This window comes from Erythranthe guttata, chromosome 4 (assembly GCF_056151865.1).
Source record: "Erythranthe guttata isolate IM_541 chromosome 4, IM_541, whole genome shotgun sequence".
Classification (NCBI taxonomy): domain Eukaryota; kingdom Viridiplantae; phylum Streptophyta; class Magnoliopsida; order Lamiales; family Phrymaceae; genus Erythranthe; species Erythranthe guttata.
In genome coordinates, this window is record NC_142536.1 from 15,378,738 (window position 1) to 15,430,233 (window position 51,496).

The following is a 51,496-nucleotide window of genomic DNA, read 5'->3' on the forward strand; positions in this document are numbered from 1 at the left end:
ATGTGGATGAAGATATTGAAACATTCGAGCTACATGATTTCAGTGAATTTTTCACAATTTCGACTGCATTTGATAGTAAAGATGCACTAGTCGAGTGGGCGATGAATATGGCCATCAGTCATGGACATGAGATTAGGCGACAGTCTTACCACGAGGGCCGACAATATTTGACTTGTAAAAGAGCCTATAAGAGTCGAGGAAAAAATGCAGAGGTCAAAACAAGCCGGAAGTCCGGTACAATAAAGTGTAAATGCCCTTTTGCGCTATGGGGTAAAGAGGGTCGTGATGGATTATGGCGCCTTACCATCAAAAATGGCAATCACAATCATAATCCTCATAAATATCCACAAGGACTACGTTCGCTAAGTCGCCTGACTGAAGAGCAACGAGAAGTGACAAAGATACTGAAAAAGAGCCATGTGAAGCCGAAGGAAATTTTGCATCATCTGAGACAGATGAATCCGGATACGGCTGCGTCCTTGAGAGATGTGTACAATGAATCACAGAAAATTAGACGAGAGGAAATGAAAGGAAAAACAGTTATACAACATCTGTGGCACGAACTAAGTGAGAGTGGATACAGCAAATGGCATCGAACAAATCCAGCTGGTGATACAGTGCAAGACGTTATGTTTGCGCACCCTGATTCAATAAAGCTTTTGCAGTTATTTCCATACGTCATCCTGATGGATTGCACGTACAAGACTAACAGGTAATAATTATTTAAATGTGAATTACATTTATTATATATATATATATATATATATATATATAAGAGTTGACTAAATTATAATTACCTTCATGTAGATATGAAATGCCTCTTTTGGAGATCATTGGGGTTACTCCCGTGGGAAGGAACTTCACTATTGCCGTTGCTTTTATGTCACGTGAAGATGGGGACACTTATGCATGGACATTGCGATGTTTGCGAGACATATTACCAATCGGGATAGAACCAGAAGTGATACTGACAGATCGTGAGCTGGGCCTACTGAAAGCATTGCCAAACGTGTTTCCACATTCGCATCACATGTTATGTTTATATCACATAAACAGAAACGTTGAGGCAAACGCGTCAAAATTCTTGGGTAACACCAAGTTGGGTGTACTGTTCCGGAGGACGGTGTGGGCAAAGTTAGTCGAATCTGAGACTGAGGAAGAATACGAATGCAACTATAGAGAGATAGTTAGTTTGTACGGGCAATATCCGAAGCTGATAACTTACATCAATGAAACGTGGTTGATTTATAAGGAGAGATTTGTTAAGTGTTGGACCAACAACATCGTTCATTTCGGTAACACGACGACTAACAGGTATATAAATTGATTTTACTATAAACTCGTTACGTACAATCTTTTATACACATGTTACATTTATTCATTATTTGAGTGTTTTCTCGAAACAGAGTAGAGAGTGCACATCGTGCATCGAAGCGTTGGATCCAAACATCGACTGGAGCTATGGATACAGTTCAAAATGCACTAGATGCGCAAGTTGACCTTCAAATTAATGAATTGAAGGTGGAAAACGAAAGCAGTAGAACAGTCAGGATGTACAGTACTTCACTGTCGTGCTTCGGTGCTTTGGTATGTAACGTATCACACAAAGCACTGGACCTGTTGGATAAAGAGTACGAAAAGTTGGAAAAGAATCCGGATAGTTGCAACTGTTACCTAAGCCGAACCCACGGACTCCCGTGTGCGTGTATGATTGCTGTTAAAATTGCCGAGGGAGATACTTTTTATCCGCAAGAGTTACATCCATTCTGGAGAACGTTGGTTGTCGAGCCGAAGTCGGATCCATGGGAGGACGTTGACTTCTAGGCATAGGTAGTACTGTATTATTGTAATTTTGTTTACGTTGTTATCGGATTTACTTATTTAGTTATTTGTACGGATTATAATTATGTTGTATCGAACGAAATTATATTTTAATTTGTATTATTAACGAAATAAAAAAAAAATAAAAAAAAAAAATATTGGTGTTCGTGCGTTTTCACACGAACAGAGGTGTTCTGCTCGTGTGAAAACACACGTGCAAAACGCCTCTGTGCGTGTGAAAACGCACGAGCGTATTTCCACGTAATTTTATTTTTTTTAATTTTTTTTTTAAATTTATTGTTTTTAAAAAAAACCGAAAAAAAAAATAAAAATAAATAAAAAAATTATTGGTGCTCGTGCGTTTTCACACGCACAGAGGCGTTTTGCACGTGTGTTTTCACACGAGTAGAACACCTCTGTTCGTGTGAAAACGCACGAGCACCAATATTATTAATTTTTTTTTTTTATTTCGTTAATAATACAAATTAAAATATAATTTCGTTCGATACAACATAATTATAATCCGTACAAATAACTAAATAAGTAAATCCGATAACAACGTAAACAAAATACGGGCAAATAAGAAAAATCCGCAAATCCAAAATGAAACATCCGTACAAAAAACTAAATCCGAAAACAAACAACAAATCACAACACACGAATACCAATTGTCAGGTGCAAAAAATCCGAAACTAATACATAAATAGGTAACATGTCCTACTGTCCACCCCTCGACCCCCGACCCCGAGTCCTTGGACCTCCCCCGCGACCCCTCCTAGGTAAGAGACGCAAATAGTGGGCGTGTGGCGTCAACAAGTCCCTCAACTGCGGCTGAATGCTCAGGAATGCCTCAGCTGCGTCGTCACCAGTCAAACCGAACACGATCGGAACTAGGAGCCGAGCTATGTCGTTGGCGAACGGCTGGTCTGGCGGCACCGCAGCAACAACCCGTTCTGCAGGCGGAACTCTATCAGGGTTGCTAATGAACCGGTGCGTCCGCTCGATGTACCACTTCATGTACTCCTCGACAACTGTTTCCGGCGGCCAGGCTTCAGGGTATTGCGACAGGTCAATGAAGTTGGCGTACTCGTTCTGCCACATGCCGCCAGGACCGTGGAAAGTGACTTTGTATCCCGCGCCAAACAAGCCGCGGTTATGTGGCAAGTTCGATTCAATTATCGGGAAATGAATAGTCTGGACTCTTCCAAACTGCCGCAACCCTCGGTCGGGCATGTACGGCTCCACTATATCCATGAACTGTATCGTGCCGTAATACATGCTCCGAGGATGTAAGTAATGTGCACCGGTACCATACGGGGTCCAACAAACCTAAGCATATTTTAAACTAATTAGAAAAATCCGTGACTCTACTATAGACATAATTAGAAAAATTATTACTCACATCTCTTTCGGTCATGGCGTCGAGTATTTTCCGGTATTCCTGCAGCGTGGTTTTATTGCCTCCACCATGGGCCCACCTTCTGCATCGAGGCTCAAACTCGGCATATGAACGGGAAAGAGGTGGTCGAAAGCAAGGGAAATACTCAAAGATCCAGCACTGCAAACAAAAACCAATGAAACGTTGTAGATATTACCTACATAGAAGTTTAAATAAATAAATAATTACTAATAAAGGTACACGTACCAGAAGGAGAATAACACATCCACAGAGACTGTTCATCCCAGCGCGGGTGGCAATACCCAATTGGCGGTACATGTTTGCTAAGCATGCCGAAGCCCACGAATACTTGCCGACATTATCGAGATCGTTGGTAAAATGGATCCACCACGGCTTTATGTTAGACGCTGTTTTGTCTACAAACAAAACAGACCCAAGCAGAAACATCAAGTAGCCCTTCATCTTCTTCTCGTCTGTGGCGGAGGAAAGGGTCAACTGATCTCTCACCTTAACCCAACCAACTCCCTTGTTTCGAAACATCTCATTGGTGTCCATCAGACCGACACCCAATACAGATGCAAGACTCTGTGAGCACTCTTCTACCGGGCGAATTTCAGACACTGCTGGTCCGTCCAGCCGCAACGCCTGGATGAAAGCGACATCGTGGAGCGTGATCGTCATCTCGCCCCATGGCATGTGGAAACTGTTCGTCTCCGGCTGCCACCTCTCCACGAAAGCTAGCATGAGGTTCTTGTTCATCCTCTTCAGAAAACAGTCTCGTAAGTGGTAAAGACCTGTTGCCTCCAACCTCGCAATCATCGTGTTATCCTGCGGGCCGCGGTAGTCCTCGAGTGCTTTGGTCCTCGACTCGCACCGTGTAGTTTCACGGCGCTCCTGAAAAATATTGCATGTATTGTTAGCTAAAAAAAATGAATAATATAAGAATTATGTAAAGCACGTGTTGACAGAAAAACTTACATATCCTTCCCAAATGTACATCGCTATATGCGACTTGAACCATCGCATAAACTCTAAATTTTGCGGCCCTCCCTCGCACGGACCCTCCAAGTACGCCGGACCAGGCAGCTGCGGAAAGGGTAAGGCACGACCACCTCTACGATCCTGAAATGCATCTGCTGGCCCATCATCTTCCTCCATCTCGTCATCAGTATCCATATTATCGTCGTCGGCATGTGGCAATGTACAGGGTCCGGCTCCAGCTGCAACAACTTCTCGTCTCAGTCTCTCTTCTTCCCGCTGTAACGCTGCTTCTCGAGCTAACTGCTTTCTTCTACGGGCGGAAGCAAGGACATCTCGGTCTCCAATGCGATCCGGATCTTCCGGATTGTCCCCCTTCCCGCTCAAGGCTTTCATTAAGCTCTTGCCTTTACCGGCAACTTGACTCATAAGACTTTTCCCCCGACCTCCTGCCATCTACATTTTAAATAAGCACTTTATTAATATTTCATATAATAAAAAAAAAGAATTTAAATAATGAAAAAAAAAAAAAAAAATTGTTGTGCTCGTGCAAAAACATGCGAGCACTTTTGAAGTGCTCGCATGTTTTTGCACGAGCACAACTTATAATTAATAAAATTAATTTATTAAAAAAAAAAAATAATAATAAAAATCGGATTTAAAAAAAAAAAATTATAAAAAAAAAAAAAAAAAAAATTTAAACACTCGTGTGAATTTACACGAGCGCATTGGATGCGCTCGTGTAAATTCACACGAGTAAAAATCCAACACCCATTTTTTACGAAATAAATTTATAAAAAAAAAAAAAAAAATATTTAAATTCACGCTCGTGTGAATTTACACGAGCGAAGTGGCTGCACTCGTGTAAATTCACACGAGCGTTGCTAAGCTCGATTTTTTTCGTTTTTTTTTTCGGATTCGTAATCTACATAACAAGAGGATCGTAAAAACGTAAAAATTACCTCCGATCTGTTGACGATTTGCACGGGCTTTGCGAAAGAAAATCGAAAGGGTAGAGAGAGTTTTTTGAGTTTTTTACCTTTTGTTTTTTGAGAAATTGTAAAAAATGTGCCTGAATGTTTAATTTGTGCCTGCACAAATCATTTCAGTAAGTGAAAATCTCACAAGAAGTAAATGTAGGCTGCATATTTATATGACATATATTGTGGCTAAATTTTGCCAATTCGTGAATTTAAGCATGCAAATCGTCAAACCATATCATTTTTAGGGTCCAAAACGGAATTCAGCTAAAAATATTGTATGTTAGAGCAACTCCAATGGAGGCATTAAATGAGGTATCAAACTAAAAAACTACCACTTTGATGCTCCAAAATTAAAAAATCCTCCTCCAATGGAGGCATTAAATGGAGAATTATTTTGATACTCAACCACCCGGAGGTGCAAAAATAATCCCTGGAAAATAAGGTATCAAAAATATAACCACCCAATTAACCTATCACTATTTGACACGTGGCATTTGAAAATATAATTATTCATATATTTAAAATTTGATAATCTATTTGATACTTGTGATTGGAGTGAATTTTTTTCCAAGAAGTATCAAAGTATTATATTAAGTATCAAATGAATATTTAATGCTCCATTTTGATATCTCCCATTGGAGTTGCTCTTATATTATGTAATTTTACTGTCTCAAACAGTATAAAAAAAAAAAATCTGCAATCATGTGTCTTTTTTTTGTTTAGTAAAATTTCAAAATACTCCTAGTTTGTTATGATCCAAAAGTTGTTGCGCTACTTTGTTGGATTTATTTTAGTCGTAGAAATTTAGTTTTCAAGAGAAATGATCGAATTTTCATAACAAATATATATAACTTATGATAAATAAACAAGTATTAGAGCCTGCAATTTTCAATTTGAGATAGGGGTGCCATACTATTTGTTATCCTAAATTACAAGAAAAGGTGTGTCCGATTAAAATATAACTCGGATGATCCAAGCAAAAGTTGACACTTAAGATTTGCCCACAATGTGTTATGATGTTATAATTCTATTTTTTAAATAAGCTATTGTTCTATTTTTCATGTGTGTGCAGATTTTGGAACACGTCATACCAATAGATTGATGTTTGAAAATGAAAATTGATTGTTTTAAATAGGGCAAATTTTTCTTTTCCTGTGTTTTTGTTTGTTATCACTTTACTCTCTTTTACTCTCGATTGCATTGATTTGCCATTTGTACTTCAAAAAATGTCTCAATGTGGTTTTCGTTTTTAGTTGTCAGCGATTTGACCTTAACAACGTTTGGTCTAAGCTCTGAAATTATAAACTACCCCTCCCAGTTTAAATAATTATTAAACTCAAAAACAAAAACAAACAAAAAAAAGGAAAAAGAAAAAGAAAATTAAAAAAATATTCAAGACAACGAGAAAGCATAGTCCACGAAGTCAACCATAATTTATTTTTATTTATATTCAATTATTTTTATAATTATTTAAACTCGGAAGAGTGACTTTTTTGTAATTTTCGGACCTCAGACCAAACGGTGTTAAAGTCAAAGGTCTGAAAACTAATGGCGAGTGCCACATTGAGATAATTTTCCAAGTGCATAGAGAAATCAATACAATCGAGAGTACAAGAAGATAAAATAATACGGAATCAAAGTACAAGAGAGAAAAGTAGAATTATCCTTTTAAATATTAAATATGTACAATTTTTTTTTCTATATAACTGTTTGGATTTTTAAAATGGGACTATAGTTATGGATTCAATTTTTTCCTAAAAAAAACATGGAATTTCACTTTCAATCAAAGAAGAATAAAAAAAAAATTAATGGATCATATATTTGTTTTCGTTTATTGATCGTCAAATACCACATTATAATACATACTAGTAATTTCTCAGTGACAATATTTATTAGAACTAACTAAATAACAGACACATCTAATTTGCTTCACATCCTTCATCAAATTCTTTCTAATATTGGCATTCACACACAAAAATGAAAATTTTCTTCAAGTGATATTTACTATTTAGACTGTATTTATCATTTTTTTATTTAGCATTTAATATTTTCAATTTTACATCTACCATTTTTTTATAAATATTTACGTAGAAAAGGTTTCTCTTTATTTTTCCGCTTTAGTATTTTAATTATTATAGAAACTTATTTTTCCTATATAAATATGGAAAATAGTCATCCATAGTCATTAGTAGTCATCCATAGTTATTTGTAGTCACACAGTTTAAAAACCCTAGCCACCACCATAGTAATCCATACTCACTTGTAGTCATCCGCATTCATCCTATATGAAACACTAGATCCACCACCAGCACCGCGAATGCCATAGCCATTGCCTCCGCTATTTCCATAAACACAAACACCATAACCACAACCACCACCGCTATAGCAGCCACCCCATCACTGTTGGATTTCTCTCGTCAAGGGCTTTCTATGGCTGTGATTTCATACAATTTGGATCGCTAGATCTGTTTGACAACAAATGTTCTGTTTGGAGGCTTATCTTCCTCTCCACCGGTTGGAATTTGACGGATTTATATGGTTGACTTCTTCTTGTCAAGAGATATCTTTGAAGGTGAGTTTGTACGATTTGGATCTCTCGGTCTGGTTTTATGAGTGATCTACTGTGCTTGCGCAATTTTGATGGCAAATGAGCTTCTTGGAAGAATAACTTTTTCATTGTTGGTTGGAATTAGACAGTTCACCCACCATTGAATTCCTCTCTTCAATAATGGATTTCTTTTGGTTGTAATTTGGTACGATTTGGCTCAAGGCATCGGTTTTTATGATTGCTTTACAGAGTGCGGCGAGGTAAGCCTTTCGGGCTTGTTTGCGGCGGTAAGCGGGTTCCTAGGGTTTGGTGGCTAGTGGCGGCACTGTCATCGCAGCTGCCATAACTACCCCTACTATAGCCACCACCGTCATGCCGCCGCCTTCTTTACCGCCACACCCGTCCCTCTACAACCGCGACCACCACCGCCCTCCTCGATCATAGAGTGGATGGCAGAGAGAGAGAGGGAGGGAGGGAGAACAAATAAGAGAAATATATATGTAGAGCAATGTGAATATAAATATTAAATTTAGGGTAAAAATTCAACTTATGGATAAAAATAGATTAGAGATGTGTAGGTTGTATTATATTTCGAAATAGGGGTGTATTTTAAAAATAATTTGGGGTGATCTACAGTTCTAATTAAGTTTGGTATAAGTGATCCCTACATATTATCCCCTAATTTATTTAGGGTTAAACTATGTACCACCTACCTTCCTAAATTTTTTATTTTCATTTTATCTAGTATTGGTAACATAAATAAAAAAAGTAACAATCTAATTTTTATGGAGCTCTTTGAGGAAAACCTCCCATTACTTCTTTTAATGGAGAGAGGCCCAAAATATTTTGCTCTATTTGAGAAAAATCCACACCCATTTTCAGCCATTATGTTTCCAACTTTGCCCCCGTCGGCCACACATCACTGCATCACGCGCGATTTTATTTATTTATTTATTTTTTTTCCGTTTTTTTTTCTCCCATTTTTTGTATCAGTTTTATTAATCGACTATGAAGCATAGTCGATTAAGGTAAATCGACTATGAAGCATGGTCGATTAAGGTTCTTTAATTTTTTTTGTTTTTTAATTTTTTTCTTTCTATATCAGGTATATTAATCGACTATGATGAAGCATAGTCGATTAAGAATCTGCTACTACACAACTGCAAAAAAATACAAAATCGACTATATTATACAAAAACAAAAAATATACAAACATTATAATTGAATTATACAATTGGAATCAATAAACAAAAAATCTAAAAAAAAAAAAAAAATGGAGTCGATCAACCTTAATCGACTACCAGAGCATAGTCGATTAGCTTTCTCGGCTATTGAACATGTACATAGTCGATTAAGATTCCAGTCAGCGGAATTTCTCTACACGCACCGTCCTCCGCCTGATTCACCAAAAAACCCTAAATTTGCTTCCCCATCGTCACCACACCGTCGTACCACACAATTCCACCAATCCTTAACAAGAATAAAATAAATAATACATACAAAAAAACACAAAATTAGCATTTCAATGTCCACACACAAAAAAAAAAAAAAAAAACGATTCAAAGGTATTTATCAACCATTATATTGTTGGTCACTCCATAAACAATTTTTGAGCACATGACTAAACCAACACTAAAAAAGTAATAAAAGCGAAGAAAAACAAAAAACCTTCATCAACAATTTCCGTTGATTCTCCTCCTCCGACGAGTGCTTCTTCTTCTTTCTCAACAACTTGTTCCCCTTCTTTTTCCTCCACGTGCCGACGGGGTGGAACATGCTGTTGGGAAAGAAGAGTTTCTCCTACACACGCCGACGACGAGTGATTCCTCTTCTTTCTTTCTCCATCTTCCGGCGGCGGCGGCAGCGACGGGGAGAAGATTGCCGGAGAAAAAAAAGAAAAAATAAAAAGAAAAAAAACAGAGAATAGAGAAAACAGAGAAGAAGAGAAGAGAGAAACGAGAAAGCGGCGGAATGGAAAATTAAAAATAAGATTAGGGTTTTCAAAGAGTATAATAGACAATAAAAGGGTAGTTTTGGATTTATGAAAATATCACATGGGTGGGATATTAGCTAAGGGGGTATTCTCTAATTTTCCCAATTTTTATTGGACGTGCATAAAATTAAAAAGAAAATGACCCAACACATAAGCATATAAATGATACTAGAGAGGGGATGGTGTTACGAAAAACGTTATAGGGAGAGAAATGTGCGTTACATAGCTTATACATAGGCATGTCCGGTTCTGAGGGAAGACGAGAAAGGCGGTCGCCTTGAGCCCCCGACTTTTTATGAATTTTAGGATCCCCCGGTTTTAGAAAAATAGTCCTTATACATTAGTTTGTATATATATATAAATAAAAGTACATATATTCAGAAAAGAGAAATACAAAAAGAACAACGATGAAGATTCGTCAAATCTATGTCTTCGATTCTCCGTTATCACGTTCTTCTTGTTCTAAGATTGCGTAAAAAAAGTACAGAATTCGTATGTGAGGTTATCTTATATACGTGTAATTAAGACTTGGTAATATATAGAAGCTTCCTTGTGCAATTAAAATTCCCATAATGCGCAGTCGAGGAACTTCAAACGGTCGTGCGAAATTTAGTTCATTTTCTCAGACAGCCGTCTTAACCTTCTATTAGAGTTTTTTACTTTCGGCACGGCCGTCGGAGAATCAGCTGAAATCTCCAGGCGGTTGTCTCAGTTCTATTTTTGGTATGCGGCTGGTTGTCTTCCCTCCTTGCCTCGTTCCATCCTCTAGACTCCTGATTCTTCAATTTGTATCTAGAATACACTAATCAAGTCATTAAGCATCATTCAATACAAAAAATTCCACAAAAATCATCATAAGAAAATATAGATTGAGTGTAAAACTTACACTCAACACGTCTAAAAAAATCGGGGAGCAAGTTTCTTAACCTACTCTGTTATATTACGTCGAAAAAAAAAAAGATAAAGTTGCCCCTGCTTAGGCCCCGTTTCAAAGATCTGCATAGTCCACCTTGGGCCCCCGAATTTCTAGGAACAAGTCTGTATAGGCTTAAGTTACTTGATTTTGATTTTATTTTTGTTCGGTGAAATGAAATCTCATTCGAGCTCGGCTGAATTGCTTATAGAATAAGATCAAACAAAACTTGAAAAGCTTAATAAAACTTCAAATAAGCTTAAATAAACATGCGTTCAATTCGACTAGATTCGTTACATCCCACAATTGTGAGGGTGCTAATTTATAAACATCTAGATCTTATAAGGATATAATTAAAAAAAGGTTTAATATAAGAAGAACATTGATTACGGGGTAATTAAACAAGTGCCCGAAAAAAGCAAAGGGGCAAAATTCCAGCAGGAATCCCGAAGTAGGCTCAAAGGTGCAGAACAAAGGCAAAGGGCCAAAGGCAAAATGAAATGATTACACCACCCCCACCAATTTTTTTTTTAATTATTTTTTGATTATTTTCAATTTTCCTAAGTCTTTCTCAATTTTTTTTGACTTAAAAATTGGGTCCCATTTTGGACACCATTGTCTTTATGGATTGAATGATAAAAAGAGCACCTCACGTGGAGTCTGAACCAAAGCCTCTGTCCAACCACAATAAAAAGAAAAAAAAAAAAAGAAAAAAAGAAAAAAGAAAAAAGAAAATAAATTATAATCCTGTAAAATAAAGAGTGACCTAGTCGGTGGAGCAAGCGAGCGTAATGTCATTTCATTTGAGTTTGAAGAAAGAAAAGAAGAAAAGAAATATAATCCTGCAAAATAAAGAGTGATCTAGTTAGTGGAGCAAACGAGCGTAATGTCGTTTCTTTCGAGTTTGAACCCCTTTGCTGATATTTTCTAGATGGACTTCGTCATATATATGTAGGATAAATTACGGCCATCCCCTGAGATAATGTCAATTTATAAAGATAAAAAATCCTCATATTTTAGTAATTACAAATTAACAATCACATCCTCAAACTATGAATCTCCGTATACGTCTATTCTTATGGTATCAAATTCAACATAATCTTCTAGATTTCATGGAATGTTCTCTAGTTTGTACTCGTTTTGTGTAAAACTGCAGTTTTTTATGCCACAATCTGATAATTATAAGGCAGGAGACACATTTTAAGATCATCTTGTTTTAAAATGTGGAACTCGAATATGGGTAAAACGGGTACAAGCTATAGAATATTCCACATAATTTAGAAAATTCTTATAAATTAACATCGGAAGGATAGACGTGTAAGAATATTTACAGTTGGGGGTTAATTGTAATTATCTAAACATGAGAGTTTCTTTTTTGTAATTTAACATTACGTCAGGAGGTTACCGTAATTTACTCCATATATATTATTGCGGGACAAAAGAATTTATTCATTGAATTTTAAGTAGCTGCGGTTCCCTTGTAAATAAAAGAAATAAAAGAAAAATCAAATCAAAAACAAAGAAAAAAGAAAGGAACCAAGTAAAAATCAAGAATGATCATAATATTTCATTATTGTTCTTTTTTGGTGCATTACAACAAAGGGGTTTTTGCCAAAAAGATTTTACTTAAAGACCCCTACAAAAGCACATATTTTCCTTTTGCCCCCCCTTTGCCAATTTCTTTTTTATTTTTTCTTTCATCCCCTCATATAATTCCCACTCATTATCTTTGTTGCTTAAAAGCTTCTCCTCCTCTCTCTTATCCCACTTTCTCTCTCTAGCTTGTTTCTCTCTCTCTCTCCTCCATTGATGAAGCAAAAAAACACATAGAATGTTTGAAAGGTATCACAGGGCACCATTCCTAATAGAGAGAAATATCAAAAGAGAGACACTATATTATTAACTACCATTTTATTTTTTCTTTCTTTTATTTAAAATACACACACACACACACACACAAATACACACACTAGCTAGTTTCTACTTCTATATATTCATTATTCTTTTTTTCCACATAAAGAAAAACCAAAATTATTGGAAAGCAAGGTTTTTTAATTAGGGTTATATATATATAAGTATATACATATATATTATATATGTATTAAACAGAAGTTCCAAATATTAGTGTTACATCTGGGATAGATCAGTGTATGTAATCATGGAAGGAGGTGATGATCATCTCCACCTCCACCACCACAACCACCACCACCACCACCACAACCAGCAGCAGCACCACCACCACAGCCGCCCTAATTTTCCTTTCCAATTACTTGAAAAGAAAGAAGACCACGAATCCACCAGCTCCGCCGCCGCCGCCTATCCTTCGCTTGCCATCTCCGCCGACGTTGCTTCCAACCCTAGTACTAGCACCACACCTCGATCAACCGCCACCGCCTCCTCCAGCCTTCAAATCGCCGCCGTCGGCGGCGCCGCGGCAGCTTCAGACACATCGAAGAAGCCGCCGCCGAAGCGGACGTCCACCAAAGACCGCCACACCAAAGTCGACGGCCGCGGGCGGCGCATCCGCATGCCTGCGCTCTGCGCGGCTAGGGTTTTCCAGCTCACGCGCGAGCTCGGCCACAAGTCGGACGGCGAGACCATCGAGTGGCTGCTCCAGCAGGCGGAGCCGGCGGTCATCGCCGCCACCGGCACGGGCACGATTCCGGCGAACTTCACCTCTCTGAACATCTCACTTCGTAGCTCCGGTTCGAGCATGTCGGTGCCGTCGCAGCTAAGATCCACGTATTTCAATCCGAATTACTCGATGCCGCAGCGGCGGGGATTTTTTCCGGGCATCGGACTTTCGTCGGAGAGCTCCTCCGCCACGCTGCTGAATTTTCAGGCGGGGGCAAATTTGAACCCTAGTTTCGCGCATAATACGAAGCAGGAAATGCGGGAAAATTCGTTGGACTTGACCGATCAGAATCAGGCGGCGGAGGAGAGTTTAGGGAGGAAGCGTAGGGCGGCGGCGGCGGAGCAGCAGGAGTTGCAGCCGCAGCACCACCACCACATGGGCAGCTACTTGCTGCAGTCGAGCACCGGAGCTATGCCGGCGAGCCACGCATCGATTCCGGCGAATTTCTGGATGGTGGCGAATTCGAATAACAACCAAGTCATGGGCGGCGATCCAATATGGACATTTCCATCGGTGAATATCAACAACAGCAGCGCCGCCGCCGCCGCCGCTTTGTATAGAGGAACCATGTCTAGCGGTCTGCATTTCATGAATTTTCCGGCGCCCGTCGCGCTGTTGCCCAGTGGCGGTGGAGGAGGAAGCGGCGGCGGTGGTAGCGGGAATATGGGAGATGGGCAATTGGGCATGCTTGCTGGATTAAACACGTATAGGGGCGGCGGCGGAAGCGGAGTGTCAGATTCTCAGGCGAGTGGGTCACACGGCGGCGGCGGCGGCGGAGATGATAGGCACGACGATAACAGCCACCATTCTTGAATGAATTGAAATGCAGCCATGCCCAATGAATGGTGTTTTGTGTAGTTTGATGTGTAAAACACACACGTGAGGTTTGATTAATTTGTCCAAAATTGAGGTTTTTCTTTTTATTTTTTGGGGCTTTGTTTTTTCTTCTTTTCTTGATTTGGTACTCTTATTATTTTTTTTGTGTGTGATTATAATTAGAGTTTGGGGAATTAAGACAATATTTTTAACAATTTGGGAGTGTTATTAATTTGCTGGCTTTGTGAGAAGTCACATTTGATTTTTCTTCTCCTTTTTTTTTCTTTTTTAATTTGTCACACCAAAATCTTATCATCACTTTTGGTTGGTGCATTCTTAATGTATTTATCTTTCATCATTGAAATTCCATTTTTTGATTTTCTTGATTTGCTATATATGTTTAAGAAACTCTATTTAATCACTTGCAAACTACTCTTCCATATTATTTTTATTTTTATTTTTATTTTTATTTTTATTTTTATTTTTATTTGTATTTAGCCTTATAAATGACATACAACGAATCCAGAGAAAATATCTACACTCTAATACCACTCGGACAATGTCTTTGCAGTTTCCCATTTTATGGGATTTTAGTTTCAATCTTTAACTCAGAATCGTCTTCTCTTCTCTCTTCTTCTATTATTCTTTTAATTTTTATTAATTAACAAGGAGAACTGTCGGTCTTTCGAAAGTGCAACGGGTAAATTATATTCCACTTAATTTTTTGTAATATTACGCGCAACGCGCATATAAAAAGATATTATGTGTATCGAGCTCAACCTGAGTCATCTTTTACGAGACTATACTACAGGCCACTTATACGATGTGTTCGGCCGATAAAATGTTGATAGAACAATTGAAAATTGACTCATTTGACGCTGCTCTTCTACTCCACCAGTTAGGCAGGCCTTATGAATTCCGTTACTGAACTGTGTTTAGGCAATACTATCGAACTTAATAGATCGAAGCTATTACTAAATTTTTTTTCTTCAGAAATTCAATTAACATATATACACACCTATGTCCTATAGATGTATATTCTTAATTGGATCGAAGTACATGTGTTTATGTTGATGTCATAACGAGTGAAATATATTGGGTATAATGTAACATACTATCATAAATTTATTTTTAATCCTAGATATAAAGTTGGATATTATCCAATAAATTTTACTAGGTGTAATCTATATATATATATATATATATATATATATATATATATATATATATATATATATATATATATAGTCTAGGGTAAAAAGTGTGATCAAGTAATTGTTAAAAAGAAAAAAAAGGGGGGAATTTTGGGGACCCCTTCTGCAGCATAGAACATTTATGTAATAGTTGAGGTGAATGAAACAGTGACTTGTAATAAGGTTTCTGAGCATAGAAAACCTGTCTGAAAGTCATCAAATTTTATTTTTTATTTATTTTCTTTATAATTAACTCCATTTTTCTCTAATAAAAATTATTTTTTTTATTTTAATATTTATTTACTGCATTGTATGATTGATATATTAAAAGTGCTTGGGAGGGGATGGGCTGTGTATTTGGGCTGTGTGGGGGCCCATACCTTATCAGTTTCCAGGTGTTGGCTCAGGTGGTGTGGCCCCACATGTTGGAAAATTGCCCTTAAATCTTTTTATTTTTTATTAATTTTATTATTATTATTATTATTATTATTATTATTATTATTATTATTATTATTATTATTATTATTATTATTATATAATTAAAAGAAAACACACACACACACATATAGAGCTGGCGCCATAAAGATCGGTGGTGGGTTTAGATGGGCCCACGTGATAGTTTGATCTGGACCGTTGAAGTTCTGTGGGGCCATCTGTGAATGGGCTCACTGAATGATTAGTTTTCAGTTTATATCAACACCCAATTGCATTTAGGATTTTCCTTTATTTATTTATTTGCCACATATTTGATACCATGTCCCTCCCATTAATATAATTTTCACTTTGGCAAATAATCTTTTATTGAATTGAGACTGTATAGTACTCCATCTATTATTTTTCGTTTAAAGTTTAGAGATACGTATATTAGAGTGGTATTAAATACTGAAATGCTATTCATAGTACAAGTTTTACTGTCTTACAGTGCGACTTTATTTTAGTTGTAACTTTTATTCAAGTAAATCAAAATGCTCTCAAACCCCTTTCGAACTCGCAATTTCGACAATGAATTGAGATAAAAATTATTTCTTTGTGCAGTTTTAACATTTTATTGTTATTGTTTACTTAACAAATTGCATCGATTAGAATAAGTTTACGATTGAATCGGAGAAAAGAAAAAAAAACGCATATGTTTCGTGCTACAAATCATGAAATGGACTTCTTCATTTCATTTTATGCTTTATAGCATGAAATAAAGGAATTTTCAAATTTTCAAAATCTTAATATATTATGATATTTTAATTGTAATTAATTGTATTTTCAAAACTACCCCACCTTCACCTTAGTAAGTCTTTCTTTCTCCATCTATTGATCTCTCTTCAACACAACATCCATCAAAATTATCAATGTCCACTTCAAGAGTGGGGCACAAGAATGACAATAGACTCAACAAACATGCAAAGGAAAAAGACATGTATGGACCACTGAGGTTATTTAAATGAATCCCAAGAGTTACTTGTTATTTTTCTTATATATACTATAGTTTACATATCCAAAATATTTTGCAATAATAGTATGTAAGAACTAAGAACCAATCAACCACCTAACACGTAACTTCGCCACGTTGGTTGTGAATTTGCGTTCTTAGTGGCAGAGTCAGCATAGGACCAGGAGCCTATGGTCCCTCCTCATTTCTCAAATCCCTATTATTTTATATAGAAATCCAAAAAAAGATCGTGAATAAATCCTGGTTCTGTTAGTGAGCTAGCGCTCTCCTTTGATCCATACTCGAAGCTCGTCTGAAGTAAAAAGGTGGACCCCACAAACTATACCTTAGAAATAAACTATTATATTTCACCATCCATCTATTTTATCAGCCATTTATTGTGCAACTTAATTGTGTTAGGGGGTCATACCATAATAATAACAATAATAATTAAAAAAATTGATATAGAAGTTGTCAAATGGTAGTACCAAAATGGTTGCACATGGGTTGGAACCAAAATTGTACAACAAATTGGTCCCATTACATGAGATCTTGTGAGCCGAAAAATAGTATGACATTTCCTTTTTGTCTTCTCTTTGGGAACTAATACTAACCTAGTTGGCATCGAAATTAGGGGCCAAAATCCTACCTTCTTAACAAATTAGCAAGTACAAGATTTGCTAAATTTAGGTTTATAAATGGTCCATTAATTCAATTTCTATGTTTCTAATGATTCTTTTATTATTGGCTTCTATGAGTACATGTGTGTGTTTCTCTATGAGTGGTCCACGGTTGATTGCGATGTGGACTTTCTGAATCTGGGCTAATTGCTTATGAATATCTGATTAGTTTGGATTAGATGATATTGGATTAATTCTCTGACTAATTAATTATTTAGTTATTAAGACGTTCGGTTCATTCGATTAGATCTTGTGTTAAATTTGTTAATTCTTGTATTATATGAAGTTTGTCTATAAGACTTTTTATTTAATAAAATTAACTTGTAATTTGAAGGTTAAAATTGTATTTTACCACTTTAGTCACACCCTATTAAATTAATATATAGGTGCTATTAATTTAATTAAATAGTAGCATTTATTAGCGGACTTTGATTTTAGTAGCGGATTTGAAAATGTGTGAATCTTATCAGCCAAGGTTATTAACTGCTACTATTTAGTCAGTAGAACTTTATAGCGATAACAAAACGAGCCTTTTTTTTTTTGAGAACCAACAAAACAAGCCTTAAAACTACTAAAAGAAGAAAAGAATTCAAGTGATCGATTAATAGAATGAAATTATCTTTTAAATATAACAATAATGAATTAATAATAAATTATGCTCTTAAATTTAGTTTATTAATAGCAAAATCCCAATTAAGTTTTTAAGTTATAAATAATCTTTGATACTTATGTTTAGCTAACTCGATTGTGTGATGTAGGTCGGACGAACATATACTCTCCGTTTGGTCAACAAGGAGCTAGTGCAAGAACCCATTCGCGTTCTTGATCACTACCGATTAAAGGTGCAAATCAGAACAAATGAAAAATAGCACTCTCAGAAAAAAAATCACTTTTTTCGGAAGTGAAAAACTAATTTCGATTATGTTAATAATAATGGGAAAAAAATCCCAAAAAAAAAAGGATCATAATAGGCTGAATTTGGATTTTTTATTTTTTTCAGCCACCTGTAATAGAAAATACATAATATTATTGATATTATAAGTGTAGTTTTTGGAGAGGAAAAAAACATCAAAATTTTCGGAAATTAAAATCAAGTCGGAAATCGGAATTTTATAAATTCCAATTTTGTTAAAAAACTTCAAAATTTTGGAAATGGGAGCTTTCGAAATTCAGAAATATTCGAATCGAAATCGGTCCCAACAACTCCCGACCGATTCTAATTATGACCTAGCTATGAATAACTCGATGAGATTGAGCTCGACTCGTATTAAACTGGAGAGATCCAACATAAACATGCATGATTGATGGATGAAGGCTGTTTGGTACTACTACATACTAAAAAAACCAGCTGATATTTTATCTTTTTTACCCACATGCCTATGCTTTTCTTAGCTGTATTACAAGTTTGCATAGGCTGGCACTGTATTATGGAAATTAGCCCCCATGAGTGGTTGTGTATAGTACCTTGTTTGATGTGTGTCCCATTTAGAAAAGTCCTTTGAATAGTTGACACTAGTACATATGGTAACTTGTTTCAAAATCAATATGTTTGTTTGGTGAGGGCTTTTCTTTTTTATTTTAACATTTTTTTTCTGGTAATAAAGGAACTCACATATATAAATGTACACTGGGTAATCATACACTCTCGTATAATAGTTTGTAAACTATATGAGAGACGTAAAACACACTAGGCTAACCATGTGTGACAAACTCGACCTAGCGACCGTTGGCAAAGGGCTTCGAATTTAGGTCAATTGACACAAATACGCTTGCTCTAACCGCTAGGTCGTTCCTTAGGGAACATTTTAAGAGTTGTCTTACCTTCGATTTCCTTAGTAGATGACATAGGTGAAAAGTGAAACTTATAGTTTTCTCTTTTGAGTTTCACTTTATGAAACAAATGCCATGTGAACTATGTGGAAGCCTTTGTCTATATAGCTTCAAATATATTCTTTTCACTAAATGCTAGAAAAGACCTAACTAATCTATGATGTGAAAGTTTACATTAATTAATGCAATACTTTGATACTAATCAAATGAATTTTTTTACTAATCAAAGTTCACATGACATTTGCTAATCTTATTGCTAATAGATTTCTCAACATCATTAATTAAGCGTATGTTATGTAGCACAAAAATTTCAACCTTAATATTTCTGCGTTTTGGACATATTTCTTGCATGTCCATCACTCGAAGACACCTGCCGGACACTTAGGGTTCATTTGGTAATTCTAATAGGTTAGAAACATGTTTCAACAACAATTTTTTAAATATTTTTGTTGTTTCCCTAATTGTTTACATGATTTAATGATCAATTTGCAATTGATTATCACTTTACTTTGAATATGTTTGTATAAAAATATATAAATAAAATTATATATAAATAAAAACTTATATATATGTTTAAACAACATACTTATAAATACACCCCTATACTTTTAAAATTTATACATTTCCCCCAAGCTCCCATATCCCTATTTTTTGGGATATGCCGTTTCCCGTGTTCGTTTCCCCATATCACCGTCGCCGTGTCCGTGCTACATAAACGTCTGGACATTCGATTTTCGATTGAGTTAGATGAAGAGTTCAAAATTCATTAATTCTTATTAAAAAAAAAAAAACTATAATATGTCCACCACTTATCCTAATTCCCAATATAATTTACATGGGCCTATTCTCGATTATAACTTACGAATACGATTGATATAAGCCCAGAAGATAAATGTAATTCTCTTGGGCTCTTAGCCCAATGCTAAAACTGAGTGAGTCTTCAATTTATTTTTTCTTCACATATATACGAGCAATTCTCCTTTTTCTTAAGCTTGTTAAAATATATAGTAAATTACAACCACCCCAGAGGTATAGTTAAATTACGAAAATCCCCTCTTGTTTGGGTAATTACATCCACCCCTCAACGATAAATCTTCTTACACGTTCACCCTTGCGGTTTCAAATTTAGTGGAATCTTCTAGATTATATGGAATATTATCACTTTTGTACCAGTTTTATCCCACTCGAACTCCACATTTTGAAGCAAGATGATCATAATATGTGTTTTTTGGCTTGTATATATCAGATTGTGGTGCATCAGAAACTGTATTTTTACATAAAACGAGTACAAACTAGAGACATTCCATGAAATCTACATGATTATGTAGAATTTGAGACTATAAGGGTGGAGGTGTAAGAAAAAATCATAGTTGAGGGGTAGATGTAATTATCCAAACAAGAGAGGTTTTTTCGTAAATTAACCATACCTCAGGGGGTTGGTTATAATTTACCCTAAAATATAATATCTTATACCTCGTTTTGTCGGTAAGATTAAAGCTTTTGAGATCCTATACCTGGAAAAATGCATCATGTAGTTTTAAACGTAGAACTATATAAATACTACCCACTGAGCATACATACATATAGGTGTATGTTATTATGTGTAGATATAGATCTACGTTTTAAAAGCACAAATTGACTCTTCCTTGTCTCTGAATTTATGTCCAAATATTTTCTATTTCGAAACACCTCAAATAACAAAAACATCGTTCATTGATTGGCAAAGAGGCAATTATCAAAGCAGTCTTACCGGCAATTCCATCGTACGTAATGAGCTATTTTTTTATTGCAGCAGGGACTACTTCAGGATATTAAATCGGTTATTAAATGCTTTTGGTGGGAGGCGGGAGATAAGCGTAGAATGGCATGGCTCGCTTGGCCAAAATTGTGTCTTCTTAAAAAAGAGTTGGCATGGGGTTTATGAAGTGTTTCAATTTGGCGTTGTTAGCTAATCAATTGTGGAGGACTATAACGCGCCTGGGTCTTCTATTTTCCAAGATTTTCCGTGCGCTACTTTTCAGATGGGGACTACTCTCCTAGTGCTTAATTCCATGTACGGTCATACTATTATCTTTGTTTGAAGACGAGTTTAGGTGATTCGGGTAGACGCACTTGTCGGGAGCAGCGAGGAGTAGGTCTTAGACGAGAAAATGGCAAATAATTTGGCAACTTAAAATCCCCCGAAAGTACTCATATTTCTTTGGCAAGCTTGTTTGGATATTCTTGCAACAGTTGCATTGGGCAACGCTGTTCTTCTACCTTCTGTTAAATAGGTAAGAAATAAAAGAAAATATCTGAAATTGTGTAAAATCTATTATCTAAAATAAATAAATAAAATCCGTGAAAAGTCACACACTGTTTTGTATTTATTTATTATTTTTTAATTTTTTTAATTTTTTAATTTTTTTTAATTTTTTAATTTTTTTAATTTTTAAATTTTTTTTCATTTTCAATTTTTTTATTTTTTTTTATTTTTTTAAATAAAATTTATTATACTGCAATTGACTACTATAGTATACCACAATCATGTATAGTTATACGTATTCATTTACTGTCTTTTTACCCCAAAATTAATCTACACCAACAACAAAATTCACAATTTTAATCTTGATATTATAAATCAACTAACCCAAAAAAAATGAAAAAACACAATCAAATGCATATAATCTTCAAACATGAACACGCATTACTATACATTCAAAAACAGATAGCATACATATAACTATATGTTACTACACGTGACTATAGTTATCTACAATTATCGATAGTTATATATATAGTAACATAGAGTCTAGACTATTGTAGTATGAATCCAGCTTCACAAGGCACTTCGGCGCATCTTATTCTCTGCATCTCATAAAATTATACAAATAGCAAAACTTGCGACAAAAAATACGAGTTAAAGAGCAAAATGGAACATGCAAATTAGATTACATGACAAAATACAAAAAAAAAAAAAAGAAAAAAACAATGATTTTTTGTTTTTTTTTTGATAAATTTACCTTATTGAAATCGATTACAAATGACTATAGTATACTAAAAATTCTATAGTCATGTATAGTTATATGTAGTCATGACTACATATGACTGTATATGACTACATATAATTGTATATTCACATGACTACCAATTCTGTATATGTAGTCATGACTACCAATACTATAGTCATGTATAGTTATATGTAGTCATGACTACATATGACTGTATATGACTACATATAACTGTATATTTACCTGAACAAAATCACCCATCCAAGTAACCACTATTGATTAAGTTTCTACTCCAGACAAACTAATTAAGTTGCACATGATCCATTTCAAGAGACAAAGTAGTTAAGACAGTACTAATCAAGAAACAATACTGTAGAAGAAGTCAAACATACATACGCATGACATGTCTAGCCGAATGGGCTTTATCGTCGGTGGGGAAGAGGGTGAGGACTTTCTTTCCGTTCGCCAGAGCTGCCGATTCCAAGCCTTCGGTGGTGACATAGGCTGACATTACATGAAAAATACCAAAACAATGAAAAACAATGTTTTTTGATAAATACATTGTACTAAAATCGACTACAAATGAATATAATATATACTACAAGTGCAATAGTCATGTATGATTATATGTAGTCATGTATCTTTTTTTTGCCCCATTATACATTTTCCAAACAATTTACCATGAAATTGATTACAGGAAAAAAAAATCAAACACAATATAACTAAAATCATTAATAAAATTAAAATCACACACAAAATCCATCTCTTCTATTGATACAGAACATGTATAACTAAATGCCTAGTGTGTATTGACATAATAATACAACAACTGTTAATGAAATTAAAATAATAATACCTACAAATTACCACTATTCCACAAGTCTCAATCATTCGACACGCCAACAATTGTCCATGGATGATAACCATTCCAGGAAGCCATTCCCTGCAACAATAATGACAAATTCTTATGCAAAAGCTTATAAAGAAATCAAAAATTCAGATTATTAACAGAGAAATGGTATCTAGTGAAAATAAAATATCGAGGACATAAAGTTTTATGAGATTTACATCGTTCTTCTAGAGAGAAAGAAAATCAGAGAAGATCTAGCAAAGCGGCGCGTGGCGGTGGGCGGCAATGTCGCCGGAAGGGAGAGCAGCACATGGTTAATGGAACGCGGCGCAAGGTAAAGGGGGAATGGCGGGGGGCTTCGGCGGGCGGTGGTCCGGTAGTGAGCGGCTGAGTGACGGTGGTCGGCAGAGGGGCTGTGGCATGTGGGTGTAGAGAGATGGAGAAGAACGTGAGTTGATAGAGAGAGAGGGGAAAAACGAGATCTGCTTAGTAGGTCGTGAGGTTAGGTTATTGAGTTGGAACTCAAAGGGCAAAATATGTATTTTAAGTTGTCTAGGGGGTCTACCTAATTAAGTTTTTTTTTTTTTTTTTGTTTTGAAAATTACCTAATTAAGTTCAGAATTTGGGTTTTTGACTATGACAAAAAAATACATTGGGCCTCCTCATATATATTTTCAAAACTAGGGGTTATCCCACATTTCCCCAATAAAAAAAAAGGGAAAAAGAAAAAAAGAAATCACGTAAAATTGGTGAAGCTTCTGTTCTTGCAGACGGAAATCATTTTCAGTTAAAGACAAAGAACTCACCCATGATTTATGGTATATCGATAAATAAATAAATGAAAGAAAGAATATAGTGATTATTGATTTGAAAAGTGATGGCAAAAGGGAAAATAAAGAAGTGGTGGACTCGGTCTGTGAAGATCACCGCAATCTGGTTAATCTCCGCCCTTGCTTTCTTCTCTCTCCTCCAAATCGCTCTACGGAATTCCATGAATCGCCACACAATCTCCAGTAATATTTATTACCCTTTAAATCTTGCTTTAGATTTAATGTTTGAGTGGAATTAAGTTTTCTTGATTTTCAAATTCGTTTGTTTGATTCTTAGTATTTTCTATGTTGTTGGGGTTTTGTCCATTTACTCTATGAATTGTTCATTTTAGGTTTCCGAAAATTTAGGCAATGTCGATTTCGGGGCTTATTTTCATTTTATTTTAGCTGAATGAATTTTGAGGGAATAATTTGAGAATGAAAGTACTGTTTGTTTATAGTTTGAGAAAAGACAAGATACACTGTAGCAGTTTTGAGGCTTATTTTCATTTCATTTTGGTGAAATAAATTTTGAGGGAAGAATTTGAGAAGTAATGTTTGTTTATATTTTGTGAAGATACAAAATACGTATCATACTATAGCAGTCAAATTGTCAAATCATGTTTAAAGGTGTTGGAAAAAAGTATTTTAGAACAAGAAGTTGAGAAATGAAGGGATGTTTATTTGTTTTCTACTGGAGCAGTCAAATCTTTTTGCTGCCGGAGTCAAATTATGTTGGGAGGAGAGAGAAACATTCGAAATTGTTTTGGAGATTTTCGTTGAAAAAATTAACAAACAGGAATTTGTTTCGATAAAAATAATAAAACCAAAAATGGAAATGCTTCCAAACACTGCCTTAAGGTTTTACCAAATATATGTTGTTGAGATTGATCTGAATCAGCTCTGTTGAATTAGGTCAAAAATATGTTACTTAGATGAATGAGCCGAAATCAAATACGATTTTCTTCTCACTCCTAATTTCGGTTTCTTTTAGAGTTTACAAAATTGACGATCTTCAAATCAATGTTATACAGTCATTACTAGAATTTTGATTTTGCAGAAGCTTCTTCAATTTCAAATGCCGAGCGGAGATCAATACTTTACTCGAAAATGGCCGAAGATTTGGACGAAAACGGAGCTGTTTTTCTTAAACACGGAGAAACTTCTCAGTCTTTATCGTTGTCTGATCTTTTCACTCTAAAGGATGAAATAGTGACACCTGTGCTTAAAGTAAATCTCCGAAACTCGACTAAACTTGAATCCCTTTTTATTTATTTATATTGTAAATTAATTCCCATTTATTTCTTGAAGTGAATGATAAATAGTTTACATTTATGCCGTTTATGTAGGCAGCAAATCCACCCGTGCGGGCAAATGTGCTGCATTTAAGTACCGAGTTTTCTGATCCAATCTCGTGAGTATTTTTTTTTTTAGTTTAATCTATTTTCTTGATTGACATTACAGTTTAATTGCATTAAATTTAATGCAGGGAAGCTGTGAAGAATATATTTTCCCCGTATTTTGATAAAGGTAAGATATATATAGCTTTCAGCCTTCAAAAAACGAGCTTTCACAAACTGCTTCTTGCATATATAATATATTTTTTTAAATTAATGGATAAAATGCATTTACATGCGTCTATCTTTTTTTTTTTTTGTCGAGAATGTTTTTATAAGATATTTGCTTAGCAATCTGGTTTCAGAACTCGAGTATGTACCACTTTAGCATGTTCCACGCTTCACATCACATAGCTCCCGTCTCTGCTTCAGAAACAGAGGTAGCTAATTTTTTTTTTTTATTTCTCAATTTTGTAATTTTGATTATTTCTAATTATATATTATTAATTTCACTGCATTTATAAATCTATCGATTTCCCAGATTGAAGATGAAGTTATGGCCGTAAAATCAGTTGCAAAGGCTATATGCCCTTTGCATATAGTCATCGATCGAGTGGTTTTGACCTCGACTGGTGTGTTATTGGGTTGTTGGCAGGTATTCTTTTTTATTTCTATCTAAGATTTAACTTCGAATTTGATCTAATTTTTTTATTATTTTTTTTTTGTTTTTTTCAGGTAGTCTCGGGTTCGGATCCAGTAACTATTCGTGCTAAACTAAAATCTGCTCTACCACGTTCTCCACAAAAGCAGCTCGTACGGACCCCACATTTTTAACATCTTTTTTCTCTTAATGCAAAAATCTAATTTGTCCGAATATCTACAATGCAAAAAATGGTGAATCAATCACCGAATTTCAAAAATGGATATTTCTCGTTTTTTCGTAAATCAATTTTCAAGATGAACATTATTTTGTTTTTCGTCTGATGTGCTGTTATTTTGTTTTTGCAGTATAACGAGGCAATGCTTCATACTTCATTTGCAAGGCTTCTAGGTTCGCCTAAGAAGTTGACCGAGGTATCGACGTCGATTTATTACTGATGATAAATTGTTAATTAAATTGAATGATCTAATTATATATATATTGTGTGCAGGAGGAAAAGAAAATGTCGGATAACCAATTTTTTCACTATCTCGTGGACAGACTAAACAACCAAATTCGAGGACTAAAGGTACTTTCACTTCTTCGGTACTTCAACCTCGTATATTAAAAATTAATAAAAAAATAAAAAAAATAAAAAAATCATCGATCATTTTATATCCGATGGATCAACAGATCATGTTTCGACTGTATGTGGGTCGGATCCGAAAAGAGTAGATCCAAAATGGGTCGGATCCATGTGGCGTTTTCCACTATAATCAGTGAAAAATATGTTAAACTGATTAATATTTTTGCTGGTTTACGTTTACGGGCCTAATTTTATACAGGCGAAAGTGTCGGAACTGTGGTACGTGGAAGAGTATGATTTGCTTGCACTTGCATTAAATGGGAAAATGAAGATTCACGAGTTCAATTTTGGTTGTTCGGAAGTCTAATATTTCCCAGATATGGGTTTTTCTCTTTTTTTTTTCTTTTAATACACTTACTACTTACACAAGGAGATGTGGAGCTAATATAGAGAAAACAATATATAATTGATAAGATAAGCTATTATAAAGTATGATATGAGATGTAATATTCGATTCGAATAAAGGATCCGAACTACTTCATTTGTTTCAAAAGAACCCTAATTTAAGATTTCGATTCATGTATTGAGGAAATTAGGGCCGAGACTTGATTGGTTTTTATTCAACAACCGATGATCATTGTCGACCATATTTCGAGTACAAATTTCGCTGCAAATGAACGTATGAAATTGGGCATCTTAACAAAATACGACTTTTATTTGAAAAAAAACATAAAATAAAATGTATTAAATTTAAAAGAATTAGAAATAAGAAAATAATTGACCAATCCACTTGTGTAGTGCTTGTGTCCGCAGCAAGAGCTACACGATACTTCTTGCAGTCACGACGGTGGCTACCACACGCCACTCAAATACAATGAGATTATTAAAAATTAAAAAAATAAATAAATAAAATACTTTATCCACAAATAATCATATTTATTTTTTCGGCCACAATAAAAAGATCGAATATTTCATTCTATTTTTTTTTATCGATCGGGCTCATGGCACAATATTTTCATAGTACATTTTAAATATTTCGTATGATTTACAAATTATTCAGAAGAACGTAATTTTTCTAATACACATTTGTAGACCTGAGTTTACTACTAAAAAGAAAAAAAACAAGGTCCAAGTACACTTACAAGTTATTACGGCGTTAAGAATTGTTACTTCTTAATTCTAAATTGAAAATTGCCAAAATAGTATTATTTAAGCAAGATTATCAATTAATCAGATATTAAAATAATGAGGTTGTTTATTTTTTTAATTTATGTAATTTAAAAAAAAAAAAAAAAGTTTTTATTGTCAAAGAATTAAGGTAGATAAAGGTGACATGGAAGGATAGAACGGTCAAAGCACGTGGAAAAACGGAAGCCCGAACGTGGTCACTGACACTAAACGACAAAATACATATCCAACGTGGCAATCCATCTAGCCTCGTCCTCGTTCATTCTCCTACTTGCAGCTGCCCGCCACACGCCCCCACCCCCCCACCCCCACCCCCACCCCCACCCCCAACCTCAACATTATAATGGTGCAATAATAATAATAATAATAATCTTAATAATTCCGAACAGCCGGTGCAAGAATTCCCTTCATCTTCATCAAACACAACTCTTTGGACTTTTCAAGAAATTTAAATTCAAATATATGTAAGTTCTTGATCATCAATTTCTTCCAATAGCTCTTTTTTATTTTTGAATTTTATGTGGGAATATACGTTTCATGTTAGATTCACTTTGGTAATGGTATTTAGTATTAATTTATGAGTTAAAGATTCATTTTTTTTGTTGATTAATCAAGAACAGATGCAGACTGTGTATAACTTTTAACCCTAATTATTTTATTTTATTTTATTTTTGGCATTTTTAAATCTTATGTGATAAAGGGTTCTATCAATAGAGTGAGAGAGAATTTGTTGTTGTCTGTCTATGTAGCTAATAGAAGAAAAGCACATAATGGCAGTCTTGTAAATTTGTAATCCTTTTCCAATTTCCCTTTAGTTGAAAATAAGTTAGGTTTACTTTTGGAATCTTGACATTGTGTAGCTAGAAGTGTTTAGAATTACGAAGTTTCACTTACTTATTATCGAGACTCGTCCGTAAGTTTTTAGAAGTCGATTTCCTCTTCGTATTTGACGATGATCTTGATTTTCTGCATCGAACAGATCTCGATGATTTTTGGCAGTTGGTTTTAATATATTTTTTGTTTCGCAATTGACGTGGCGATAGGGAACATTAAATGCATTCCGATACTGCCCCTGTAGTTACGTCTAAAATGGCGATGGAGACATCAACGAGTGGGTAAGTGCTTCAAACCCCATGATCTATGTTAAAGTGTATTCCTTTTTGTCCTTTTCGTTTTTTTATTATTAATTGATTGTAAAACATTTTTCGTTTGAGCAACTTAAAATTTGGTATTGCTGTTACTTTTAGCACTTCCTTTCGTAAAATCGGGAACACATTTCTTGAATGTGCATATATATATTTATAGAGACACTTATATGGTTAATTGACCTTCATCATCCAAAGTACCAAGTCTCTAAAGCCTCGTTTGGTTGCCATGATAAGATTAACCAAGATACGAGCTTTATTGTTGCATAATTTGCGGGTCTGGCTGGAAAAAAAAGCTATTGCACTAACCAAACGAGGCCTAACACTATAATTTATTTTGATTCAATAAATCTCATGGAACTTATTATTTAATACGTTCGAATAAATCACTGAATTATTCCAATTAACTTTGTTTTTCGTCTCAAAACATTTCGATGAAGTGTTTATTTGTATGATATGGTTTATGTATAATTGTGAAGCTATATGCAAGAAATTGCTTTCAGACACAAATATGATTATTCCTTACTCTCGACTTTCTAAGCTTGAATTTTCGACCTTTTTCTTTTAAATATATTTCTCTTATTTTCTTCAGGGATCATTCGAGCAAGAAGAATAAAGGGAAGGTCCCCAAAAGAATTCACAAGTCCGAGAGAGAGAAGATGAAGCGCGAACATTTAAACGAACTGTTTCTTGCTTTAGCAAATTCTCTTGGTAATTATTGTTTAATAATTTCCAATTAATTCTACCCTCGTCTGATTTTAGTGGAAAACAAATAGTACTTTATTTGAGCGTTAAATCAATTTCTTTATTTCGTTTTCTCAGAACTACCCGACGAGGATAACAGTAACGGTAAGGCCTCTTTATTGACTGAAGCCACTCGACTTGTGAAGGAGATGCTGACTCAGATTGATTCTCTCAAAAAAGAAAATGCTGCATTGTTGTCCGAATCCCAATACGTAAGCCCATCGACGTTAATTAAGTTCTTGCAAATATTATTACATACTCCCTACGTTTTAAGTTTTAACAGATCAAGAAATCTATTATAAAGCTTCCGTTTTAATAGAAACAGAGTAATCTTGCTAAACATAATCCCACATTGAACTTTTAAATCGACTAATTCTACGGATTTTTTTTTTCTAAGCAGAGTTCATGATTTTTCTTACTTTATGATTTTTATATATTAAAGGTGACTGTAGAGAAGAACGAGCTAAAAGACGAAACTTCTACTTTAGCGGCTCAAATCGGCGAGCTACAGACGGAGCTCAAGTCTAGGGTTTCCGATTCGGAACTCGACCTGAATGTGGTCCCCCCAGAATATCACAACCATGGGGCGGCATCGCACGGTACTACTGGGGGGTGGGGCCCACTCGCGCCAGCTGGACATCCGCAAGTACAAATCGTAAGTCCTCTACAATTTGCCGCATTGTGCTCGAACATTCAAGCTTATTCGGAGGTCGATAAAGAACAAACCGAGTCGAGTCATATTTCGACTGTGAGCAAACCGCACGCTCGATACCCTACCCCGGCCGATAAATGGCCGTCTCAGGTTCTAGAAAACCAGCCCGTGTTAGGAAAACGAGGTAGTGGAAATAGCAATTAGTAGTACTTTTAAAATTGTGGTCGATAGCATAATAGCAAAATTATTATATCTATGTATGAACGAGAAAATGCCCGTCTGTATATCTCCGTAACACTTGATTTCTATTTAATAATCCTTTTTTCTTAATAATTTTTTCGAGCGCGAAATCGGAGAAATTCATTGCCGATTCCATTTACATTGTCGTAATATAAAAAACATCCTATGACCTTTGGTTCTTCGAAAAGAAACGTAGGACGATATAGAAGAGAACTCTATAGATAACAGCCCATCCCAGCATCGCGTAAACTCTCTCCCACTTCAAATTCTTCTGAATCCCGATTCCGAGCGATTCCAATATATCGTTCCCACTTAAATTCCCGAAAGTGCCCGTCCTTTGATACTCATTCATCAGCAGACCTTCGTACGGATAAGTCATAGTGGAGACGTAATGCATCCACTTCCAATACTTGGGAATCGAGTGACTGTCGGCAAAGTAGCCGCAGAAGAGGAAGAAGAGCGCGGTGAAGGCAATCACGGCCGCGTATCCGAGAATAAAGTTGGGGACCACCGCACTGACAAACACCACAAAGGAGTTGGTGGAGAGCAGCGATATGTAGAGGACGAGCAAGAAGTAAACGAACGGGCCCTCGAGCCCCAACGGGAACCACACGATCGCGGCGTACACGGCCGCCTGGAGGGCGAGGAACGGGAGGTAGGTGACGAGGCCCGCTATGGTGTATGAGGACGCACGGTAAGCGTTGTGGGACGTCTCGCGGACGAATACGAACCGCTCCTGGATGAACGCCGGGACGGCGTCGTTGGAGGAGAAGAAGAAGAGGCATACGGTGAAGATGAAGAAGCTGAGGCGGTTGGTGATGCCCTGGAGATTATTCTCCGGGCGCCAGAACATGGTCGCCATCATGATGCCCATGACGGTGAGGACGAAGAGGCGCGAGAGGAAGAGCTCCGGTGTGCGACGGATGTTTATGAAGTTGCGGCGCATCAGGACCCACGTCTCGGGGAAGAAGGAGTTGGCGAACTTGGGGCCGAGGTTTGGGTAGGTGGACGCGGTTGTTTGGAGGACGCTGCTGTGGGTTATGTAGTCGTCTTCGTTGACCGTGTAGTCGCTGCTGTGGGGAGTCGGGGTGCCTTGTAGGATCTCGCTCGAGTAGGTGTAGTATGCTTGAGTTGGGCTGCACATACAATACAACCTCGATATATTAATACTCGATAAATTAATAACCTCGATTAAATAATAGTTTCTCTCGGTGGCGGATTTGATAATTTTTCATCGAAGTGGGAGGTCCATGTAATTTCACTATCTAAGAGGGGTCCGTGTGAAAATAAACCTCAAGGGTAAAATGGTCATTATATGGAGTTTTTCGAAAGTATATATTTGTACCTCCTTCGGGCAAGATCTTTTAAATCAGCATACTTCCTAGTTGGTGTAAAGGTCATTTTCTGGCTCGCACTCCAAGACCTCGACGTGTTGTTCCACGGGCTCCTTACGCTGTTATCGAAGTCCCGATCGTCGTTGCTTGCCGTTTGTAGGTTTATGCGTTTGTTGGACGCCGTCGGCTGGCGGTTTCCGCTCCGTCTGGGCGGCGGGGCCGAAGATTGCGAGGGGGCTCCCGCAGAAGCTGCCGCCGCCATCTCCTCGTCGTCCTCTAGTTGCGGCGGCTTCACTCCGGTGAGGGCGAACTCCGCCAGCACCTCGACACCGAACGACGACTGGTCATACTCTTGAACGACGTCGATGAAGTACTCCATCGCGTTTTCGCCCTCTGGGATTTTGCGGCCCAACCGGTCGAGATGGAGGGTCAGGTCTTTCGGCGAGCCTTGATACATGAGCTGGCCTCGAGCCAGGATGATCAGGTGGTCCAATAGTAGCTGGATCCGAGACGAGGGCTGGTGAATCGTGAGGATCACGGTGCTCCCGGACCGTGCTATGTCGTGGACCTTTTCGATCACGCTGTGGGCGCTCGTCGAGTCTAGGCCCGAAGTGGGCTCGTCCAAGAAAAGGAGAGACGGCCCGTGGATGATGTCCACTCCGATCGAAACCCTTCTTCGCTCACCGCCGGAGACTCCCCTCGTGCCCTCGTCGCCTATGTAAGTGTTTCGAGCCGACTGTTTAGCAAGAAACAACAACAAAAAGTCTTGATATTAGGATTTATTGTATTTAGCACATCTGTGTTTACACTAAGGCCACATTTGGTTGCTAAGATATGATTTAGCCAAGATAAAATTAAATAATCTAATCGAAACCCAATTATATTGGACCATAGAAAGTCCAACAAGAAAGGCTCCTAAAAGCATGATGGCATAATATTTCCGGGTCGACCCGGAAAGTTATTACGCATACCAAACATCAAACAAAGTTTAATTGTTTAATTAATTATGGCTAATCTCCCCAACCAAACGAGTCCTAAGTATCAAGAAACTTCCTGCATTATAAATAGTAGCAAATACTCCCTATGATTCAATTTTATTAGCACCTTAACCCCTAAAAACACACAATGTATGGGGTTTTGTACTAAAAAAATGATCACAAGGGGGTTTTGCTAATATTTATAACACGAGCCATTTGTTAGCAATTCAGTATAACACAGGGGTACCAAAGCAATAAAATCCAAAATATTAAATAAAACTCGTAAATATTTATCCAAACCACGTACCGACAAGCCGAGCTGCTCGATGAGCTGCTCAACTCGTTGCCGTTTATCGGCCCTCGAGATGGACCCCAGCCGAAAATCAGCCGCAAACATAAGCGTCTCATAAACAGTGAGCATAGGGAAAAGCCTATCGTCCTGCATTATATACGCCGAAGTCCTCTTAATCAAGCTCGGGCTAACGTCAACTCCGTCCAACGAGACCCTCCCCATAAGGCTCCCACTCGCAATTCTTCCGGCCAAACCATCCAAGAACGTCGATTTTCCGGCCCCACTGGGACCCATAACCGCGGTAACGGACCCTTTCGCTGCGTAGCCCGTTATACTGTGGAGTAAATCGGCTTCTTGATTAACCCATTTTCCCTTTATGTCCTTGTTCTTCTTCATCACGGTATAAGTGAGGTTGTAGAACTCGAGCCCCCCGGTGAAGTTTACGGGCTTTCCTATTTCGATCACCATATCCGGACCGTGATTCTCCCTTGTTTTCATCTTCAATTCGTTTTTTTTTCTTTTTCTTTCTTTTTTTGATGGGGAGGAATGGTGGGGAGGTGGTCTATACAGCTAATATATATAAGGATTTTGTTTTTAATGCCTTGTGATATCCGAATTTGGAAAGTGGTGTATTTCTTGTTTGCTTCATCGTTTGCATGAGAGTTTTGTTTGTGTTTAATGATAAGGTTTATATGTGTTGAAATGTGTCTAAAGAGTTTGTACAAAATAGATGCAGTTTATGCTAATTTATTAATTAATTGTGATTAGTTTAAACGACAGCTGATTTGGTTTGTAGTTTGACAGGTATTGGATAGATCATCGGATTAATCGAAAATGTGGTGTACTTTAGTAAAACTAGTCCGATTAATTATGTAATAACAAAATATATCGAATGTGACTGATTATACATGAGGTGAACTACCGATCTTTATAGATGCTACACCTGATGAAATAAAATGGGTGATTTTAAACCACAGATCTACACATAATAACACACACTCATGTGTATGTGTGATCAGTAGATGATTATTTATATAAATTTACGGTTTAAATCACTTGGTGTATTTCACCGGGTACAACATCTCATAGACCAATCTTCACCCAGAGTAACCACCGCGGGTTGGGGGTGTTGCATTTGATCACCGTTGAGAAATTACACAGCCACCGCTGATGTGGGGTGTCTAATTTCAAATTCTCTTGTCAATACTTTCTAGGTTTCGAGAAAAAATTACGCATAAATCGCTTTAGGTTTGAGCAAATAGTTAGTAAATTATATTATTGTCCTCTAAAATTATCTGATTACATATAGACCTCTACTATTGTCAACTTACATTTTATAATATTTGATCATTGATTTGTTATAAATTTATTATATATTAAAAAACAACTTGTCGTTTATTGAGAATATGGGAAAATTGCATTTTTCCCCCTTAAACTTTACCCTCTTCTGTAAAATTGTCCCTAAATATTTTGGAGTTACAATATTAATCCTTAATCATGTCACATTATTCTTTGATATAATTGGTCCGCCGTTTATTTTTTCCGTTAAGTTAGATGAAAATTTTGTTTTAACAATACGCAATGCACATTGTTAAAAGTCTATTTTCATGTAGTGTTGAAAATTGAAAGCACGTGAGAGGCATATGCTATTTTCTATCCAACTTAAGTGAAAAAATAAACGGCGGACCAGTTCTGTCAAAAAATTAGCATGCTTAAGGACTAATATTGTAACTTCAAAATTTTTCGAAACAATTTTGGAAAATGGGTAAAATATGAGGACGAAAAATGTAAGTTTCTCTTGAGAATATTTCAACAAAAAAAGTATACAAATATTATTTAATGAGTTTATACTCGGTTTTTAGTTGAAGTTAAACTTTAATAGAGATATGTGTAATATTTTTGAAAAATAAGAGGTTTATTTGTAATTAGACGTAACGTAAGGGGAGTAAAATACAAAGCAAAAGAAAGAACGTCAATTTATTTTATTTTATTACTATTATAAACACTTCTAATTACATAATCATAATTAATCTCCAATAATTAATTAGCCAAGTTACAACAATATAATAATCTAGAACTTGGCTTGGAGCTCTTCCACAATCTTCTTATCCAACTGAAAAGCCTTAGACAAATAATCGCTACTAATCGCGGGTTTAGCCCCGAAAACGGCATTCGAAACCACGGTTACACCGGCATTCTGGCTATTCACAACACCAAGCGCCACCGTATTGCCATTAGCCAAATTCCTCTGGTAATGAATAAGCCCAACGGGGATGACAAAAGCATCGCCCTTTTCGAGAACCTTGCTATAGTGTTTGTAGTTAGGGTACGAGGTGACGAAGCCCACTTCGAGAGAACCTTCTAGAACAGTCAAGATTTCGGTACCCCTAGGATGAAAGTGAGGTGGCACGAAGCCACCTGGCGAGTAGTCGAGCCGAGCCACTGTCAAGCCGAGCGTGTTGAGCCCTGGAACTCGAGCCACGTTCATGGGGATCGTGGACGAGCCATAAGGGTTGGTTGTGTTTCCGGTTTCATTGAACCCTCTGAAGAAGAAATCACCCACTACGACGGATGCAGGGTCCTTGCATGGTAGACCGTTGATTCTCACTGACCAATAAAAAAAACGAAGAAGAATTGCAATTAAGAATAAAATATAAACTCTTAATATTAATCCTAGTTTAATTTATTTATTAGGAAAAATACAGTTTTCATCCCTCAAGTTTGCATCGATTTCACATTTGGTCCTCATGTTCACAAAATAACACATTTGGTCCTGCATGTTTCAAAAATTCAATACTTTTAGTTCATTCCAGTCAATTTTTGGGTAGTACTATAACGGAATCAAGCGTTTCTCCATGACTGCCTTAACTGATGGACTAACGGTAAATTGACGAAAATGACCACAAGTGTTAAATTATTAAACATGAGGGACTAAATGTATTATTTGTGAACATGGGGGACTAAATGTGAAATTGATGGAAACTTGAGGGGTAAAAACTTTAATTTTCCCTTAATTTGTTACCTGTGCTATTGAAGTCAGCGACGCATAAATCTTGAAGTGGGCTAGGATCGAAGGCGTAGGAGACACCGAAAAAGAAACCAAGGGCTAAAATGCAAAACAATATTGAATTTTGTGCCATTTTTGTAATTAAATTGCAATTTCTCAAGAATGTTGAAGTGAGAGAGAGATTGTTTGGTTTTTTTGGTTGATGAAGAACGGTGGTTTATTTATAGGTTTTCTCGAGGATTAATATAATATGAGATCCTATGTTGATTGTTGCCATCATATTCTCTTTATTTAAATTAATGGGATGCGTAAATTAGAAGGAATTGTTGTGAATTTCAAAGCTGCATTTTGCGTTCACATTAACCCTTTTTCTCACTACCTAGTACCTATGCTCATAGCATTTTCAAATTTTTTTTTAACAAATTATCTTTAAAACTTTTTTTAATAAATTCTTTTTTGAAGTTTCCTTTTGTGCAAATTTACTAAATTATAATCAACTACAAATAACAGTAATTAATTACTATTTTTTTTTCTTTTACGAACAAATTTAATAAACTGTAATCAACTACAAATAACAGTAATCAATTATCAATTATTTTTTTCTTTTCCCACGGATTTAATAAACTGTAATCAACTATAAATTATGCAGTAATCAAATATAAATTACATAATCAGCTACAAAATTGTAACTATTGATTTCATTTGAATTTCTAGTAGTTAGCTATAAATTTATGATAATCAACTACAAAATGAACCAACAATGCACATTTACGACATATAAAAAACCACCACTTCCCTACATAAATCAACTACTACTACAACACCTTCAAAGTACGATGATGTGCATCACATACACAAACCGATTGCACAAACCATGCATTCGGATGTGAGACCCAAAAAAACAAAAATTAAAAACTCAGCTGTCACCGGTGAGACCCAAAAAACAAAAATTAAAAACTCCATCAGTATATCTCATAAAAAAATGATGAACCCAAATTGGCAGTACATACCCAAGTGTCGACGCGCTGTAAATGCTAGTTCACAGCTGAGTTGAGATCTCGCGATTTGAAGGTTATACTGGAGACATTAATATTAAATGATACATTGCACTTAACAGCTAAAACTTTTGGTTGAGATGGTCATTCAACATGGTATCTGATGTTGCTCCAAAATGTTGGGTCAGCCCAATGGTCTTGAAGCCCACAGGTCTCCTAAGTCCGCGAATCTTCAAGCCCAATATCAGGAATGCCAAGAGTCTTGTTAACCTGTGCCACGCATCCGAGGTAGTCAAAGGGACGACTTCACTTGTTAACCTGCAAAACAGTTGAAAACACTAGGTGACACACGATTGTCCTCCGACGGCTCAAGTCAGAAAACTATCACAATATAAACAATTAATATTAATTAATTGCCTAAATAGTGTGTACCTTGTTATGTGATTGATAACACATATTTATAGGTGGAGTTTGGTATGGTTTTCTTGTAGAAAACCAATGTAGGACAAAAAACATTAGCTTCCTTCCCATAAGCTTTTTATAAAGTTCTTAATTAAGGGTCTTTGTGTTGGGCTTTTCCTTTTAATGAGCATCTTGGGCTTTTTGGGTTAAAGCCTAATTAGGCACATCAGTATCAGAGTCATACCACAAAAGGTGTTGAGTTCCAATCCCAGCGCCACCCAAATGTAAATATTGCAAGTGCAAGGGTAATTTACCTACACTTGAGGGGACGTATTGAAGATATTAATATTAAATGAGATCAACGAGCAGATTGATGAAGAGAGGTACCTAGATGAATAGGTGATAGAAGAGTTGGGTAGAGAGGCAAGAGAATAATAGCAAAAGAGAAGGGCATAATGAGTATATTAATAATCAATGGATTTGTCATTAACTTAAATATCAAATTAGAGGCATTGATAAAAGCTAACTATAGATTGGATTGATATTATACATAAATGTGTTTTGAGGGGTACCACTAATAATCCTTAGTTTTAAAAAACAGTGTTAATAACGCACTGTCTATTTTGGATCAAGTTGTACAGTATTTGGGTCGAAGAGATTTTCACTGGACCAAGAAAATTAGGTCTGGACATGAGTTAGTTTTATCTTATCTGGACACAAGTTAGTTTTATCGGACAACCAACTCATTTTCGAACCATTTTTTTATGACCGACGACCGTTAGTTGAATCGGTAATTAAAATCGAATTTTTACATGACAGTATAATTTTTCCTCTTGCTTTGTATAGTGCTACTCCTTTTTGCTGCTTTATCACACATTAGGACAACAACGCAGCCCAAATATCTGCTTTCGTTAGGTCGGTAGGAATATTCTTTTTTTTTTTTCTTTTCTTTTTTTGCTTTTCTTTCTTCTCTCCCTCCTAACTAAACTATAACAGAACCCAATTCCAGCAGTACAGTAAGTATTATTACACCCTGCAGGCTAAAACCCTCTTCCCACAAACATACATTAATTTGTTGTCAGAAATGGGTGGTGGATCTGGAGCTGAAAGTTTTCTCAAATTGCTCGCGCAGAATATCGACGTTCTTGCTGGGTCAACTTCTTCTCCTCCTTTTCTTTTTCTCTTGATTTTTATTTATTTAATTTATATGCTGGATCTTGAATTCTTCAATGAGTGTAATTGTATAAAAAAGTGTGTTTTGAGAAATGTGGACTGTATTATGTGCATATGGTTTTTTCTTACATGATTTTCCTTTTTAATAATATTTTTTTTTGGTGTTTATGGATATATTGCAGGCCTGTGGTTAGTTTGGTCTATCCTCTGTAAGTTTGCATTATTTTTTTTTTTTTTTGTAATAATTGATTTAGTTTCCAGATCTTTTGCAGCAGAAATGCAAAAAAAAAAAAAAAAGATTGATTTTTTTTTTTTCTTTTTGACGTTCTTGGGCAGATATGCTTCGATTAGGGCGATCGAGACGAAATCATCGGTTGATGATCAGCAATGGCTGACATATTGGGTTCTTTACTCAATGATTACTCTTTTTGAGCTCACATTTGCAAAGCTCATTGAATGGTATTTTACTTTCTTTCTTCATTATTATTTCTTGAATGGGAAAATTACGATTTTCATCCCTCTAGTTAGCATTGACTTCGCATTTGGTACCTCGTGTTTTAATAATTTAACACTTTTGGTCATTTTCGTCGGTTCACTCTTAGTCCGTTAGTTAAGGCAGTGACAAGTGACAGGCACATGCGATTCCGTTAGTACTAACGAAAAATTGATGGAAAATACGAAAAGTGTTGGAATTTTTGAAACATGAGGAACCAATGTGTTATTTTTGTGAATACGAGGGACCAAATGTCGAATCCGTACAAACTTGAAGGATGAAAACTATATTCTCCCTTTTCTTGAATTTAATGACCAAGTTCTTTTCTTAAACCGGTGTTTTTTTTTTCTTCTACTATCACATTTAATTGTTGCTAAGTCAGGCTTTTATCTAGAAATCAAATGAAAGATCTTTCTTTAATCGGAAAACTATTTCGATCCATTGTAGGCTTCCTTTCTGGTCATACGCAAAGCTAATATTCACCTGCTGGTTAGTCATACCGTACTTCAGTGGAGCAGCGTACGTTTATGAGCACATTGTGAGGCCATACATAGTCACTCGCCAAAAGACCGTTAATATATGGTATGTTCCGAATAAGAAGGATGTATTCAGACAGCCAGACGATATTTTAACTGCAGCGGAAAAATATATCGAAAACAACGGGACTGAAGCATTCGAGAAGATAATTCACAGGGTACTCTTCATTGATAATCCGTTTCTGCACAAATTGCTATCCGATGCATACATACGTGTATATAATTTGGTTTTTGTTTTTAATGCAGACTAATAAAGAGGCTACGTCAAATTCGAACTTCTCCACGTTTTACGATGACAACTATAGGTACGAGGCTGATCATAGGTACTAACTGTCTTGTGTTGTAGTTTTATATGATATTAATATTTCTATTTTCCATGTAATGTTTTTCGGAGCTACTTGTCTCGTGTATATGCAAGTTTCTGATGTAATAATAACGTAATGCAAGAAGGATAATAATTTTTCAAATTCTAATGCGCGTGGATAGGCATATATACGAAGGGTGAATCGCAAAAGTTATCGTTGAGATATGATCAAATTTGAGTGACCCGTTCAATTTTAGAGATATTTTGTCTACAAGCTCGATAACTCATAGCAAACCATCTATTATTACTATCACACAAACGTACATATATTTTCCTCGAAGAGCACGTTTTTAATTTCCCAACAAGTTTAACAATTTAGTGCTACGGGACAACAAAAAAGGCCGTTTTCTAAGCCATAATTAAGGACTACGTAAAATGACAAACATTAGGTACAAGATTAAATGACTGCATCAAATATATGTAACCATTCCAATTGAAGCTGACGTTTACGGACGCTAAAACATTTCTCAATATTCTCATTAGTTACATCCACAAGATGTTAACTCGAGACAATCAGAAAATTCAAACGAAAACCACAGCATTAGAAAAAAGGAGAGAAATATGCCGTTTATCTTTATTATACTAACTTGTCGGAATTTTGCAAATATCAATCAGCATAACGAACATCAGAAACGGAACTATAAACTCTTCTGCCCGTCTTTCGAAGTTTACGCCCTTTGCTCAACATATGAGCCAGAGAGTCCAGAAGTCCCGAGCACTGAAACCTGCATTTTATTTAAAAGGACAAATTTGTATAATAACATTTGCTATAAAATCTAATTTCTTTGCTTACGCAACTATAAATATTTATATCTAGACTCAATAACCACGTTGTTTATACATCTACGAACATGAGTTTTTTTTTTTAAACTAATCCTGTGACGACGTTAGGCACAGTTGTACATGACTACTTATTTACACCTGAATATAACTATTTATCCAGAAAAAAAATACTTTTATTCAAGAAATTAAATAATTTTGAAAGAAGAATTATACCTTTCCCCACTCAGCAGCAAGACCACTGCACCTCATTTTCAAGTAAATCATTTTGGTTCCCAACTCCATTTCCACTTTCTTCTTCAAATAGCTTTCTTCCGGTCCAAATGCAGCCAAATACGCAGCATATCTATTGAAAATCGTCTGCATTGCCTTTGAGTATTCTTCTGTTAGTGGTTTCACATTCTGCCCGGAAACAAAATTATCAGAAAACAATCAAAACAAAAATCACTACAGAACTGAAACCAATCAACCAACCACATCTCGAATCAACTATTTACCTCGCCGCTAACCCCAATGACATCATCCAATTCCATTTTCAAAGACATAATAATTCCTGTAAACTCCTCGACTGCCTCTGCTGCTCGGAAAACATTTTTCAGGGTTTCTTGTGCAGCGTTGTCTTCGGTACTCTTGGACAATGCCTTTGTCACATCCTCGATAACGGAGGATGGAATCTCGTCCCAGTTCGTTGCCATTAAATCCTTGAAAGAACGCTCGATTTCCGAGTCTTTTATAACAGGCATATGTGAAATATCTTCGCTGAAACATCGAATACCCCCAAAACGAGTTGCAAAGGGATGCAGAAAATCTACATCAAAGAAACATCAAATTACACGATGATGGATAACCTAAAGAAAGTTTTCAATATAGGTGTAGCTAAGCATGATAGTTCAAGGAAAGTAGTCGACAACTAGATTAATTCTTCCCCGTTATTTGTTAAATCTTCCCATTTTTTTTTAACAATCTTACACATATCACGCACCATATCAACCCAAAACGGCAAGACATTTTTTAAGTTCTCTATCCTTGGAAAATATTTATCTCTCGTATATCAAAAAACAGAACACGTATAAGAAAACCATAACATTGGTCTATGGAGCTTTCTTCTGATATCGAGATCTGGGAAAATGAAAATGCAACGTAACCAACATCTAAACCATCATTAAAAATGTATGCAACTAAAACAATCTAGCACAATGTTATCCTTTTTCCGTTTTTCGTCTCTTCGCTAGACAGAACCAGGATCACCATGATTAATTTGACACTGCATATTATATGATTAACAACTCCCATGAATTTAATTAAAAGTACAACGCAAAGCAATCTCCAGAAATCAGCAAAAATCTGATTAAGAATTAACTCATTATTTGAAGCCCATAAAAAAACCCTAATAAATCAATTTTCTAGAATTCACCCAAATCTTAGCTCGAAAACGGACATTGAATTTCAACCCAAAAGAGGGGCAATTTCACACACACACACATAGCAGATATGAGGAACAAAATAGAAATTAGAAGGTATACACAATATAGATTAACAAAAAGAACGGCATATATAAAAGAGATAAAATTCAAGTACTTTGATTAGGGGAAGAGGCGCGTGATGAAGGGGAAGAGAGATGGAGGCAGCGGATGTGGTGGTTGACGGCGGTGGTGGCGGCTGCGGCGGAGGAGGAAAAAACTTGAGATCTGCGAAAAACTGACCGGCCGACCGATCTCATCAGCATCATCTTCGCCATTTTTTTTACAACAATAATTCTTCCGATATGCTCTGCTCGACGATTGATTTTGGAATGGGAAATGATTTTGACACTTCTACAATCGTCTTTAGTTCCTTATTTATTTGTTTATCCACCTTGCAAAATTGCCTTAATTATCATTTTACCCCAGCAAAAACTGAAATGTTTCAATTTAACCCCTACAGATTTTGTTATATTTTCTTGGTATTTTTTTTTTAATATTTAGGGGCGTAATTTTTCCCAAAATTTTATTAAGGTCTAAAAGAGTAAAAAGTTGTGTTTGAGCTGAACTTGTCAATTTGGTAAACAAATAAAGTTGAGTAGGTTAATTAATTTTTTTTTTATATATTATTTTTTTTCCTGATCAAGCTCAAGCTCTAGTCGAGCTTCATTACTTATCGAACAGAAAAATGTATTTCGAATTTGGTTCGTTATGCTAACGAACCAAGTTCAAACAAGCTTTTGAGCAATCGGTCTCGAACGAATTTGATTTTCAACCCTACCACTATTGTTGAATTAAATATTTTGGATTTGACATCGCAAATTATGTATTTCTCTTCGAAAATATTATTTAGCAACCAAACCCCTATACTGGAATGCTTATTTCAAGAAAGGACACAGTTTTGAGAGGAAAAAGTATTTAACACGAGAAAAAAAAAAAAAAAAAACTCTAGCAATTTTTAGTTATTTCTTCAATGAATGATGCTATTTTTCACTTGGCATTTTCATTCATGAGCAGAAAATTCATCATTGATTGATTGAGACACGATTTCTTGAGCTTCGGCGAGTGTAGACTCTTTCTCGTCTGCAGCATACAATATCTTCTTGATCGCCACCGCTATCTGCAACAAATTTCGAAAAAGAAAAAAGAAAATACGACAAATTTCAAAACATTCTATCTTCGCAAAGAGGGAAAAGAAAAGGAAAAAGGGACTATAATATCATCATTTTGCAATAATATAAAATGAGAAATTCTTACCGGAACATCGTCTAACTCGGGTGCCTGACAAAGTACTTCGATATCACGTAACTTTGCAAAGTAGAAGTCTCTTTCGTTTTCCAACTGGTCAACCGATAGCTTGAGATCCGAGACCTGTATATATAATTATATATGTGTATATCATGTGATCTCGTCAATACCAATCAGTGGTGGAGCCAGGATTTTGGCCAACAATAACTCAAGACTCGTAAAATAACAAATTAAATTATAAAGTAATGCTAATATTTTTTAAAAGCCGTGGGGGCCAAGACCCCGCTAGCATATATTACCTCACTTGTGAGTGCTTGAATCTCCATTGAAGAATTGGCCCCCGAAGTCACACTACCCGATTTCCCCTGTTTCGTGCCTGAAATTCAAGAAATGTATGTATATTAAGACAAGAATCGTTGGCTTGTGAAAAATTAAGGAAAAAAAATAGAAAAATGAGACGAATTATTACTACTTATACTTCTTCCATGAACCCTAGAATCTCCGTCACACGAGCCAGAATTGTTTGATTGTAAAGACTTTGAGTTCTTTTGAGAAACTTTGATATTATTTCTCCCGTTTCCACCTTTAGTTCTCCTCTCCATAGGATTGTAATTCCTATGAATTTTTACACATTATCAAAAAGATATTTCGGTAACTAGTGTTTTTTTTTCCGATTAGATTAAGAAAATATTACTCGTTCATTAGGCCGCCATTTACAGAATCGCAGTAGCGTTTAAGCCATTGTAGAAACTCCAAGTTGTCCAACGGTCTCCCCTTTACAAGCTTGTTGACCTCAATATGCTGAAAACAGTTCACGTAAATTATCGTAGGCCAGAAAAAGAAGAATAAAATTAAAGAATTGGATTTGAAATTACTTATTACCTTGTCGATTTTGAGTTTGTTGAAAACCTCTTGAAGAACTTTGTAATTCTGGATGAAATCGTATTCGGTCTTGGCGTCGAAGTTCACCTTGTGCATCGGAACAACTCCCGGATAAGTCATGTCCATCATCTGACATTGTATAGCTCCGGATGCAGCCTAATAAATAAATAAATAAATAAATCAAATTTAATGAAAGTGTCTTAAAATATCAGCCATGCTTGGTTAGTAACATTTACAAAGCGCCATTGCAAAACACAAATATCCTCTTATTATACGGCATTTTCTATATTGCAGAATCTCATCTATACTTTCACGACGGGACAAAAACGCCGAAGAATCTAATATAACACGAGCAAACTGTAACACTAATTTATATGAACTTAGCTTCCGTATGCACTCTTTTGTTTTTTTGTGAAGAAAGGATTAATTATTTGAAATTCAGAATAATAATACACAAAAGTTTCACTTCTTTTATAAAAGTAAATGTAGGACCTCAAACGCTACTAGTTATCCTAAAACTAATTATTGTCAGGAAAAACACAAACTCTAGCCTTATAATAGTGCATTCAGCACAACAAGCGTCTACGACATTCGATTATGGGCCGCCCATACTCAGGCCTGACTCTCGCGGACAATTGCTGCCAAACTCAGGCTAACAGTAAACGATTAATAAAGAATAGAAACATCCCACCGTAAGCCATAACAACAACCGAAGCATCCCTCAGTCATCCACCATTATAGAGCCCAATCAACCAAATTATTCCCAGAAAAAATAGGCTAAAATCATAAAATAAATCAAGAACCACATTTCCGAAAATTGTAAAAATTGCCCGAATTTCCTCCGAATCAATAATAACCAAGACTGTAAAAAAAAAAAAGAAAAAAATGCAATTTCCCAAAGGGAGGAAATGGGTTTTTATCAGTATTTATTGAATTTATGAATTGATTTACCTCTTCAACGCGGGAGATATTAAGCTGAAGCCTGGCATTGACCCATGCAAGAATCTCATTCCTCCCCACAAAATATGCACTATCCATCATACCTATATTCGTCGCCATTCTTACGATAACGACGACGACGATTATTATCGATCAGGAGAAAAAAAAAACAAAACAATTCTTTCAAAATGTTGGAAGTTTTGCACGTGCGAATGCGTATTCCAAATATTCTTGTTTGTAAATTCTCGGATCTTCTGCGTGTCTATATATATATATATAAATATATAGATATATATCTATACGGGGAGGTGAGAGAGAGAGGAAACTCTTGGTTTGTAATTCAAATTTTGGTTTGTTTTAGTACTTTCCGTTGTAGTTTAAATGGAGGGTTGATTAGTGAATTGAATGGAGAGGAACCGCCGATATTACTTAGATGTGTTTTTTGTCTTTTCATTTTCAAATGTTCGTTTTTCTTTTTTCTTTTTATTATTATTTTTTTTGACAAGTTTACTATATCGATTATATTCTATTTGACTATAATCAACTGTAGTCATATTCAATTTTTATATTACTGTTTTTTACATTTTTGACTTAAAATTTTATATATATATATATATATTCAAGTAATTATGTGAGTGGTCCGCCACCGCCGAATGATAAGGTTAAAGTATATTTTTCCCTATTCATCCATCTCATTTTGATCTAAGTCTGTTTTCTGGTGTAAAATTCAGTTACATTAAAAAAAGTCGATGATGCTCAACAAGATGAGCAAATAGCAGGCCAATTGGACATAATCAGTTATGTAGTCATATATAGTTATATGTAGTCGTACATAATCGTATATAAGATCTTTAGGTTTTCTTTTTTCTAATGCTCAACGATGTTGATGGTTATTTTTAGTTGAAGAATTGATACATGTGATGTATTTGTGTGGCTACAAGTTAACTTGTAATAACAAGATTCAAAATTGTGATTTTTGGTGTGGACGTTGATTGGTTTTTTTTTTTAAATAATAGACAATCTTCGTTTATTTTATATAATTTGATAAACATGACTGTACTACGGTATATAATCGAGATTTTTAAGTTGAAAATGCTAAAAAACATATGAGTACAGTTGATATAGTCATATTAGATTGTAGTCATACTCAACTATAGTCGTATTCGACGTCTTAAACTTATCGGAAAAAAATTCAAAAAACTTAATTTTTATAAAAATAAATAATTTTTTTTCTAAAAAGAATATTAAAAGTAAGAAATAATAATAAAAAATAAAAAATTGTTAAATGCAGTCCGATATTAATAAATGCAATCCACGTAATACTGATACCATAGCCTGATTTATCTAACGAGGAGTAATTTTGGAATAAAAAATGTCCGATACTTCCAACGATGAATTTAGGGGTGAACCTAATCCTATTGCTATAAGCGCAATTTCAAAATTAAGGATATTGCACACTTATTAAAAAATAAAATTGTTCTTACGTATTCAAATACATTTTTTAACTTTTCATTAATATGTTTGTAGGACAGGAAGCATGGGTTCAAATTGTAAAAAGAATTCATAAACAACTCTCGGAGATATCACACCGGGACTTGGATTGAAAGGGACATTTTCAATTTAAATACTAAAAATATCAAAACAAATTCTTCATACGTAATTCATTTCAAACCTCACTCTTATATTATACTCTGTTTAAGCTTTCTTAAGGTCACTCTACTCGTATTTATACTACACCACCTTTAATAGACGATGTTGATTCATTTAATCATACCATTGTCATGGCTCTCTAGATTACTCCATACAAAAATTAAATACATTCTAGAAAATAATTTAATAAATGAGTTGTTCTAAAGAGTTTTTATAAATCTTCTAAATTGGGAACCGACTTCATGTATATTTCTAGAAGATTAAATTTACAAGTGGTAGACTTTGAACTTCTTTTAGCTCGGATTGGACATTTCTTTAAGGATGAATGGCAAAAAAGTCCATTACAAGGGACTTAAAGGCATATTAGTCAAAAAAAAAAAAAAACAGTCTTTCAAATAAATCCATCCCAATGTCTCTTTAGTAAAAAATATCCTCCATCATATAATTCTTATCAATTTCATCCATTATGTCTAACTTCAACACATTGTCCCGGATTTAACAAATATATCACATTAACCCCCAAAATAATAATTTTTTTGAAAAAATATTTTTTTTTCAGAAAATATTTTTTTTTCTGATTTTTTTTTCCTGCCAGATTCCGGGGTTGACTTTTTTTTTTTTTTGAATTTTTTTTTGCTGAAATTTTTTTCCGGCCGGTCAACCACCGTTGACCGCCAGACTCCGACGTTGACTTATTTTTTCTTAGAAAAAAATATTTTAATTAATATTACTGTCTTGACTACTAAATTACTGTCTCAACAGTAATATTACTGTTTGGGACAATAATATTATGAATATTATTTTCTCGAACAGTAACATTATTAATATTACTGTCTGAGACAATTAAATTTCTGCTGAAGACAGTAATTTAGCAGCCAAGACAGTAATATTAGTTAAAATAACTTTTTTAAGAAAAAAAAATTCAAAAAAAAAAGTCAATTAACAGTGAAATTACTGTCTCCGACAGTTAAATAACTGCTGGAGACGGTAATTTAGCAATGAATACAGTAATATTAATTAAAATATTTAAAAAAAAAAGTCAATTAACAGTTAAATTACTGTCTCCGACAGTTAAATAACTGCTGGAGACAGTAATTTAGCAGCCAAGACAGTAATATTAATTAAAAATACGTTTTTTAAGAAAAAAACAAAATTATATAAAAAAAATTGGGGTCAAAATTGAAATTAAGGTTAAAATTGGTTAATTGATGAAATTTGGCTAAATTGGGGTGTAAATCATAAAATTGGAGTTGAATTGGGTTTCAATGAATTTGGGGTAATTTTGGTATATATAAAAGGATTTTCCTTATTTGCAAATAAGTTTGAATGAGCTCCATTTATTTAAAAGACAAAAAAGTTGAATGTCCCTCTTTTAATTAAGTGCCCTTGTCGGAGACCTATTTGCCATTTTGCCTCTTTTTTAATTTAAATACTAAAAATATCAAAATCCAATTCTAATATTGTTATTATTAGGATTATAATGCAGTAATGAAAGTAAAATGTTATTGGCGGCGGTTATATGCAAGCCCATTTTTTTATTAGTTCAAAACTACATAAATGAGTTTATTAGTTCAAGCTCATAAATTAATTTAATTTTATTACATCAAGACCAAAGATGACAAATATACCCTTATCCACAAATAATACTCAAATACAAATAAATCATATTTTTAATTTGTTCAAGACCAAAAAAAGAAAAAAAAAAAAAAAAAGTCATGCTGCCACCGCTAGACCGCCGCGACGCCGACCAGCGAGATTCCCACCGCACCGGCGATGACCAGTCACCCACCCACCGCACCATTACCACCACCGCACCACCACCAACAAGTAAGTCCTTTTTACTAAACTTTTGTTTGTAAATTCGAAAACATTAATCGAGCATCGATGTCCTTTTCACTAAATTTTTATTTGTAAATTCGAAAACATTAATCGAACATCGATTCTTGATAAATATGTATGAATGAACATTAATCTATGCTTATTTCTTATTGGGTTGCAATGATTTGGCCGATTTTGGAAAAAAAATTGAGATTGAAATTGGTTTTATTTATTTATTTTTCGTTGGTTTCCCAAATCGGTTTATCCAGACCGATTTTGTATACGAAAATCGGCGTCATAATGCCGATTTTTGTTAACCAAGTGGGCGACACAACGTCGACTTTACAAGTCAAAATCGGCGTTCTAATGTCGATTATTGAGTACAAAAACGGTTTTCGGATACCGATATTTTTTGATTTTTTTGTTAAATATTACATTATATATTTTGTTAATTGATATTTTTTAAATATTTGAAACGAAAATGTTTATCACCATTCGGTGGCGTCTACCACTCCTTTAACTCAATCGAGTAGAGTTTTCCGTGTCTCAAATATTTATTCGTTAGATAATTCATTTGAATAATCTCCCATCAATTCCCTAGGTTGATGCACACAAGTATGAGAAAACGGTCTTATAAAAACACAGATAATAAAATCGGTATTGAAAAACCGATTTTTGTAGTACAAGTCGGCATGACAATACCGATAATACAAAAACAAATCGGTGTTGTCATGCCGATTTTTACTACAAAAATCGGTTTTTAAGTACCGATTTTTATTAAAATAATCGGAATGTGGTTACCGACTTTAGTAACAAAAATCGGTATTTGCAGACCGATTTTTGGTATCGTCGAATTTTTTTCCCAACAGAAAAAAAACGACCCAAAAGCAAAAATAAACGGTTAAAACATATTTCATTGTGTTCTCCACTCTCGTAAACCACCATATCATTGTTTTCTGGTTTCATCGTGAATGTTTGGTATGTATTTGATAATTTTGGTGTGTATAATTTCTTGGTGGGTTTGTGAAGAAGGAGAAGAAGAAGGAGATTTTTTAGTCGTGAAATAAGGAAGAGGGGTTTCTGAATTTATGTATTTTATTTGGTCTTGCACAAAGGAAATGATTTTTTTTTTTGTTTTTTAATATTTTTTGTTTTTTATTTGATTTTAAACTTCATTAAGGGTAAATTAGTATTTTTATGTTGGAGGTCTTGAACTAATAAAAAAATGAGCTTGCATATAACCGCCGCCAATTTTATTATAACTCAAAAAAATAATATAACATTAATTTTTCATTCGTATATCAATATTTTGATGCATTTATCTCGATGTACGTTACACCTTTTGATTCAAATTTATCATTTTGATTTTCCTTGGCAAATGAACAGAGTATATGTAACACAATAATAAATTTATCTTTTTATATTATCGTTATTATTTAACTAATTAACATCATAATATTTTTGCCGATTTATTCGCCATTCCACCCGATTTATCGACCCACTCCAGCCATTCCAATCGATAAATGGCCGACAAACCACATGTGAGGTGTAAATCGTACCGAACAAGTCATATACGATGAGTTCGACATAGATAGACATATACAGCATGGTCAAGGAGATCGAACATGAGGTCATTAGACATCGCGCTCTCTTTACAAACCAAGTAGGCTACTTATAAGAACAATGATACTTTTTAAGAGCTTTGTCGGGGAAAAAAAAAAAAAAAAACTCTGCATTTGAAAAGTCAACTTTAGTCACCTCATCTTTTCCTAAATGACATGAACATCATTATCATCATTGACTAGTAATATTCCACCAAGTACACCAACCACACACTTTTTACTAAACCTATCAATAAATTTCTTATGTCACTTCTCATCTCTAATTTCCAAGAAAATTCCCATTTCTTGCCAATAAACTTTGTCTTAATCATTTCAATCTTGTGCCCAATAGAAACACACACACACACACAATGGACAAACCCCAAGCAAACCTCAACCTCGAAGACCAATCCACAACAAGACAAAAAAGAAACAAACACTTCATCATCTGCACCACCATCTTCTTCACACTCCTCATCTGTGCAATAATCACAGTCTTCACGGTCCTCAAACACCAGACGGAAGCCGAATCCCTATCAGCAAATCCAACGGCCGCCATTCGATCCGCCTGCCACGTCACTCTCGACTACTCATCCTGCGTAGAGTCCCTCTTGTCGTCCCTGGACAATCACAGCCACACGATCATCCACGCACCGGATATCCTGCGTCTCTCCGTCGCCGCAGGGTTACGCGAATCTCGCACCGTGGCCACACTCTTTCAAGAACTCGCCTCGAAAATCGGAAACAAGAACATCAAAAAGCCCGATTCCATAACGGGATGCCAGAAACTGATCGCAGATTCAGTCCATCAACTCAACGGGTCCCTGGCTATGATCGCCGCCGTTGATCTTGACGGAGTATTGGGTTCTAATGAATTGAGGGGTAAAATGGTCAAGGCGGCGAATAATGTCGAGGGGTGCTATTATGGTGAAGCGGACGAGGTGGGCCCCACAATGAGAGTGAGGATCAGACAAGCTGAGATTTACGTGCGTAATAGTGTAGCGATTTTGGATAGTTTCGAGGAGGTTAAGGAAATGTTTGATCCAAGTGTTGGAAGTGTGTTGGCTTCTTTGATGTTGGTTAGGGAGAACTATGTGATAACTGTGGCTCTGTTCTGCACCCAGTATTTGGTGCTGATTTTCTTGCTTTGCT

The 51,496-nt window shown here is 35.5% G+C and overlaps 9 protein-coding genes and 1 long non-coding RNA gene across 15 annotated transcripts in view; 5 read left to right on the top strand and 5 right to left on the bottom strand.

Moving 5' to 3' along the window:
- Window positions 1–1,824, top strand: part of LOC105975416 (PKS-NRPS hybrid synthetase cheA-like) — a 2,303-nt gene extending 479 nt beyond the window's left edge. Inside the window, exons 2-4 of the mRNA XM_088817557.1 lie at window positions 1–712; window positions 808–1,314; window positions 1,407–1,824. The exon at window positions 1–712 is cut by the window's left edge and continues 9 nt beyond it. Of these exons, the coding sequence (XP_088673683.1) occupies window positions 1–712; window positions 808–1,314; window positions 1,407–1,824 (1,637 nt within the window). The remainder of the gene's footprint in view (window positions 713–807; window positions 1,315–1,406) is intronic.
- Window positions 1,825–12,333: 10,509 nt separating this feature from the next.
- LOC105972590 (transcription factor TCP15-like) lies at window positions 12,334–14,353 on the top strand. The gene has a single exon (XM_012997555.2). The coding sequence runs from the start codon at window positions 12,794–12,796 to the stop codon at window positions 14,081–14,083; it is 1,290 nt and encodes a 429-aa protein (XP_012853009.2). The 5' UTR covers window positions 12,334–12,793; the 3' UTR covers window positions 14,084–14,353.
- An 8,225-nt stretch (window positions 14,354–22,578) lies between these two features.
- LOC105953959 (uncharacterized) lies at window positions 22,579–23,529 on the bottom strand. 2 transcript variants are annotated; one of them, XR_001172465.2, is made up of 3 exons: window positions 23,271–23,529; window positions 23,070–23,145; window positions 22,579–22,706 (listed from the first exon to the last, which is right to left on the bottom strand). It is a non-coding gene; the product is annotated as an uncharacterized LOC105953959 (long non-coding RNA). The 2 variants fall into 2 exon arrangements; XR_016030881.1 differs by having other exon boundaries at window positions 22,586–22,706; window positions 23,059–23,145; window positions 23,271–23,412.
- A 239-nt stretch (window positions 23,530–23,768) lies between these two features.
- LOC105972613 (uncharacterized) lies at window positions 23,769–27,016 on the top strand. Of its 2 annotated transcripts, none has more exons than XM_012997581.2 (10): window positions 23,769–24,065; window positions 24,922–25,091; window positions 25,211–25,275; window positions 25,351–25,391; window positions 25,550–25,638; window positions 25,740–25,853; window positions 25,934–26,011; window positions 26,207–26,272; window positions 26,350–26,427; window positions 26,684–27,016. In XM_012997581.2, the coding sequence occupies exons 1-10, from the start codon at window positions 23,930–23,932 to the stop codon at window positions 26,789–26,791; spliced, it is 945 nt and encodes a 314-aa protein (XP_012853035.1). In that variant the 5' UTR covers window positions 23,769–23,929; the 3' UTR covers window positions 26,792–27,016. The 2 variants fall into 2 exon arrangements, with proteins under 2 accessions (XP_012853035.1, XP_012853036.1); XM_012997582.2 differs by having other exon boundaries at window positions 23,855–24,065; window positions 24,925–25,091.
- An 840-nt stretch (window positions 27,017–27,856) lies between these two features.
- Window positions 27,857–30,486, top strand: LOC105972595 (transcription factor bHLH47). 2 transcript variants are annotated; one of them, XM_088816989.1, is made up of 5 exons: window positions 27,857–28,076; window positions 28,592–28,727; window positions 29,350–29,468; window positions 29,580–29,713; window positions 29,944–30,486. In XM_088816989.1, the coding sequence occupies exons 2-5, from the start codon at window positions 28,666–28,668 to the stop codon at window positions 30,355–30,357; spliced, it is 729 nt and encodes a 242-aa protein (XP_088673115.1). In that variant the 5' UTR covers window positions 27,857–28,076; window positions 28,592–28,665; the 3' UTR covers window positions 30,358–30,486. The 2 variants fall into 2 exon arrangements, with proteins under 2 accessions (XP_088673115.1, XP_088673116.1); XM_088816990.1 differs by having other exon boundaries at window positions 27,864–28,076; window positions 28,656–28,727.
- An 8-nt stretch (window positions 30,487–30,494) lies between these two features.
- Window positions 30,495–33,505, bottom strand: LOC105972596 (ABC transporter G family member STR2). Its single transcript, XM_012997560.2, has 3 exons — window positions 33,012–33,505; window positions 31,739–32,463; window positions 30,495–31,529 (listed from the first exon to the last, which is right to left on the bottom strand). Exons 1-3 carry the CDS (start codon window positions 33,492–33,494, stop codon window positions 30,557–30,559), a joined length of 2,181 nt encoding a protein of 726 aa, XP_012853014.2. The 5' UTR covers window positions 33,495–33,505; the 3' UTR covers window positions 30,495–30,556.
- Window positions 33,506–34,956: 1,451 nt separating this feature from the next.
- On the bottom strand, window positions 34,957–36,209 carry LOC105972545 (putative germin-like protein 2-1). The gene is made up of 2 exons (XM_012997505.2): window positions 36,019–36,209; window positions 34,957–35,603 (listed from the first exon to the last, which is right to left on the bottom strand). The coding sequence occupies exons 1-2, from the start codon at window positions 36,134–36,136 to the stop codon at window positions 35,068–35,070; spliced, it is 654 nt and encodes a 217-aa protein (XP_012852959.2). The 5' UTR covers window positions 36,137–36,209; the 3' UTR covers window positions 34,957–35,067.
- Window positions 36,210–38,279: 2,070 nt separating this feature from the next.
- Window positions 38,280–40,075, top strand: HVA22A (HVA22 homolog A). Its single transcript, XM_012997539.2, has 5 exons — window positions 38,280–38,552; window positions 38,756–38,782; window positions 38,910–39,032; window positions 39,514–39,760; window positions 39,849–40,075. Exons 1-5 carry the CDS (start codon window positions 38,485–38,487, stop codon window positions 39,930–39,932), a joined length of 549 nt encoding a protein of 182 aa, XP_012852993.2. The 5' UTR covers window positions 38,280–38,484; the 3' UTR covers window positions 39,933–40,075.
- A 281-nt stretch (window positions 40,076–40,356) lies between these two features.
- SDH5 (succinate dehydrogenase 5) lies at window positions 40,357–42,589 on the bottom strand. Its single transcript, XM_012997538.2, has 4 exons — window positions 42,325–42,589; window positions 41,244–41,554; window positions 40,963–41,148; window positions 40,357–40,691 (listed from the first exon to the last, which is right to left on the bottom strand). Exons 1-4 carry the CDS (start codon window positions 42,482–42,484, stop codon window positions 40,635–40,637), a joined length of 714 nt encoding a protein of 237 aa, XP_012852992.2. The 5' UTR covers window positions 42,485–42,589; the 3' UTR covers window positions 40,357–40,634.
- A 425-nt stretch (window positions 42,590–43,014) lies between these two features.
- LOC105972512 (microtubule-associated protein RP/EB family member 1B-like) lies at window positions 43,015–45,624 on the bottom strand. 3 transcript variants are annotated; one of them, XM_088816992.1, is made up of 7 exons: window positions 45,288–45,624; window positions 44,337–44,492; window positions 44,149–44,255; window positions 43,927–44,069; window positions 43,754–43,830; window positions 43,464–43,577; window positions 43,015–43,326 (listed from the first exon to the last, which is right to left on the bottom strand). In XM_088816992.1, exons 1-7 carry the CDS (start codon window positions 45,393–45,395, stop codon window positions 43,210–43,212), a joined length of 822 nt encoding a protein of 273 aa, XP_088673118.1. In that variant the 5' UTR covers window positions 45,396–45,624; the 3' UTR covers window positions 43,015–43,209. The 3 variants fall into 3 exon arrangements, with proteins under 3 accessions (XP_088673118.1, XP_088673119.1, XP_088673117.1); XM_088816993.1 differs by having other exon boundaries at window positions 43,933–44,069; window positions 45,288–45,538; XM_088816991.1 differs by having other exon boundaries at window positions 43,924–44,069; window positions 45,288–45,538.
- Between the last annotated feature and the right edge of the window lie 5,872 nt (window positions 45,625–51,496).

Bases quoted from the DNA above. Each gene is read 5' to 3' on its own strand.
- LOC105972595 (XM_088816989.1), top strand. From the start codon at position 28,666: ATGCATTCCGATACTGCCCCTGTAGTTACGTCTAAAATGGCGATGGAG. The intron at 29,469-29,579 runs GTAATTATTGTT...TCGTTTTCTCAG, and splicing joins TGCTTTAGCAAATTCTCTTG to AACTACCCGACGAGGATAAC. The intron at 29,714-29,943 runs GTAAGCCCATCG...TATATATTAAAG, and splicing joins TGTTGTCCGAATCCCAATAC to GTGACTGTAGAGAAGAACGA.
- LOC105972512 (XM_088816991.1), bottom strand. From the start codon at position 45,395: ATGGCGACGAATATAGGTATGATGGATAGTGCATATTTTGTGGGGAGG. The intron at 44,070-44,148 runs GTAATATTTTCT...AAAAATTCATAG, and splicing joins AATGGCGGCCTAATGAACGA to GAATTACAATCCTATGGAGA. The intron at 43,831-43,923 runs GTAATAATTCGT...CTTGAATTTCAG, and splicing joins TCATGGAAGAAGTATAAGTA to GCACGAAACAGGGGAAATCG.
- HVA22A (XM_012997539.2), top strand. From the start codon at position 38,485: ATGGGTGGTGGATCTGGAGCTGAAAGTTTTCTCAAATTGCTCGCGCAG. The intron at 38,553-38,755 runs GTCAACTTCTTC...GATATATTGCAG, and splicing joins AATATCGACGTTCTTGCTGG to GCCTGTGGTTAGTTTGGTCT. The intron at 39,033-39,513 runs GTATTTTACTTT...GATCCATTGTAG, and splicing joins TTTGCAAAGCTCATTGAATG to GCTTCCTTTCTGGTCATACG.
- LOC105972545 (XM_012997505.2), bottom strand. From the start codon at position 36,136: ATGGCACAAAATTCAATATTGTTTTGCATTTTAGCCCTTGGTTTCTTT. The intron at 35,604-36,018 runs GTAACAAATTAA...TTTATTGGTCAG, and splicing joins CGCTGACTTCAATAGCACAG to TGAGAATCAACGGTCTACCA.
- LOC105972590 (XM_012997555.2), top strand. From the start codon at position 12,794: ATGGAAGGAGGTGATGATCATCTCCACCTCCACCACCACAACCACCAC.
- LOC105972613 (XM_012997581.2), top strand. From the start codon at position 23,930: ATGGCAAAAGGGAAAATAAAGAAGTGGTGGACTCGGTCTGTGAAGATC. The intron at 25,639-25,739 runs GTAGCTAATTTT...TCGATTTCCCAG, and splicing joins TCTCTGCTTCAGAAACAGAG to ATTGAAGATGAAGTTATGGC. The intron at 26,428-26,683 runs GTACTTTCACTT...AATTTTATACAG, and splicing joins ACCAAATTCGAGGACTAAAG to GCGAAAGTGTCGGAACTGTG.
- SDH5 (XM_012997538.2), bottom strand. From the start codon at position 42,484: ATGGCGAAGATGATGCTGATGAGATCGGTCGGCCGGTCAGTTTTTCGC. The intron at 41,555-42,324 runs GTACTTGAATTT...TCTTTGATGTAG, and splicing joins CGCCTCTTCCCCTAATCAAA to ATTTTCTGCATCCCTTTGCA. The intron at 40,692-40,962 runs GTATAATTCTTC...AATAAAATGCAG, and splicing joins TTGCTGCTGAGTGGGGAAAG to GTTTCAGTGCTCGGGACTTC.
- LOC105972596 (XM_012997560.2), bottom strand. From the start codon at position 33,494: ATGAAAACAAGGGAGAATCACGGTCCGGATATGGTGATCGAAATAGGA. The intron at 32,464-33,011 runs GTACGTGGTTTG...CTTGCTAAACAG, and splicing joins TCGAGCAGCTCGGCTTGTCG to TCGGCTCGAAACACTTACAT. The intron at 31,530-31,738 runs GTACAAATATAT...TTGTATGTGCAG, and splicing joins AAAGATCTTGCCCGAAGGAG to CCCAACTCAAGCATACTACA.